Source organism: Choloepus didactylus, chromosome 22, assembly GCF_015220235.1.
Source record: "Choloepus didactylus isolate mChoDid1 chromosome 22, mChoDid1.pri, whole genome shotgun sequence".
NCBI classification, from domain to species: domain Eukaryota; kingdom Metazoa; phylum Chordata; class Mammalia; order Pilosa; family Megalonychidae; genus Choloepus; species Choloepus didactylus.
The window spans coordinates 1,423,130-1,495,218 of record NC_051328.1 but is presented as its reverse complement, the minus strand read 5'-3'; the positions used below and the strand labels follow the sequence as shown (position 1 = coordinate 1,495,218).

Here is a 72,089-nt window from a genome sequence, read left to right as displayed (position 1 = left end):
TGCTCATATTTTTCCATTTTTTTCACCATCTGTTCTTTTGTGTGTATGAATTCGAATGACCTGTCTTCCAGTTCACTGATCCTTTCTTCTGCCTGTTCAAATCTACTGTTGTGTCCCTTCATTGTGAGTTTCATCTCCTCCATTGTGGCCTTCATTCCCATGAGTTCTGCCATTTGTTTTTTTAAGTTTATGAATTCTTCTTTATGGTCAGCCAGTGTCTTCTTTATATCCTTCAGCTCTTTTGCTATATCTTCCTTCATTTCATCAAATTTATTTAGCATTAGTTGCCTCCACTCCTGTGTCTCAGCTGAGCTATTAGTTTGTTCCTTTGGCTGGTCCATGTTTTCGTGTTTCCTGGTATGGCTTGTTATCTTAAGTTGTCTAGGCATCTGATTCTCTTGATTAGTTTATTTTGGAGCTTGTTTTCTGTCTTTTACCTAGTGGTTTTCTTGTTGGTTGGCTTTGTTTTCTGGCCTCTGTTATTCAGTTCAGCTTATTCTAGACCTCTAACTTAGGTTCTATTTAGTTGATCGGAATTTTTCCCCTCTTGTTTTTTCTGTTTCTTGCTCTGCCTCTATGTAACCTTTTTGTGAGTGGGTCTCCTCAGATATGGTCGACCCTAGTCAGATTTTCTCAGTCTAGTGAGGCCCAGGTCTCGTTGGGAGGGTATGGAGTTTTCCTGAGAATGAGACCCTCCTATGAGGCCTTTAGAATTGGTGCTTTTCCTTTCCTGTCCAGCAGGTGGTGCTGGCCAGCCCGCAGCTCCCCCACCAGTGTAAGGAGGTATGGAGCCTTTAGTTCTCCTGGTGACTCTGATCCTGTCGGGGGCGTGGCTGACTGAAGCAATGTTCGCTGTGATCTCAGCTTTTCCTCCAATTCCAAACTTGTGTCAAATGTGTGACTGGTTACTGGAGACCCCGAAAACTGTTTCATATAGTTCTTGGGTAATTGCCAGCTGCTCTAGGGGAGAGACGAAATTCTGCTCCTCACCACTCCGCCATCTTGCCCCACCTCCCCTTTGTGAGTCTTTTTATAGGACTCCAGTGAACTAATCAAGGCCCACCCTGAATGAGCAGAGTCACATTTCCATGGAAACATTCAATCAAGAGGCCACATCCTAATCAATGGTGTCACTCGCAGTTGGGTGGGTCACATCTCCATGGAAACACCCAATCAGAAGATTCCAACCTAATTAACACCAATACATCTGCCCCCACAAGATTGCATTAAAGAATATGGCTTTTTCTAGGGGACATAATATATACACACCAGCACAAATACACTACCAAAACACAAATGATTCAAAGAATAAATCACATGAGTAAATAGAAAATATTTTGAATGAAAATGAAAACACAAAATACAAAAACTGATAGAATGCAGAAAAAGCAGTGCTCAGAGTGAAATTTGTAGCTGTGAATGCCTGTATTTAAAAAGAATAAAGATCTTAAATAAACAATCTAACCTTTCACCTTAAGACACTGGATAAAGAACAAACTACATCCAAATGAAGCAGATGAAAAGAAACAATGATTACAGCAGAAATTAATGAAATATAGTATAGAAAGAAGAACAGAGAAAATAAAACCAAAATTTTTTATTTGAAAAAGATCAATAAAATTGACAAACATTTAACTAGACTGACAATTCTTCAGAAAATATTTCCCAAACTAGGAAAAGAGGGTCTACTTCCCAACTCATCATATGAGGGCAATATTACCCTGATATCAAAACCAGAAGAACACATTGCAAGAAAAGAAAAAACAGAACAACATCTCTTTTGAATATAGTTATAAAAATCCTCACCAAAATACTAGCAAATCAAATCCAGAAATCTATAAAAAGGACTACACAGTATGATGAAATGGGATTTACCCTAGGAATGTAAGAGTGGTTTAACATCTAAAAGTCAATATATGTAATACACCATATCAATGAAACAAGACAAAAACCACATGATTATCTCAATAGATGTAGAAAAGCATTTGAAAAGTTCCATATTCCTTCATGATAAAAACAGTCAACAAACTAGGAATGAAAGGGAACTTCCTCAACCTGATAAAGGCCATCTGTGAAAAATCCACAGCAAACATTATACTTATTGGAGAAAAACAGAGTTCTTTCCCCCTAAGATCAGGAATGAGACAAGCATGTCCACTCTTGTCATTTCTGTTTAACGTTGTACTGGAGGTTCTAGCAAGGGTAATTAGGTAAGGAAAAGAAATAAAAGGCATCCATATTGGAAAGGAAGAATAAAAACTATCTCTATTTGTGTAGAGAAAATCTGAAGAAATCCACTGAAAAACTATAAATGAGTTCAGCAAGGTTGTAGGACACAAGATCAATATACAATAATCAATTGTTTTCTATACAGTACCAATAAGAAAACCAAAAACAAAATTATGAAAACAATTACATTTAAAAAACATTGAAAATAATGTAATATTTAGGAATAAATTTAACAAATCAAGTACAAAACTTGTTGAAAGAAATTAATATTGACAAATAAATGGAAAGATCCATGTTCACAGATCAGAAGACTTAGTATTGTTAAGATGGCAATACTCCCCAAATCGATCTCCAGATTCAGTGTGATCTCTGTCAAAACCCCAGCTGTAGTCTTTGGGGACATAGACAAGCTGATTCTAAAATTCATATCGAAATGCAAGGGACCTGGAATAGCCAAAACAATCTTGAAGAAGAACAAAGTTAAAAGACTTTTCTGGTTTGCTAGAGCTGCTGTTATGCAAAATACCAGAAATGGATTGGCTTTTTTTTTTTTTAATTTTATTTTGAAATATATTCAAAGTTATACGAACAGTTGCAAAGACAATACAAACCCCATACACAGAACTCCAGTATTCCCTGACCCCCCTCCTCCGATACCCCAATCCACTAACTTTAACGTTGCCACACCGCTATTTCTTTCCCTCCCTCCCTCCCTGTCTTCCTATCTATCATCCATCATCTATTGCTCTGTGTTCTGAACATATGAGAGCTAGCTGCACACATCCTTGAACAAACATTATAATTCACATATACAGTTCCCATGAACAAGAACATGCTTTTATGCAATCCCATTAAGAGCAGCTAAGAAGTGCAAGAGATTCAACAATGAAACAAAGCTTACATTCTATACTTCCTTTTCCTTATGTCTCAACTGTGTCCCTTTGAGCCTCCTGTCCTCCATCCTCAGATCCCATCCAGGGTCATCCTTGGCATTCAATTGTCATCTATTTAGACTGTCTTTTTTTTTTTTTTTCAATTGTGGAAACATATATACAGCCTAAATCTTCTCATTCCACCCCCTCCCTAGCCTTCCATTAGTGGGATTATTCACATTGAGATTGTTGTAATGCTATCAGCTTCCCACCATCCATTACTAGAAATTTCCCTTGACCTCAAAAAGTGACCCTACACTCATTTCTTAACTCCCCATTGCCCTTTCCCCCATTTCTCTTACCCCATACTCTACTTTTCATCTCTATGGTCATATTCTCTAATAATTTCTTTGTGTTTACTGTGGGGCTTAAAATTAAACTTTTAAATCCATAACAATCTTGTTTTTCTTTGATACAAACTTGATTTCAATAGGACACATAAACTATGTACCTATACTCCTCCATTCCCCCACCTTTATATAGTTCTTGTCAAAAATTACATATTTTGCATTGAGTTCAAAACCATTGATTTGTCATTAGAGTTTGTGTATTTTGTATCATATAGGAAGTAAATAGTGGAGTTACAATACACAAATTATTGACTTCTATTTGTATTCCATTGTGGTCAGAGATTGTGCTTTGACTATGTTCAATTGTTGTGTTTTTTTTTCTTAATTTATTGAAGCTTGTTTTATGTCCCAACATATGGTCCATTCTGGAGAAAGATCCATGATCACTAGAGAAAAATGAGTGTCCTGATGATTTGGGATGTAAGATTCTATATATGTCTGTTAAAATTCTCTATATCTCTTTCTCCTTTCTTTGTTTCTCTGTCAGTAGGGCTCCTTTTAGTATCTGAAGTAGGACAGGTCTTTTATTGGCAAACTCTCTCAGCATTTGTTTGTCTGTGAAAAATTTAAGCTCTCCCTCAAATTTGAAGGAGAGTTTTGCTGGATAAAGTATTCTTGGTTGGAAATTTTTCTCTCTCAGAGTTTTAAATATGTCATGCCACTGCCTTCTCACCTCCGTGGTGGCTGCTGAGTAGTCACTACTTAGTCTTTTGTTGTTTCCTTTGTATGTGGTAAATTGCTTTTTTCTTGCTGCTTTCAGAACTTGCTCCTTCTCTTCAGTATTTGAGTCTGATCAGAATATGCCTTGAAGTGGGTTTATTTGGATTTATTCTATTTGGGGTTTGCTGGGCATTTATGCTTTGTGTATTTATATTGTGTAGAAGGTTTGGGAAGTTTTCCCCAATAATTTCTTTGAATATCCTTTCTAGACCTTTACCCTTCTCTTCCCCTTCTGGGACACCAATGAGTCTTAAATTTGGACGTTTTATTTTATCTATCATATCCCTGAGATCCTTTTCAATTTTTTTCTCCATTCTTTCATTTGTTCTTTCATTTTCTGTTCTGTGGACCTCTAGGACACTGAGTCATTGTTCAACGTCCTCTAATCTTGTATTATGAGCATCCAGAGTCTTTTTAATTTGGCCAACAATTTCTTTTATTTCCATAAGAACTTCTATTTTTTAAATTCCGTAGGGCAGTATACATGAGTCCAAATTCCATAGAGCAGGCAGCGAACTGACAACTCTGATGGTGTTTGATGAACTCCTCAGGAAATGCTCCACTGGCTAGCCAAAGAAGAAGTGAAGGTTCTCTCTCTTTCTCCCTTAAAAGTCTTTAACTGATTGGATTAAATCCAGCTGGTTGAATTCTCTCATTGAGGAAGACCTGCCCTTCATTGATGTAATCAGTCACAGGTGCAGTCAATTGACTGATGATTTAATAAACCAGCCTTCCAGTTTATTAACCAGTCACAAATGTCCTAGCAGTAATGGTTAGGTCCGTTCCTGCTTGACCAGACAACTGGACACCATCACCTGGCTCAGTTGATACAAGAATTTGAGGTATGCCACTCCCTGACCCTGAGCCCCATTTCCTCATCTATAAAATGGGAGAAGTCTCAGTGCCTCCCATAAGAGAGCACATAGTAGGTGCACAGACAACTTTCCCCCTTGGCCCAAGGCCTCCACAAGGGGTCAGTACCTACAAGGCCCTGGGCAATGGTGGCCCCAGCTTGGGCTGGACTCCCACTGAGCCACTGCCTGTTCCCTGCAGGTGGATGATGAGCGGAGGAATACGGAGCAGTTCAAGGACCAGGTGTGGGCACTTTGATTAGATTATTTCCATGGAGGTGTTATCCCACCCACTCAGTGTGGGTCTTAATTAAATCACTGGAGTCCTATAAGAGCTCACAGACAGAAGGAGCTTAGTGCTGCAGCTGAGAGAGACTTTTGTGTGAGTAGCAGATTTATAATGTAAACTAAAATCTCAACCTCTCAGGGTGTCTGCTGTTAAAGTAAAGGCATTGATTGGAAAAGAATGGGATCCTGAAACTTGGGATGGGGACATATGGATTGGTAATAATGGCAATGAGGACACTGGAACCCTGGATTCTGCTAAGTCTTTGCTAGATATACCTGTAGTGGTCTGCTCTGAGGAAACAGCCCTCCCTCCTCCATCTCCAGTCTGCCTGAGGAGACAACTACTCAACCACCAGCCTGCTTTGAGGAAACAGCTTCCTAACCTCCAGTCTGCCCTGAGGAGCCTGCCATCCAACTCCACCTAGAGATTAGCCCTTCAGTGCCTGCTAAACCTGTAATTACTCCCCTGAGGAAACGGCCCTCACTCCTCTGTCTGAAGAGATAAATCCTGTTTCACCAGATGAAACTGCCACAGAATGTCCTCAGGTAATTGACTTGAGGGATACTTCTAATTCTTTTCATGACCCAACCCCACCATTACTCTTTTCTTGAAGCCCTATAACTAGACTAAAGTCCCAACAGGCCCTGAAGGGTGAGATACGAAGTGTGCCCCATGAGGAAGTATGCTATACTCCAAAAGAACTGTATGAATTTTCCAACTTATGCAGACAGAAACCAGGGGAATATTTGTGGGAATGAATATTAAGGGTGTGGGATAATGGTGGAAGGAAACTAAAGGTGGATCAGGCTGAATTTATAGTTATGGGCCCACCAAGCAGAGATTCTGCATTCAGTGTTGTAGCTCGAGGGGTTAGAAAGGGCATTAATGGTTTGTTTGGGTGGTTAGCTGAAACATGGTTCAAAACGTGGCCGACATTACCTGAGGTTGAAATGTCAGAACTTCCCTGGTATTATATAGAGGAAGGGATTCAAAGGCTTAGAGAGATTGGAATGTTAGAGTGGATTTATCATGGAAGACCTGCTCACACACCCCTGGAATGTCCAGAGGACACACCTTTTACCAGGACTGTGAGGAATAAATTTGTGAGACTAGCTTCATCATCCCTGAAGAGCTCTGTGATTGCCCTTCTTGTAGGTCAGAAATTACTGTGGGAACTGCTGTCACTGAGCAGGAATCCTTAAACATAATGGGGATAATTGGATCCTGAGTTGGCAGAAGCCACATAGCAGCAGTTAATTGCCAAGGATAAGGTGGGTGTGGCTACCACAATGGAAAACAGGTTCAAAGCCACAGTCAAAATAATTTGACTTGCAGAGACTTACAGTGTTGGCTAGTAGATCAGGGAGTACCTAGAAGTAAAATAGATGGGCAGCCTACTAAATTCTTGCTTGAACTGTATTAGCAGAAGAATTCTAGGTCAAGTTAACAAAAGTCTAACTTGAATTATAAAAACAGAGAATCATGGCCCCTTCATCCCCAGACTTGAAACAGTTTACAGACCCAGAGCCCCTTGAATGAGGGGAAGGCCAGGTACCCTTGGGGGAGAACCCTGTTACACTGCCCAAAATTTATACTGTTAATCTTCTTCCCAGACTTCCCCAAGGGGACCTACAGCCTTTTGCCAGGGTAACTGTGCATTATGGAAAAGGAAATGATCAGATATTTCAGGGATCATTAGACACTGGTTCAGAAGAGACATTAATTCCAGGAGGACAAAAGTCTCTCTCAGCTGCAGCACTAAGCTAATTCTGTCTGTGAGCTCTTATAGGACCCCAGTGATTTAATTAAGACCCACACTGAATGGGAAGGGTAACACCTCCATGGAAAGAATCTAATCAAAGCTATTACCTATGGTTGGGTGAGTCACATCTCTATGGGAGCACTCAATCAAAAGTTTCCATCCTAATCAAAAAGATTAATAACTTGGCCCCACAAGATTGCATTAAAGAACATGGCTTTTGGGGGGACATAAATATCCAAACTGGCACAGACTCACACTTCCTGATTTTAAAACCTACTAGAAGCTGTGGTAATCAATCAGTGTGGTACTAGCATAAGGATAGATACACTGATCAGTGAAATAGAATCGAGAGTCCAGAAATTTATGGTCAATTGATTCTTGGCAAGATTGCCAAAATAATTCAATCAGGAAAGAATAAACTTTTCAGCAAATGATGCTGGAACTACTTGATGTTCACATGCAAGAGAATAATGTTGGACTATTACCTCACACCATAGACAAAAATTAACTCAGAATTGATCAAAGATCTAAATATGAGAGCTAAAACTATAGATCCCTTAGGGTAAAACATCACTAAAGCTCTGTGATTTTGGATTAGGAATGGGTTTCTTAGATATGACACCAAAAGCCCAAGCACACAAAAAATAGATAAACTGGATATCATTAAAATTAAAAATTTAATTTTTAAAATTCAAAGGACACCATTAAGAAAGAGAAAAGGTAACCCACAGAATGGGAGAAAATGTTTGCAACTCATATATCTGATAATGGACTTATGTCTGGAATATATAAAGAATGGTTACAACTCAGTAATAAAAAGACAACCCAATTTTTAAAATGGACAAAGATTATAACACATTTCTCCAAAGAATATATACAAATGGCCAATAAACACTTGAAAGGATGATCGACATCATTAGCTATGAGGAAAATGCAAAACAAAACCACAGTGAAACACCATTCCACACCCAATAGAATGGCTATAGCAAAAAAAGACAGACATCAATAAATGCTGACAAAGATATGGAGAAATTGGAGACCTCATACACAGCTTGTGGAAATATAAAATGGTGCAGTCACTTTGAAAACAGTCTGGCAGCTCCACAAATATTTAATGGATCAAGCAATTCCATTTTTAGGTATAGACCCAAGAGAAATTAAAACATGTTCACAGTTTCTTTAACTATTCAGCTGCTGAAGTGAATCACCTGGGGTGATTTCAGTTTGGGGCTATTGCAAATAAACCTGCTATGTCCATTGATACACAAGTTTTTGTTTGAACGTAAGTTTTCATTTCTCTGGGATAAATGCCCAGGAATACAATGGCTGGGTCATATGGTAGTTGAAGGTTAAGTTTTTATAGAAACAGCCAAACTTTTCCACAGTGGCTGTGCTATTTTACATTCCCACTAGCAATGTATGAGTGATCCAGTCTCTCTGTATACTTGCCAGCATCTGGTGGTGGCACTATGTTTTATTTTAGTCAATCAGATAGGTGTGTAGTGTTATCTCATTGTAATTTTAACTTGCATTTCCTTAATGGCTCATGATATTGAATATCTTTCCATGTGTTTATTTGCCATCTGTATATCCTTTTTGGTGAAATTTCTGTACATGTCTTTTGCCCATTTTCTAATTGGATTGTTTGTGTTTTTACTGTTGAGTTTTGAGAGTTCTTTTTCTATTCTAGGTAAAAGACCTTTGAGGAGTCTCCACTCTGCTGGTTAGAACGCAAATGTCTCCCAGCCCTGTATTAGCTGTGGTAATTGTTTAACTTACAGCTTCTTTGCTCAGCCTCTTCTAGTTTCACCATTTCCAGTGTGGAACACAGACTAGAGGGTAGCATTCTGCAGATTTCTGGAGGTCTTTTTGTGATCAGCAATTTCTCCCGGTACTCCTGCCTCTAAATTCCAGCACCTCTGTCTCTCCAGTCACTGAGTCTCAGTTACTCATCACAGTCGGAGCCGAAGTAGTAACTGTGTTCTTATAGTAGGTCCAGCTTTTCTATATGTACCCTTGATAAGAGATTTTGGAAAGATGTGGGCAGCTGAATTTTCTGTGTGATTAACTGAAAAAGAACCAGAAACTGCAAAACGTTCAAGTTTAAGATATACTGGGTGGGTGAACAATGCACTAAAATTATCCATATAAAAACAAATGGACAGTAATGTTATAAACCAACATGATATTTCACTGTCAATAATGTGAAAAATTAACTTTTTCTCAAACAGGGCATAAGACAAAGAAGTGCTATTTTAAAATTGTAAAATGATCTCAATGAAAAATGTGTTACACTGTAATGTTTCATTCAAATTGATAAATGATTTCAAACTCAAGGATGAAGGTTTGCTTACAAATAATAATACAACATAATTTCACAAAAAACTTCAATTTTTAAAGAAGGGAATCACATTCCATATCCAAGAAAATGTCTCACAATTACAAAGTAGAAAAAGAGCCAGTCACAAATGCAAAAAACATTATAATTTAAATATATGAAATAATTATCCATTCAATATATTTCATAAGACAGTTGTTGGAATTAGAAAAACTTTCTTTGAGGTATTGCTTTTCATGCTCAAACTAGAGAATGTTTTAATGACATTAATAAAACTGATATACATGTAATGCTTGCAAATGAAGTGAAGGACCCTGATACAAATATCCTTGTCGAAATCTTTACTTCATCTAACAGTGCCTGTTTGAAACTTATGAGTAAAAACAAAAACAAAAATATACCTCTTCCTAGAGGATGAATTCCCTAGAATGTAATTTCAGTGTTTGTCCATCAGGTCTTTTCAGAGTTTTTGTTTTTTTGCTCTGTTTTGAAACCCCTGAGACACCATCGGTTTCCAAAGCTTTCTTTTCTGAATTAATTTCACTAAATCCACTTGCTGTCCCACTTTGTTCAGTGATTTCTTCATTTGCAGGGGAAGCAGATTCTCCTTTTTCTAATTTTTGCTGCATTTCACGGAGCTTGGCAACAGCTTCATCTCTTGACATTATGCTAATAAGATTAAAGTCATGCCTGCTGACTAGAAGCATGAAGTTTCAACATAAATTCTTAATTATTTTCTGTCCATAATTTTCTGCAAACAGCATACAGTTATGATTCATTTGTTTGTCAGCAATAAAGCCATGCTTCATGACATGGAGATTCCATAATTTCATCACTTTTTTCTCTCCTTTATTAACATCAGAAAATTCTTCAATCTGTGTAATGATTTTTTCTCTTAGCTATTTGGGATCTTTTTCATCTTCACTGTCTACTTCCATTTCTTGTGGACAGAGAGGCAAGTAGGTATCACTATGGAAATACAGATGATTGTGCCTATTACTGTATGTTCGTTGTTGTTCCACTTCTCCATCTTCAGGTTCAAGAAATTCAGACATGCTTGCTTTTGTTCATTTTGGGCTGCATGCAGTATGTGTGATAGGTATTCTCTCTACTGGTCCATTGCCAACCTGCAAATCCAGGTTGGCAATGACTATCCTGAGGATTTCCTGCATAGGAGCCATCAAAATACTAATTGATAGATACATCTCTCCTAGCACCTTTTGGATGATAAACATAATGAAAGATAAATCTGCTATGGGAGAGTTTAAGATGCTTCAGTCAACTATAAAGTTTGTGGCAGTTCAGAGTGCACCAAGTACAATGTAGATCATCTCTTGCTTCAGCTTGTTGTCTTGTATTGTTGTTATAAAGGAACTGCTAAAAGATTCTTAATTTTTGCCAGTTTTCATTTGAAGTATCTTTTTCTTTTCTTGTTTGTAGATCTGGAGCCAATGATTCTTTAACAGCAATAGTTTGTGTAGGTTTAACTGCACCAGGCTTGTTTTCTTGGTGGAGACTCTGAATTTCTAGTAGCAAGAGGCTTGGCAATAGGAGCCGTAGATTGATCACTGACCTCTCCTGTCCAATGTAGGGTGAACTGCAATGTAGGTCCCTAAGAAAATGTTCCAAATGGAGGCAGCCTCTTCCCATCAAGAATAGTTTCTCATGTTGCTCTTTTTCTTGCTTATTGGACATTCTTCCATTTCCTGCATGGCTACTTCATGTTCTCCATCTAAAAGCTATAAGCACCTGTTTTTATCAAATACTGTCATTTGTGCAACAAACGTCTTTTCCCATCTTCACGCCTTCATTTTCTTCCAGCTGGAAGTTCTTCATTGATATCAATATTTTCATTGGTTTCTCCACTCATCATTCCATTAAATTCTCTTCTTCTCTGACAAATCACTCTAAAGAGCAATGAGTAAGACTTCACCATATGGCTGTTACTAGGTTCAAATTCATTACTGGAAACTTCAAGGGATGGGAAATGTCCAGGTTTTGTTTGATTGAGGTCAGGATTCAAAGGCACCTGCTTTTTACCTGTGGGAACTTGCCTGATTGGACAACTTACATCCTTTCTTTTTTTTTGTGGTAAAGTTTTATAAGCAGAATTTCCAGGGTAGCAGAATTTTGTTCATTTTCTGAGTTTTGTCTTGGCTTATCATTTTTTTTTTTCAGTTTCACCATATTTTAGTTTTAAAAGTTCCAAGCATGGTACCTGACACATAATTTATAGAGCTTGGTGAGTACTGGTTACTTTTCCCTTGGTTTTTCCTTTGTATTTCCAGGAAATGTACTTGGTGTCTGACTGTTTTATCTTAATATTTGTTTGATTGATGTCTCTTTCTCTCACCAAAGTATAAGCCCTTTAAGGGCAGAGAGTGACTTTATCTGGTTTGACTCTCTTTCCCCAATGCCCATTAGAGCCTGGTACAGAGTATGTGCTAAATCACTCTGTTGGGTGATCGACCAGCATTGCTACAGCAGCATGATGTCAGGTTGAGATAGGAGTCCTGAGCACATTGTCTGGGTTGGGGATGGATAGATAGCAGTATGAATCCCAGAAACTGTGGATTTACTTAAGATTCCTCGTCTGTGGTGTGCACAGGCAGGGTTACAAGAGCTTGTGCTCTAGAGTCATATGACATAGACCTGGGTTTGTACCTGGCTTTGCCTCTTAGGAGCTACATAAACTTGAAGAAGTTACTTAATCTCTTTCAGTCTCAGTTTCTTCATTAGAAATTGAAGTCATAATAATAGTAGGCTCCCCATGAGGTTGTTGCAAAGATTAAATGGAATAATGCATATAAAGCACTTGGTACAATACCTGCCACATAGAAGAGGCTCAATAAATGTTTGTTTCTATTGTTGTTGTTATTGTTATATCAGAAAGGAGCAAACATTTTGAGACTTACAGGCTTGTGTTAAAAAAACTTGGCTTTGCCACTTATTAGCTATGTGACCATAGGCACATAATTTCACCTCTCTGAGCCTCATTTTTTCAGCCATTTGAGGGAGATAGCTCTTTGCAAGGTCATTGTGAGAATTTAATGTATAGAAAGCCCCAAGCATATTGCCTGGCACATGATAGATGCTGTGAGAATGAGATTAAGTTTAGCTTTCACACAGGACAGTTGTGCCTTGCAGGGTGGGGCAGTTAAGGAATTGGCAGAAGGTTAAAAAGACAAACTGTAGTCCACAGTCAGTCCCCCTGTTTATCCATCCACTATCCACAGTCAGTCCCCCTGTTTATCCGTCCACTATCTACTATCCTTACAAGGTGGAGACTCAGGGTAGAGGTTCCCAAAATAGCCTCATAACTTGTTACCAAACTAGCCCACACTGGCTCTAAAGAGGCCTGGGCATAACCATTATAGTCAGGGGTGGAGATTTGTTCCAAGGGTTCCAAACATTGCAGATTTGCCCAGGAAACTTATTTCAAATGTTTCCAATTTGTGCCAGCTGCATGTTTCAAATTTGCGTGGGCTAGTTAGACTTGTCCAATAGACTGTAACCTCTGGAGTATCCAGCCACTGGAGAAACAGGGGAGGGACTTGCAGTTAGGTGTAGGGAATAAATACTGCCGGGTCTATTGTTCTGCATGCCAACCCCCCCATATTTTGGTTGGGCATCCGTTCTTGCAAGATTGTGAATAAATTCTTTTCTTCTCCACAATGGGGTGAGCGTTTATTCCTTTTTAGGAATAGTGCTTGTTTCTCATAGGTGTCAAGCCCCGTGTAGAGAGGGATGGTGAAGAGAGGGATGGCTGGCCTGGATGGCTTATCATTTTTATGGAAGAAACCAGTAAATGTAAGCTGCAGGTGAGCTGACAAGTGATGAGATTCTTGCTCTCCTTTCATTTTCTCTGCTTGCGAAAACATATCACCAACTTTAAATGTTTTCCTTTTGATGTTTGTTCGGGAGTCAGACACAGATGTAAGAGTTCTGTGCAAAAACATTGGTGCTATGAGAGTTCAAGTTCGACGAAATCTATAGGCCTGTGTTAGTTTCTCAAAGGCCTGGAGGAAAAGCTCATGGTCAACCTGGACGTGCTCCAATTTCAGCTTCTTCAAGGGTAACACCGTGGACCTCCCCACGGCCGCAATGGGGGGGAGAGGGGAGGGGGAGGGAGAAGGAGAGGAGGGAAGGAGTGAGGAAAAAAAAAGTGTCTCCTCCCCAGAGCCCCTAAAATCACTTTTGTAAGCTAGAAAGCATTTTTGCAAATGTGGGGGTGTTTCTGTTAGTTGAACGTAAGATTTGTGGACAGGAGGCAGATGCACCAAACCACCCAAGTCTCTCGGCAATGTATTTCATACAGCAGCCAGATGCCCTTGCCAGGGCATCAGTCAGATTCCTCTACTCTCCTTGAAGGCTGTCGATGGCATCTCATTATGCATAGAATCAAATCTGAACCTAAAAAAATTATTTTTTATTTTTAAAAAATTTTATTAATTTTATTTACACATACTCTTAGCCACCAAACATACATTACCCATTTCCCATCCTCTACCCCTGATAACTTCTAATTTGCTTTCTGTCTCTGCAGTTTTGCTATTTCTAGACATCTCCTATAAGTGATTTCATACAATGTTTGTTCTTATGTGTCTTGCTTATTTTACTCAACATGGTGTTTTCAAGTTTATTCCATGCGGCTGCATGTCTCAGAACTTCATTTTTTCTTATGGCCAAGTAATATTCTATTTTGTGTAATGTTCCACAATTTGTTTATCCATTCATTTGTTGATGGGCAATTGAGTTGTTTCCATCTTAAAAAATGTAAGCGTTTATGATGGACTTCGAGGCTTTATTACCCCAGCAATCTCATCTCCAGCCACTCCTCCCCAGCTCACACACTGTGTCGGAGCCTCAAGGACTCTTCTGTTACTGGAACCCTCCAGCCTCTTCCCTGCCTCAAGGCTTTTAGAGCTGGGGCTTCCCTCTCCCTGGGTCCCCCCACCCTCCGTCCTAGCTTCCCCCTGCCCCCAACCCTCCTTCCAGAATTCTGCTCCCCAACCCCCATCAGTGGCTGCCTCTGTCTCATAGGAAGGTTGTGTAACTGAGAAGTTAGGATTTAGGGGATAATTATGATTACTGAATCATTATATAGATCTTCCTTCTCACTTTCTAGTATATTAGAGTAGACAGAGGGAAATACCTGAAATCTCTGAACTGTAGTCCAGCTGCCTTGATCTCTGATAATGATTGTATAGCCTTTTTCTTGTGCCCTTGTGATTGTAAAAACCTTCTGACTGACTTTCACTTGTACCCCTTTAACCAGTTTTTCAACATTAGTCTTAAATCAGTAAAGACAGCCCCTAATGTTTATTAATGAAGGACCTTGAGTTAGCCCAGAACTAATCCCAAACGAAGCTGGATCTAACTAAAATGGGCCCACCTGACACACGCAGTAGCTTAAACTTTAACCTGTAAGTGACCTATACCTGATTATAACACTAAAAATCGCACCCATCATCATATTAAAGCTGCCATTTTCTTACATACATTCTGTTGACTAAGCATGTAATCAATCTGTGCATGCTTGATTATCAGCTCACCTCTAATTATATCATCTAAAGGCACGGTGCTCATTATCCTAAAACCTGCCCATCTTTTGATGCTATAAAACTATCAGAATTACCGCAGTTCGGAGAGACAGATTTTTAGGCCAATAGATCATCTGATCTCCTGCTTTGCAGCTAGCAATAAACTATTTCTCTTTGAGACCCCAGTGTCTCAGGAATTGGTCTTTGAGTGCATCAGGCAGAGAACCCATAGCTTTTGATCAGTATCAATTGTAGTCCAATGCCCTTTCTAAGTGATATCTTCCCAAGGCCTCCAGTGCAGAGGGCCTGTCTGGGATTCTCTCTCTTGACAGTGGGCTCTCCTGATGGCAGTTAACTCAGGTTCTGAATTTACATTCATTGTCTGTTTTTTTGTGCAATATGCTGCTCCTCCACTGGCCTGTTGGCTCCACGAGGCAAGGGCTGGGTTTGTTTGTTCCCCTGTCATCCCCAGGGCCTCACACTAGGTCTCCAGGCTCTGGAGGAATGCTGTTGGGAGGACTCTGCAGTATTTGACAGAGTGCTACGGATTTATTTTCTTTTAAAAGTTCAAGCTGCCCTCTAGTGGAAAATACAAGCCATAATTCTGGCCTGGCTTTAATTTTTGTTTTTGTTAATGGGACCCCTAGACTTCAAATCAGAGTGGCAGGGACCTAGCGTCTCCTCTCTACCTGAGCAGTGTGGACATCATGGGTTCCCTTCACCTCCTACTGAAGATGCTTAGGCCCACCCCATGCCCAAGCAGAGCTCCATAAAATTGGAAGTAGAAGGACAAGCCTCACCCCAGCGAGATCCTTTCCAGGATCTGGGGGTCTGCTCTACCCTTCCTTGCTGCTGAGGAAATGCACTGTCTGTCCTGGTCCATGTTGCTCTCTGCTCTCATTCACACAAGGGTCCAGACCAAGTTAACGTGGGACTCCCATCTCCCATGGGAACAAAGCCCTCAGCGGTAGAGTGACTCACCACCCCTAGTGGGGGTTTCCGTCTTTGGGGAAGCTGATGGGCCGGTTTGGGGGCACCATGGGGCCCAAATATAAGCCACCTTATATTTATGTGAGTTTTGGAGGCCTTTGGATAGCAGCAGCGAAAATGGCCCTGGCCTCTGGCTACTTGACTAAACCTGAGCCATTTGGCTAATGACATTGCAATATTACATCATATGTAAAAGGAATAGCATTAATTTAGTTTACCCTTTTATTAGGTCAGGTTCTTAGTCGGTGCCAGCCATACAAAGATGAATATGACATGGTACTTCCCTTCAAAGAACTTGCAGCCTCTGACTCCATGTAACATGTGAACTTGGTTTCAGGAGTTGCAAACTGGCAGTCTACGGATAGGTTTTATTTGGCTGGCATGGTGTTAAATTTTTTTACATTAATTGCCAACATTTTTTCCCCTTTATTAGAGAAGTTGTGGGTTTACATAACTATCATGCATAAGACACAGGATTCCCATCCCCCACCCCACCATCAACACGTTGCATTGGTGTGGAACATTTGTTACAATTGATAATAGTATTTTTTAATAATTGCACAACTTAGGGTTCATTGTTTGTATAGTGTAGTTCCATGGATTTTTTAAAAAAATATTTATTCTGTTACCATATATACAATCTAACATTCCCCCTTTTAATTATATTCATATATATATTTCAGTGCTGTTAATTGCATTCACAATATTGTGCTACCATCACCACCATCCATTATCAAAACATGTCCATCATTCCAAATAGGAACCCTGTCTATTTTAAGCCTTAACTTCCCATTCCCCTGTCCCCTGGTAACCTATATTCTAGATTCTGTCTCCACAAGTTTGTTTATTCTAATTGTTTCAAATCAGTGAGATTATGCAAAATTTATCTTTTTGTGTCTGGCTTATTTCACTCAACATGACGTTTTCAAGTTTCATCCATGTTGTTGCATGTATCAGGGCTTCATCCCTTTTTATGGCTGAATAATATTCCATTGTGTGTATAGACCACATTTTATTTACCCATTCATCAGTTGATGGGCATGATTGTCAACATTTTAAAATGGGAAACTTCTATAGAAATTGTGGATTTGTGGCTTCTTTTGAAAAATCAATATGATAACACTGGACCCACCCCCGCCACTCCCCTTTGGATGTACACCAGGTCTACTTTGCTCCTTTATGTGCCCTGTCTGGACTTTCTGGGAATTTAAGGTTAAGTCCTTCTATTAGGAGCAGTAAGAGGGGATCAATTAATTTTGGAGGCAGTGGTGGGGTGATGGGGTGGGTGAGGGCTCCTCAGAAGCGGTGGCTTCTAAGATGCAGTGACCTGCCCTCCTGAGTAGGAGATGGCGGTGGCTGGAAATGGGATGAGATGAGAGCTGTATAAGCACAATGAACGTGAATCTGGAGCAAAAATCCCAGTTCAAGCTTTCAGCAGGCAGATAAAAATTGAAACAGCCTCGGGAGAGATGTTAGATCTGAAGACCTTTGTATCAAGTGTGGATGATCCCCTGGGACTGAGGGTCCTGTTAAATGCAGATTCTGGTTCAGCAGGTCTGGGGATGGAGGTACAGGTGGGAGTGAGGACTCTACATTTTCAACAAGCTCCTGGTCCCTGGACTAGACTTTGTAGCCAGGGCTTAGAACAGAAGTTGAAATTTCATGGGACATAGGCCATATTTGGCCCAAGAAATGAGGTTTGTCTGGCTTGCACAATGTTGAAAATATTGTTTAATTAGTTAGCATTTTAAAATTGGGATTTTTCACATGAAAATCTGAATCTGTCTTCATCACCCATCATTCCCTATCACATCATTGTATTTTATTTTCTTTGTAATATTTTTCATAATCTGAAATAAGCTTGTTAATCTATTTTTTTACTTGCACATTTTGTATCCCCAGTAGGCTGTGGACTCTATGAAGGCAGGGAACTTGTCTGCCTTGTTTGCCCCTATATCCCTTGAACCTAGAACGGTGTCTGCCATAGAGTTTATACTCAATAAATACTTGCCAAGTGAATCATCAAGTTCACTTCTCTGGGTGGTCACGGTGATTGCCACAGTCTCCAGTTGTCCCCCTTCACTCATTTATGTCACTTACAGAGTAAGGAGGACTGAGGCTATGCCCCTGGGAGTCACCTAGGTCTAGGGAATCTGAGGGGAGGAAGAAAAATGAGTCCAGAAAGGAGAGCATCAGTTGGAGAACTAGAAGGAGAATCAGGTGAGTGAGGACCCAAAGGGCAAGGATGGGACTTGACAGAGGTGATGTGGTTGGCGGAATTGAATGCTGCTGCTGGGTGGAGGGTGATAGGGTGGGACAAGGCTTTGGGAAGGGGCTACTGGTGCTACTCCTGAGAATTCTGGTGATCCAGAGGAAGAAAGCATGAGGGCAGCATCTCAAGGTTGCTTTTGGGCTTTGAGAAGTTCTTTTGGGAGGGCAGTTTTGAGCTCATTTGTAGACAGAGTGTAAGGACCCAGTGGTGAAAAAAAGAGAGCAAAGATACAAAAAAGATAGGGGACAGCGGGCAACCTCCCATGTTAGGGAAGCCAGAAGGTTTTGATGGACCACAGGTGGAGGGATTGGAAAAGAGGAAGGACAAAATGATTTCCTTAAGGTAAGTGGGAGAGGAATGGTAGCAAGCTCCCAAGAACTGTATGTTCCTAGAATGTCTCCATTTTGGGGAAAATGCTGTAAACCTTTGATATAATCTGAGTAAATAAAGAATAAATGTTGAAACAGAGGTTTGGAAACGAGAATGGCTGTGTATAGCAAATGTATCCAGTTTAATAACTAATTTGTCCTTACTGGCATCTTTTGCAATAGCATAGGTACTTTGTTGCCTCTTGTTCTTTTCCAAGACTTTTCCAGAAGCAATGGTTGTGTAATATCTTGATGGTTGATGAAATAATAATTCAAGAAGAGCGCTATGCTCTCTCCGGTGGTGAAGGAAATGCATGAAGAGAAATCTTGCCACTTGTGAGGTTTGTGGCTGGAAAGTTAAATAGGTAAATCATGAGCAAGTTAACTTAGTCCTCAAGTCCTGACGCTAGTCTTGATTTTATTGTTTCGTTTTCATGTTGAACCCTTTGTAATGCTCAATAAATAAATGTAAGGTCAGACTCGGCACTCATGAGTCAAAGAAATCTTGTTTACTGGAGAAGCCAGCTGAATTAAATGCAAGTTTCAACAGTCGTCCCTCCTGACTCCATTTCGGTTTAGCTGTAAGGGATATGAGGGACTTCAACCCAAGGTTTTCCTTGAAGGTAGCAATGGAAATTCTTTACCTGCGATAAGACTGCACAGGCTAACTGCCATGACAAGGCTCTTTGTCCTCTGTGGAACTCATCCACTTGGTATCCTAGTAACCTCTACTACCTCCAGCTCTGATTAGTGGTTGTCTAGCAGAACCGATTCGAGTGTCTGTTTCAAACGCCAGCTCTCCTGCGTTAAATTGGGCAAGTTACTTGAATTCTTGAAGTAACTTCTTAGTGAAGTCATTTCTTTATCATGAAAAATGTCTCATAGGGTGGTTTCTGAAGATTAAATAAGATGATACAGGTAAAGTATGCAACAGGGTGCTTTGCCCTTAGTCCTCAATAAATGTTAGTGATTATTATTGGAGGTTTTAGTTGCCTTTGATTAATAAAATTAGTAAAATATACTTTTACTTAATAAATGTAATTTGACATTCTTTGAAAATATCTACCCAATTGTGTGTGTGCTAGTCAGAGTGAGCGATCGAACCAGAGAGTGCCTGATTCTTGGTAGTAAAAAGTCCAGGGTCACCTGGACCAAGATCCTATTTCTGTTGAAGATGCGCTTTGGGGAGGCGGAGTAACTCGCCCACGGTAATAACACAAGTGATGGCAGAAACAAGTCTAAACACTGTTTTGACTCTCAAGCCAGTGCTTTTTCTGTTATATCCCCACTTCCAGGCACGCTTTGTTGTTTCACGGAAATAATCACAAATTACGCCCCAAATCAACTTTGTCCAAGTTGAATTTCGTTCCGTTTGTTCAGAAGATCAGAAGCTCAAGCGACAACTGAGCGCCCGGCCGGCAGACCGCGCGCAGGCGCAGTTACAGGCCTCGGTGGAGGCGGGGCGGACGGGGGCGGGACTAGTCCTGAATGGGGACACGCAAACATTCCTTTGATTGGTCTAAGAGCCTGACCTGACTGTCCAATCAGAAGCGCCTGCGTCATCGCGTTGCTGGGCTGCGGCGTCACCCGCGGAAATTTGAAATGGCGAGCGGGTTGCTGGTGGGCGGCGGTTTTGGGTCCGAAGCGATGGCTCCAGAGCCGGAACGCACCAGCTGGGCGGCCGAGGAGGAGCCGGTGCACCTCGAGAAAGGTGAGTACCTGCAAGTCCGAGCCCGAGGAGCCGTCTCCCAGGGGTCGCGGGCTTTCCGGACCCGGTGGCCAGGGCGGCGGGCAGGCGGAGCGAGGCCGGGGCACACTCACAGGACGTCCGAGTCGGGAGGTGCCCGGGGCTGCTCCCTCTCCCAGCCCTCCGGTACCGCGAGACAGCAGGGAGTTCGACTGGGCCCGGAACTCCCCAACCGTAGGTAGATGTCTGGATGGGCCTCGGGGGGATTCGTGCACCCTGAATCATGGAGAGTGGGCTCCTGTCTCTCATCGCATCTCCGAGGGGATCACGAACCGCACTCTTCTCTCCTCCTCGAAAGTCGAGAGGTTGCACCCTTGACCCAGCTAGCTTTCCTGAGCACTCAAAGGGGAGGTAACCTGCCCACCTTTAGGGAAACCAATTTGGGACAGAGTCTGGAACTAGAACCCAGGTTTCCTAATTTCCATTCTTTTCTACATCTCCATACAGATTCCATTAGGTTTTTCCTGACATTTGAATTTGGTTCAGGCTTTTACTCAAACGTTTTAAGTTGTGTGGTGGAAAGAGTCTTGGCAATGTGTTAAAACGTGTGAATTAATTCCACTTCTATCAAACCTGGTGAATTGGTAAAAGTCACTTGGCTTCAGGTTTCCCATCAGGGAAACAGAGCCAATGGTCCTATGTAATTGCAAAGGTGAATGAGATGATGTATGAAGAGAAATTACTTACAAAGTGACTGCAAAGAATTGTGCTGAAGGAAAGTGATGCTTATTTAACAAACATTTATATATACTGCATGATAGGGACTTTATTTTATTTATTTTTCCTTTTTTCCCCTACATATTCTTTTTTTTTAACTTTTTATTATAGTAACATAACTCAAAATTTCCCATTTTAGCCACTTTCAAACATACAATTCAATGATATTAATTACATTCAAAATATTGTGCTACTTTTGCCACCGTCTGTCTGTTACTCCAACTTTTTCCTCACCTCAAACAGAAACTGTACCCATGAAGCACTAACTCTCCTTTCCACTCTCCCCCTGGTAACCTATAATCGACTGCCTTGTCTCTCTGAAATTTGCTTATACCAAGTATTTCGTATAAGTGAGATCATACAATGTTTGTCTTTATGTCTGACTTATTTTGCTCAGCCTGATGTCTTCAAGGTTCATCTATGTTGTAGCATGCATCAGAACTTCATTCCTTTTTACAACTAATAGTCCATTGTATGTAATAAAAATTTTGTTCATCCATTCATCTGTTGATGTACACTTGGGTTGTTTCCACCTTTTGGCAATTGTGAGTGATGCTGTGAACATCAATATGCAAATATCTGCTTGAATTTTGGGGGGACTTTTAATCCTTTTAATTTAGTTGAAGTAGGCATACTATTGTTATCCTCCTTTCATAGCCAAGGAAGTTGAGGCATAGGGAGATTTTTGTTACACAGCTAGTAAGATATTGTTGCCCTCCAAGGCTCATGTGCGTCCATGTTTGTCTGTGAGCAGTAGACCCTTGAGTACACATGGATCAGCTGTAGGGTCAAGAATTCTGGTGGCTTCAACAGGAGCAAAGAAGTTGAAAGGAGGGGAAAATGGAAGGAGAGAATAAAAGGGGCTGGGAGAGGGTCAGGGTCAGGGGCAAACTGCTGCTAGTAACAGTCTCAGATACCCTTCCTGAAACCAACTCTGGAAACTAACCTGCCAGTCTAAATGCTACCCTCCACATTTGTTTATTTAGAAGTTATTTCATCTGTTAAAAACATCTTATTATGCAGAGATATGCCACTGGCTGAATCAGGCCTTATGAAACATAATTACACACACACGACCTTACTGTGATTAGCATTTTCTAACCTTTTCCTTAGACATAGTCATTGAAATCAGTGAAGAGGAACTTAGTAGCCTTAGTGAAGTAAACCTTATGCATTATTAAGAATCTCTCAACAGGCTGATATTGTAGAAAATAAAGGCAGGCTTCAATTTCTGTGAGGAGCATAGGAAATCAGGCATAATCCCTATAATACAGCTTTATAAAGAAGTGACTGCATGAGACTTGACCTTTATAAGGTGCTAACTGTAGTAAAGATCATAGTTTTATCCTTTTAAGGAGGACTTGGGTGGTTTCTACTGAATTAAAGCACCCCCTTCCTCTGCCTCCCCCAAAACCACACAGAATGAAACAACAAAAAACTAACCTGTGAAAGCTCTTATTGTTTTGAAGCAGAACTTGGATTTTGAGGTATTTTTCAGTTTGGAAAACCAATTTCTTCTGACAACGACAGAGGTAAGTAAAACATTATATCCAAAGCCTTGCTTGTACTTTGCTGGAATTTCTAAGCAAGGATATAAAAATAGAAGCACTCTGCAAACACTGGAAGTTTTGGGGATAGTTGAACCTGCTTATTTTTGTCCTTCTTTTAGGTCTGTTTCAAGATGGAGACTCATGCAGTGATTGTAGCAATCATGATAAGCCAGGTACTACTTTACAAAGTTTCGTGCCAGAAGGGAAAACGCTTTTTCCAGAAATTTTCCACACAAGTCAACTTTTGTTCTATGAACGATTCAGAGCCTATCAGGATTACATTTTAGGTGAGTAGGTTCTGTTTTTTGCTCCTTTTTTCTTTTTTCCCTTCCCCTTCCTTCCCTCCTTCCCTCCCTCCTTCCTTCCTTCCTTCCTTCCTGTCTTATTAATATTAACTTACAAATAGATCATTTATCTCAGTCTCTCAGATGGCCAGTTGTTTGTTCTGGTAGAAGAAGATTTAATAACTTCTCCCTGCATTACGCAGTCTCAGTTCTTACTGTGTTTAATTTGTTTGTAGCTGATTGCAAGGCCTCTGAAGTAAGGGAATTCACAGCTGAGTTCTTGGAGAAGGTCCTTGAACCATCTGGATGGCGTGCAGTCTGGCACACTAATGTGTTTGAGGTGCTGGTTGAGGTAAATTTAATTTTGTTGTTAAGACATTTGTCTCTAGTTAAAAGCACTTAACTTCAGCCTGTTGTAGCCAAAGGGCTTATTTTTAATTAAAGTTTATGAACTGAAAGAAAATAGCATGTTTTTCGCATCTAATTGCCATGGTGTAGAAAGTGTTCTGCAAATTTTAAAGGCAGCTGAGGCGGAGCTGCCACAGAATGGAGGTGGTTTACCTTTCAGTGTCCTTTGACAAGGGGGAAATGGATTATAAACCTATGAAGTGGAAGAGGTATTTGAGAGCATTTAAAAAATAAAGAGGCCTAATTATGAAGTCAGTGGAGTTTCAGTTAATTTTTTACCTTCTTAGTTGTAGCCCATTAAGTTTCTCAAACCAAATAAGCACTTTAAAACTAGCCCATTTTTTGGCTTAACAAATCTGTAGGTATGTGGTTAATCTCTTGATAATGTATCCCACTGCGGAAAGTAAAAACAATTTCATTTTTCAATGACTGGGACTTTTACCTTAAATTTGCACTCTAATTACAGCTGTGACTTTTTCTCAGCGTTTGTTAACTGGACCACAAAACACCCTGTTAAACTAAAATGTTAAACCAGGGAGTGTGAGTCCAAGTTGTCGCTGTGGCTCCTTTATACTGCAGTGATGGCTGCTGTTCCTTGTGAAGTTTTAAATTTTGGATTATGCTAATATCTCTGGTTGAAGTTCAGGCCTATCGACTTGTTTATGACAGTGGGTCTCTACTCCCTCCCCCCAACCCCCCAGTTCAACCTCTACTAACCAGAGTCATTGTTTTAAAAGGGAAATGAGTCATTCCTCTGCTCAAAACCCTGAATTCATTGCATTTACTGAGGGCCTAGTGTTGACTTTATGGCTCCTCATTGTGCTAGAGAACAGGTAAAATCCAGGCTCCTCTGAGGCCCTCCGTGTCCTGGTCTCCTTGCCTCTCTCTACCACCTCATCTGCTATTCTCCCATACCTGTCTCATCCCTGCGCTCTTTCAGCTGCCAGACTTGTCTCTGCCACAGCACCTTTTGCACCTTCCCTGGCCTTTTGGATGGCTCCTGCCTTTTCATCCTTCCCATCTGGGCTCAGAGGTAACCCCCCCAACCATCCTAGCAAAACCAAACCACTCCTGCCAGTTGTTCTCTGTCATTGCCTGCCACCATCTCATTTGTTGTCTCCCAGATTATAATATAAGCTCCATGAGGGTAAGAGCCAGGCCTGTCTTGTTATCGTTTATACTATGGATGCAGCCCCTTCCTCTCATATCAATTTCATGCTTTAAAAAAATCAGGCTATAGTTAGTATTTCATATGTGACCCTTAATTTTGATTTTCCATGCGTTAAGTTGTGTTATTTTATGTTCCAGGTCATGGATGTGGACTTCTCAGCCCTGAGGGCAGTGGTGAGACTTGCTGAACCATACCTCTGCGAATCTCGAGTGAGCACATTTACCATGGAGTGCATGAAAGGGCTCTTTGAGTTGAAGGAACACCGGCTACCCCTGCAGGAGCTGTGGGTGGTGTTTGATGACTCAGGAGTGTTTGACCAGACTGCACTTGCAATTGAGCACGTCAGGTAGGAAGATGAGTTGGTAAAATGATCTTATACCCAGAAGCTGTAAATGAAACAAAGGAAGTCTGCTCTGTATTAGAACCAGATTTACAACTGTGAACTGTCAACTTGGTTATTGCATCTTTTCAATATTTAAAAATATTCAAAGATAGGGGAGTCTTTATATTAAAAATATTTTTATATGTTTAAAATTTTGAGTTTGAAATAATTTCAGACTTAAAAAAATGTAGGAAAAAATAGTACAAAGAATACCCCTCTCTTGGTTTCCCCAAATGTTAACAAAGGATAGGAGATTCTTAATTTGGTTTACATATATTTAGGAACTGCCTTAAAGTTCTGGGAGCTAAGACTTATGATTGGTAGATGGGATAAAAGAGGAAAGAAAAAGTGAAGAAGGTGCTGTACCATGATTTATGTTCTGATAAGACTGAAACAGTTTTTCAAGGATGTGTCTGGTCAAAGAAAGCATCTTCTCAGGCCACTTCAAGGATATGTGGGGAGTGATTTTTGGCATAGTTGATTTCCACTTGTCAAAAAATACACCCCATTGTCCCTTAAATGATAAAGAAAGCTCATATCTGGATAAATAGGTCTGTTTTTCTTAGTTTTTCAGATATATCTCTTATCAGACAGTTCATGACTTTTTTGGCTCTTCTTAAGAAGATCCAAAATTAAGAAGGCTTAATTTTAGTTATTTAGAAATGGACTTACACTTCTCCAGGAACTGGATGGCTGGATAATATAATGATAATGTAATGATCACAGTGTTAATAATATTGCTTGGTGTTTTGCAACTTAAAAAGTACCGGCCAGTTTCTATTCAATTAGTGAATTATTCTAGTTTTGCCGAGTTTAATTTCAATATCCCATAAAGACGCAGAGTATCTCAGCCCCTGCTTCTGACATCTCATGGAAAATTTCTAATTGTGTGCAGGAACATTTAACTCTAGATGTTCAATATCAGGCCAAGCAACATAAACCTAAAGGACTTGTCTCTGCCCATAACAAAATAACTCCCTTATATTTCTATCACTTTCTATAAAATCTAGCAATTAAAGCATTTGAAGGTAAAGGGATAACTGGTGATTTTAGGACACTAGGAATGAGGGAGTCACTCTCTCTTTATGGGTGTAGAAATTGGTAGAAAGACAAATATCTGGAATTGGTAATGACGTTATCTGAAAAAGAGCTTGGTTAAATATACTCTTCATTTGGAGGGCTCAGATTCTGATCAGTGCCCAGAGAAAATCAAATTGGGAGGGTTTTCATCTGTTTTTTTATTCAATAAAAGAGTGTCGGTTCCTGAATCGAGGGCAAGGTACATAAAACAGGCACTATCACCGTCATCAGGAGCTATCAGTATAAAGGTGGGAGATGAACCTTCCTTGATGCAAGGATCACACAAAGATATATTTGTGATAATAAACTGCAATGAGTGCTACGAAGAAGTGTTCTAAGACTATGTTAAGTCGCTGCTATATGGTTAAGGGGTCAAGAAAGGCTTGACAATGACATCTGAGCTTGATCTGAAGGGTTAGCTAGGAGAAAAATGTTGTGGCAGGGTGGGAGAAGGAGCAGTGTCAGGAGCTTGGTGAGTTTAAGGACCTGAAAGGCCAGTGTGACTGGAGCACAGACAGTATTGGAGAGACCTAGGAAATGAGGTTAGAGAGTTATTAGGGATCAGAAGTCTGTGTAGGTCACTAATCATCTTCATTTTCAAAGAGCAAGCCAGGGATGCCACTGAAGGATTTTCATTCAAGGCTGAATATGATCAGCTTTGTGTTTTAAAAGGCAGCTTTGTGGAGATTGAATTGAGGGAGATGGAAAAGGGAGGCCAGTTAAGAGGCAAGAGAAGGGGATATGGAGAAGACAGTGAGGCTTATTGAGAAAGTAGAATGGCCAGGACCTGGGGGTGGAGCGGATGTGGTGGATAAGGGTGAAGGACAAGTCAAGGTTGACCCCAGATTTCTGGCTTGAGAGAATCAACACTGGAGGAGTTACACTGGTGAGGATGATGTTTGAGCTGAGTCTTGTAATGTACATAAAAGTTTACTGGGTAGAGAAGTTGGGGGGCCCTTCTGGCAGCCTTACCAGCATGTTACAGTGGATTGGAGGTTTAGAAAAGTCTGATGTGTGTAGGAAATTGGGAGGGTTTTTTTGTGTGGGCTGAGGGGTTAGATGAGTAAAGAAGAAGAGTACAGACTATATGCAGGAGCTCTGAGGTGGGAAAGGTGGTTTAGCACCAGATTATGAACCCAAGGAATATCACCAAGTTCAGGAATTTGGACCTCATTCTAAGGGCAGTGAGGAGTCAGCAGAGGTTTTTAATTGAGTAGAGGCATGCCTGGATCTCATTCCCATGGCCCCACTCCCCCCAACCTTTTTTAAAAGAGTGAACCGTAGAGGGTTGTTCCGGTTTGCTAATGCTGCTTTTTCACAAAACACCAGAAATGGATCAGCTTTTATAAAGGGGGTTTATTTGGTTACAAAGTTACAATATTAAGGCCATAAAGTGTCCAAGGTAAGTCATCAACAATTGGGTACCTTCACTGGAGGATGGCCAATGGCATCCGGAAAACCTCTGTTAGCTGGGAAGGCACATGGCTGGTGACTGCTCCAGAGTTCTGTCTTCAAAATGGCTTTCTCCCAGGACGTTCCTCTCTAGGCTGCAGCCCCTCAAAAATGTCACTTTTAGTTGCTCTTGGGGGCTTTTTGTCCTCTCTTAGCTTCTCAGGAGCAAAAGAGTGCTTTCAAAGGCTGCCTCCAAAATATCTCTGTAAGCTGTAGCTCCTCTCTCAGCTCCTGTGCATTTTTCAAAGTATCCCTCTTGGCTGTAGCAAGCTCGCTCCTTCTGTCTGAGCTTATATTATGCTCTAGGAAACTAATCAAGGCCCACGCTGAATGGGCAGGACCACACCTCCAATGAAATTACATAATCAGAGTTATTACCTACAGTTGGGTGGGTCTCATCTCCACGGAAACACCCAAAGGATTCCAATCTAATCAACACTAATATGTCTGCCCCCACAAGATTGCATTAAAGAATATGGCTTTTTCTGGGGGACATAATATATACAAACCAGCACAAGGGTGAAGAGACTGGTAGCCGATCAATCTGTAAGAATTAAGAGATGGATTCAATTTCACTGCTCCTTCCTTTTTGCAGCAGAACTTCTTGAAAGAGTAATACATAGTCACAGTCTGTGCTTCCCTGTATCCCAGTAATGCTTCTATCCCTATCTCACCACTGAAACTATGCTTATCCAGGTCTCCAAAATTGTCTTGTGTCTGATTGTCACTTCTTGTGTCCACTTGTTATTTCTCTGATCTCATCTTGCTTGACCTCTCAGCCACATTCTAGATATTTGATCATTCCCATCTTCTTTTGTTTTCTTAACAGCTTTACCGAGATATAATTCACCCATCTAAAGTGTACAATATGATGACTTTTAGTATAATTACAGATATGTACAACCACCACCACAGTCAATTTTAGCATATTTTCCTCATCTCAGAAGCTCCATACTCTTTACCTATCAACCCCCATCTTCCCATCTCCCTGAGCCCTAAGCAACCGCTTCCCTGTTTTCTGTCTCTATAGATTTCCTTATTCTGGACATTTCGTATAAATGGAAACATATATGGTCTTTTGTTACTTCTTCTTTCACTTAACAATGTCTTCATCCTTCATTCCTTTTTGTGGCTGAATAATATTCCATTGTGTATATATACCACAATTTGTTTATCCATTCATCTGTTGATAGAGATTTGCATTGTTTATACCTTTTGGCTGTTGTGAATACTGCTGTTATAAACATTCAAGTACAAGTATTTGTTTGACACGTGTTTTCATTTCTTTTGGGTTTATATTTGGGAGTGAAATTGCTGGTTCATATGGTATACTCCCATCTTCTTAACACTCTCCTTTCTTAGTTTCTGGGTACACCACTATTCTGACGGTCTATCTCTGGGTTTCTTTCTCAGTCACCTTGGCTGGCTTTTCCTGTCATACTCAAACTTTGAAATGTTGGAATTATCCAGGGTTCAGTCCTAGGCCAGCTTTTCTTCTTTCTCTATAAGCAAGCTTGGAAGCATGTTAGAATTGCCTGGGGATTTTCTTTATAGATCTGTTCCAACTAATACATGGAGAAGGATGATGAATCCGAATATCACTGTTTTGCAAACACTAATGAAATCAAGTTTCTGGGCAGTGATCATCAATTGCTATTAAGACCATTAGGTGAAAAACTGGGGAACATTTTTTTGTTTTTAATGCAATTCTATTTGCATACAACCTATCCGAAGTATACAATCACTGGCTCACTGTAACATCACAGAGTTGTGCATATATCCTCACGATGGGAACTTTGTAGAGGATGGGTCAGGCTGACAGTAACTGAATTCACTGATCAATCTTAATCTTACAAAGCAAGAGATTACCAGGCATTATGTGCTTCCCTGTGGAAGTACACTACACTTCTCTTGATGTTCTGTTGCCAAAAAGTATTGCTTTATGCTTTTCAAGTCTCTAGATCTTACTATGGTTTATTAGAAATAAAGCAAATGGAAGAACTTGTTAAATGACACCATGGGAATGCAAAGAACAGAATCCAGAATGTGGGAAACTATTAAATAAATTGCAAGGAGAAAAAAAGGAGAGGTATTTGATAGAATACAAGTGATAGATAAATATCAACTAAATGCAATGACTGACCCTTGTTTGGGTCCTGATTTGAATAGGCCAACTGTAAACCAACAACAACAAAAGAGACGACTGAGAAATTTGAATACTTGTGGGATATTTGGTAATATTAAGAGATTTTTAAATTTGGTAAAAATTATGTTTGGAGATACATACCAAAAATTTATGAATGATTTATGTCTGAGATTTGCTTCAAAAATATCAGAATGGTGGGAGAAGGGGAACAGAGAAGTAAGTGGGTGGGGTAGAGATGAAATAAAGTTGCCCATGAATTGATAAATGTTGAAACTGTTTGATGGATACATGGTATTCATGGTAACTATTTTCTTTTCTTTTTTATATGTTTGAAATTTTCCATAATAAAAAATTACTTTAAACAATCACTGGAAAGCTTTAAAAAAACACAGATGCTGCATCCCACCCTCCCAAGAGATTCTGATTTTTTGATCTGTAATAGGGCTTGGAATGGAGTTTTAAAAGTGTCCCATGGGATTTTAATGTGCAGCCAGGTGGAGAGCTGCTGCTTTATATTGTGTCCCTGGATGATCTCATGTATTGCTTGAACGCCATCGATCTGTTGACAGCTCCCGGTGTTCTGTCTCTAGTCTTGAGCTTTCCCTGGAGTTCTGGGCTTGTACATTCATCTGCCAGCTTGATGTCACCCATCTGAAGATCAAGTAGGCATCTCAACCCAAACATGACAAAAACAGAACTCTCTCTGTTTCACCTCCAAACTGGTTTCTCTCCGTCTTTCTATCAGTAAATGGTGCTCCCATCCACCCAGTTACAGATGACCAATAAATAAATAGTTCTGAAAAAAAAAGGCAGTCCCCACAGAACCAGTCAAGAAAAAATCTTCTCTAGCCAATGAAAAGTATGTCCTTAGTGATGTGACTCATGACTTTTTGATGAAATTAAGATGTGAGAATGTTGCATGATGTTTGCTATAGTTGATGGAATTGTTTTGATTTACTCAAATCAGTTTTGTTTTCACCCCTCCAAAACCCTGACATTTTAAGCCAGTGATTGAATTTTAGTGATACTAATTTCTTTTCCAGGTTTTTCTACCAAAACATTTGGAGGAGTTGGGATGAAGAAGAGGAGGATGAATACGATTATTTTGTCAGATGTGTTGAACCTCGATTGAGATTGTAAGTATTTATCAATGATCTTGATACATTTTGGAAAAATAGCCTAGAGTTAATTTTATGTGTGTGATATTTATGTGTATGTGTTTGTGTGTGTGTGTTTGCCAGGGCCCATAGACAGAAACAGAACCATGTACAATTAGTACAACTCTTTGAGAAGTTATTAAATAAAACTTGTTTAAGTACAGAGAACCTGCTTTTAGTATTTATAAACTAAGTCTAAAATCAGGGAGTTCAAGAACATCTAAATCAACAGCTCACTATTTTGTAAAATTGAATAAAATTCAATTGAGCTAGTGTTTTAAGACTCCTTTGTTTAATTCAAAAACAATTATTTGAAAATAGTCTAACTATTTATCTTGGGATGTTTTGTCAAGTTTATGTCTTTAAATCTTATTTGACAAATAGATGAAAGTACCAAATAGTTAATATTGGTGGTGAATAAAGATTAGCAAAATAGCTAAACATATTCTTGTAATTTATCATATTTTGGTTAGGGAAAACCTATGCAAAAATACCCAAATTAACCATGCAATTCAAATAGTTGTTCTACATTTACCAGGTTAATGTGGCTTCCACTAGATGGTGCTCTAAAACTGGGTAATTTTTCCTTTTATTCATGAGAGGTAATTTAATAGGCAGTGTTACAGTAAGAATAAAATTAGAACTTGCCTTCAAAAAAAATTTAGAAGATAGTTTCTTTTTCCCTGTGTGAGAGATGATTTGGTTACATAAGATAAGGCAATAAATACCTTTTGCCTTTCTGTGGAACCCAGTTTGATTTAGTAAGTTTCTACTGGTTTAAATAGAAAATATTAATAAATAAAAAATAAGTGAAGAGTCTGGTTAATGAACCTTCCTGGTTTAGAATTCTGATCTAAAATCTTCAAAAATTGTCTGTATTTTCTATTTAGCTGCCTTTTCAAATTTTCCTTTGTATATTCCTATTTTCCCATAGTTTAATAAAATCTAGAATTTCAATGAGCCAGCACATTTTCTAGATTTGATACACTTGCTTTTAAAGAGTAATGACTGGTTTTGATTGAAGTGAAATTTAATAATAGGTGGCTATCACGTGTGTCTGTCAAATTTGATCTTTGCTGAGAAAGAATGGTATTCTGATTTGACAGCCTTACATGTGATAACAACAAGAAATGATTTTCATGCACACTTTGTACAGCACTGGCAGATGGGAAAGCATAAGGGAGAAATTATTTTCAGTTATGGGGAAGAAACTATGGTACTTGATGGAGAAACTGGAATGTTATCAATGTAATCAGACTCATCAGGTAGGTCTCTGGGCTAAGATAGGAAGGAGTACAGCTATCAACAGGCAAGGCTCAAAGAGAATCAAACCATACTGTTTTGGTTTTACACTGTGCTGTAAATATTTTTCCTTTCTAATTCAAAATACTCTGCTTTAAAGCTTATGGCTCTGAGACACACAGATACTGATTTATTGTTTCCAGACTATGAAATATCAGTATAATGAGATGAAATAAGCTGATTGGCATGGATATTGAAAGTGCTAAGACTCTTATTTCAGAATTTGAGTCTTGGTCTTTACAACACAATAGACCTATCAAGCAGACAGTGGATTGGTCCCTGGTGTTTTGTTTGCAAAGTGGATTTCAGAATGTTTTTAAATGGGTATGGGTTAAACCATAGCAGACAAATTCCTTGCTTTTCAAGCTTCGCCTAGTTCATTTACTTGAAAAACAGGGGAAAATTATTTTTTATTCATTTGAAATACTATTTGAGTGTTCACCATAAGTTGATATAAATTTGTTTAGAATGTGGTTTTGGTTCCCTAACCCCCATTTTATTTAGTGCATGACTAAGTTAAAAAAAAAAGCAAAAATCATCTAAGGCAATAGTTGTCAACCTTGACTGCACATTAGAATTCCTGGGGAATTTAAAAAAAGAAAACAAAAACACCTTTCTACTTTCAGAATGTCTGTATGTATTTTTAAAAACACCCCAGGTGATTCTAATATACAGCCAGAATTGAAAACCTCTGGCCTAAGTCATAGTTAGTAAATATATTTTTAACTAAGAAATAAAACAATTATTTTTAAACTATAGGTAATGACAATAATATTGCACTTTATTTTTAAATCCATTAATTTCAAATTCATTAACTTGATTGTATATTCATAAATTATTTTATTGCATCTATAAATAACTCGAGAATGTATCTAAATTAATAATAAACTTTAAGTGCCAATAAGGTTGTCCAATAATCTTCCTGAGGGAAAGTTCAGCATAATTTTGTGCCAACGTGCTTTAACTGTGATGAAGTACTAGATGATTTGAATCATTTCTGATTTCTGAGCCTATAAATAGGGTAATCTTAAACATTGTTAGGAAACAATTTGGGATACTTCCCCTCCCAGACCTACCTGCCATCTACTGATTGTGAAGATTTTAAATCTAATATATGAGAAAAAAGTAATTTCTTATTAAATAATGATTACAAATTGTGTACAATGAACTATTAATATACAAAGAACTAGTGCTTGGATCTAGGGAAAAAAAACTCAAAAGAAGAAAAATTAGTGACTTTAATAAAGCGGTACTTAAAACTTTCAATAGCTTCTACCTACAATAAAGTGCTATTCAGAAAGACTTAACATGTTTCTGAGTTGTACACTGTAAAACACTGTTAGTACTAGGTCTATGAGGACTGAATGGACTATCTTAATGATAGGAATGGATTTTCACATGCTTTTCAACTTTCAGGCATTATGACATTCTTGAAGACCGAGTTCCTTCAGGACTTATTGCTGACTACCGCAATTTGCTGTCTCAGTGTGAGGAGAGTTACAGGAAATTTTTAAACCTAAGAAGCAGTTTGTCAAATTGTGATTCTGATTCTGAGCAGGAAAACATTTCCATGGTAGAAGGTTTAAAATTGTATTCAGAAATTGAACAGTTGAAACAAAAGCTAAAACTCATTGAGAATCCTTTGTTGAGGTATGTGCATCTTTTTATTCTTTACTGGTTAACATCTTTTTTTTTTTTTTTTTTTTTAACCAGCCATCTTACTACATATGGACAGGTTTGTTTGGTTTCTTTCAGATATGTGTTTGGTTACCAGAAGAATTCTAATATCCAAGCAAAGGGTGCCCGTCCAAGTGGTCAGAAGGTCACCCATGTGGTCTCCTGTACCATGATGACTGGGCTACTGCAGTCCTTGCTCAGGGACAGGCTTTGTCAGGAGCCTCATAAGGAAGAAACAGAAATTCAGGTAAAGGGAGAGTTTCTTGCCCCGGCTGACTTTTTCCCTCTGCCCCACTCAAGGTTTTTATGAATTCCGCACAGCGTTTACAGGAGCTCCTCAGAGCTGATTCTTGGTGAAATGGGAATGGTGAGAGCACTGCCTTTGTCAGCGATAGTCACTGGGCATGTATTGGGCTCAGTGCATTATCAAGGGAGATAATTAAATCCATAGTTTTGGCTCCATTTCCAAAGTGAGACAGTGAGACATAAAGGTACTGGTTGCTTTTGAGGGGGGCGGTATTTGCAATTTGTTGTTATTGTTTTCTAGTTCCATAATGATCCGTTGTCTGCTATAAATGCCTGCTATGAAGGCGACACTGTTATTGTTTGTCCTGGCCATTACGTGGTACACGGCACATTCTCCATGGCTGATTCCATTGAGCTGGAAGGTGAGTGTGGAGGATCACACAACCAAGCGCTCATGCATGATATGCTTTAGAAGTCAGTATATTACTGATCTAGTTGAAGTTTCAAGAATAGGATTCAAATGAATTGCTTTGAAACATTAAGGGTATTTAAAGCTGGAGGGACTGACTCAGTGTTTGAGCAACTTGAGTTATGATTCTTTGTAACATGTATATGTGCTGGGAAGATGTTCATAGACACATAGAAAAAAGATCATTTGGAAGAAGCATATTTTCCAGATTATTGGAGGTTTATGGAAAGAATCTCATTTCTAGAATTTAAAAATATTCCCAGCAATATGTTTTTAGTTTAATACTTTTTGGACTTGTTGCTTCTTCTTTTTTTGTTTATGTTATGGGTGTATGGTCCATGGTTTTTTGTTTTAGATTTAGCTTTACCTTGTGAGAGGCATGGTGTATACATTTATCTTGGAATTGGTACAAAATTAACATTCTTTTCTTGGTTGTTTAAAAGCTTACTGAATGTCAGAAATTCTACATTTTGTGTCTTGATCAAAGTGTACTTTTGAGAAAATGTTGTGAGATTCTATTACAAATAAGTTTTTAGCAGTTGCAATCTTGTACATTTAGAGTGATTCCTAAATTTAGGTTACCTTATAATCATTCATCTTTGTCCTGTATATTTACATATCGTGTCAAATTTAGTTGCACCTGTTCAACTATTTACCAAAACAGCTTCAAGTTAGCAATACAGCTTGTAATGCAAAAAATCATATATCTCTTTGGGATTTGTGCAGCTGTTCACAAACTGCTTAAGCTATGGTCTTTATCTTTGTCTTGTCAAAACTTCCTAATGGAAGCAAGGCTGGGAGTTTAATTTCCTTCTGTTCACCAGTATATCTTCTCACCCCCTGTTTTGTTTTATGTGTGTAATTTTTGTTCTTTCTCCTCTCCGATATTTGATTTATGTAGATGTGTGTGTATAAATAACATATCTGCAGGATAAATCACTGCAATAAAAACACTTTATTGTTTGGCATAGTGAAACTAACATTGATGTTATAAATTGTATCGTGGATAAGAGTTCTTCCTATATTGGCAAGGAAATTATAATGTAATTGCCAGAGTGTCATAAATAACCATATAGAATTCTGATAGTTAAGTGTAGAAATAACTGTAAATTTACTAACAGAGGGCATTTCTGAGAATTTGAGGAATCAGATGATATCACGTATGTAAATATATGGAGTAGTTGTTCCTGAGTAACAAAGCTTATCTGAAAGTGATATATAGTTAACACGTATGACAGGATATGCACTGACTACCTACTATGTGGAGGGTATTAACACTGCTTATAGTAGGGCTTTTCTTTCTTGTTTAGAACATCCATTAACTCAGGTAATGGTTTCATGTTTTAAACTGCTAAGAATATATAATTTGTTTACGTAATCTCAGTTTTTCTCACTATGGCAAATCTTTTTATATTTTTTATTTTTCTGGTGATAAGAAACAATGGTTATTGTAGAAAGTATGCAGAGTACTTTCAGACACATAAAAAGAATCAGAAAAATAAATTACTCATAATCCCATCAGCCATAGTCCACTGCAGATAGCATGCTGGTGTACAAAGTCCTCCTGTACGCTCTAATTTCTCTGAAGGTTTGTCTGTACTCTTCAAGTGTAGATCTCCTCAGCGGCTTTGCCTGTTTAATGTAGTTACTGCTTTCATTTACTGAAGCAAAGACTCATCTTTAGACAATGAGTTATTTCTTACTTAAAGCTTTGTTTTTATCATGAAAACTCAGGCCATTTCTCTGGGGTTTTCTGATACTACTTTATTTTTTGTGGTAAGCCTATTCAAAAGCCCTGCCTGCAGTTTTAGTTTGAGTAGGATTTATAGAGATCCAATATTTTTTATTGGTAGCAAGGTAGATCTTTTTTTCCAGTAGCTAAACTATTTTAAGTCAATTTGTCAGATTTTATTTCTAAGACCATATTAAAATTAGATAGTCTTGAGAAAGGCTTAGGCTTTTTCAAACCTAATTTATACTAGGATCATAGAATCTTTAGTGTTGGAAAAAAAACTTGGCAGGACTATATTTTAAAGTTTCAGCTTTGAGCATTTAGATTATTTATTTGTTAAAACAGTTCTGTAAGTAAATTTATTGCCAAGCTGGTCTGAGATGGTTGATACGGTAATCTTTTGGTTATAGGGTCACACTGGGGAGTTGTTATTATTAAAGATGGAATACTCTGGTTTAAAATTAAACAATATATATGGGGAGATAATTAGATATTTAATGCAACCTGGTTGATAGGTCTCAGATATCATTTGGAGTCATTTGAATTAGAGAAATTGGTGTTTTTGTGTTTAGACATTTCCCCTCACCCATCTTAAGTGTTCTTGCTCTCCTCAGGATATGGTCTACCAGATGACATTGTAATAGAAAAGAGGGGCAAAGGAGATACTTTTGTGGATTGTACAGGTGCAGATATCAAGATCTCAAGCATAAAATTTGTTCAGCATGATGCTGTAGAAGGAATCTTAAGTAAGTATCTGAATATTTGATTTATTATTTATTAAAGGCTTTGAAAAAAAACTTTGCTTTCCATGGGATATTCAATTTAATGAATTGTATATTAATTGAGTATATTTATGTACATAGTGTGACAAATTAGGAAGCTTATCCAAAGGTGAAAAACAGTTCAGCCCATTCTTGATTTGTTAGTTTAATATTGATTTCTGTGATATCAGTGTTTTTCTTTTAAAACATTCCAATATTATGGTTTTCTTTGTGTTCAATTTAGCACCAGCCTCAAACTAGCAATCTTCACCTGCCAGATCTTCATCACCTCTCTTTAATTAGGGCTCTCTTCTCCCTTCCAAGTTTACTCAACAAAGTTACTCTCTGATAGTTTTTTTGTTTTGTTTTGCTTTTCCCCTTCCCCTAATGAAAAGTGCTTTTTATTTGGTTTTAAATTTTGGAGGTCAAGTCATTCTTTTTTTCTTTTTCTTCTTCTTCTTCTTTTATAGGAATGTTGCTTTTAGATTTTAGAGAATAACTCAAAATAGTTGTATTATGTGTTATGAGTTTATGATTCAGATAATAAATTTTGAATTATACCTATTGAGAAATATGTAGATCATATCTAATGTTATCTCTAGGACATTTCTAATATTGGAAGAGTCACAGTGCTGCTTAAAGCAATTGATTGTATGTTCTCATGATAGGTATTCACCGTGGCAAGACTACATTGGAAAACTGTGTACTGCAGTGTGAGACTACAGGTGTCACAGTACGGACATCAGCAGAATTGTTAATGAAAAACTCGGATTTATATGGCGCCAAGGTATGATTTCGGTGAAGCAGTTTGGATTTAAGTTCTAAATAAGTAAATAAAATATGGGGCCAAGATGTAAATGCATATTCCTATTCTCTTTCTTCGATGAAGTTCAGACACATATATACTAAATAGCCAGATTCACTTGTATAAGTTTCTTATTTAGCATTTTCAAAACAAAGGGTAGCAAGGAAAATAATAAATTTCACAACTGTTCTATGGTAACTTTAAAGAAAGTTTTAGACCCTTAAAGTCACCGCTTTGTAAACAAGTTTGTAGCAATTGAAAGCCAGTTGCTTTTTTTTTATTTCAACGTTTTACTTTTGTAGATTCACATGCAGTTGTAAGAAATAATAAAGAGAGATCCTTATATGTGTACTCTGTACCAGTTTACCCCAATGGTAACATCTTGCAAAACTAGTGCAATATCACAATCTGTATATGGACATTGATACAGTTAAGGTACATGACATTTCCATTACCACAAGGATCCCTCATTTCGCCTTTTTATAGCCACATCCATTTGCCTCTCTCCCCTACTTCCTCCTTAAGAACTAGCAAACAGTAATCTATTTTCTATTTCTATTGTTTTGTCATTTCAAGGATGTTATATAAATGAAATCATACAGCATATAACTTTGTGGGATTGGCTATTTTTGCTCAGCATAATTCCTGGAAATTCATCCAGGTTGTTACATGTGCCAATAGTATGTTCCTTTTTTATTGCTGAGTAGTATTCCATGGTACGGATGGACCACAGTTTAGCTGTTCACCAGCTGACGGACATCTGGGTTGTTTCCAGTTTTTGGCCATTATGAATAAACATTTATGTATGGATTTTGGGTAAACATAGTCTTCATTTCTCTGGGATAAATTCCCAGGAGTTTATATTGTTGGGTCATATGGTAGTTGCATGTTTAGCTTTTCAAGAAACTGCCAAACTATTTTCCCTAGGGACTATCATTTTTACCTTCTCACCAACAATGAATAGGTGATCCAGTTTCTCCCTATTCTTGCCAGCATTTGGTGTTTACACTGTTTTTTATTTTAGTCATTCTGATAAGGTATAGGTGTGTTACATTATGGTTTAAATGTGCATTTCACTAATGACTAATGATGGCAAACATCTTTTCATGTGCTTATTTGTCATCTAAGTATGTCCTCTTCGGTGAAATGTCTGCTCATGTCATTTGCTCATTTTCTAATTGGATTGTATTTTTTTTTTAACTGTAGTGTTTAGAGAATTGTTTTTATATTTTACATATTAATCCTTTGTTGAATATTTGGTTTGCACATATTTTCTCCCTGTCTCCATGTCCCTCTTCACATGGGCTTTTATAGAGCTAAGTTTTAAATTTTGCTTAAAGTCTAATTTATCAAGTTTTCTTTTTATGGGTTGTGCTTTTGGTGTTAAGTTTAAGGCCTCTTTGCCTAGCCCTAGATCTCAAAGCTTTTTTCATATTGTTTTCCAAACATTTTATAGTTTTACATTTTACATTTAAGTTCATGATCCATTTTGAGTTAATTTTTGTATAAGATACAAGACTTAGGTTGAGCTTCAGATGTTTGTTGTTTGATCTCTAATAGCTCCTGCACCATTTCTTAAAAAGCCTCTCCTTCCAATGAATTGGTTTTGCCCTTTTGTCAATAATCATTTGGAGAAAAAAAATCAGTTGGGCATAATTGTGTGCCTCTAGTTCTGGATTCTCTATATTGTTTAATTGATCTGTGTACCTATCCTCCACCAATACACAGTCTTGATTATTGTAGCTATATAGTAAGACTTGAAATCTGGTAGAATGATTCCTCCATTTTGTTAGTCTTTTTCAAATTTCTTTTAGTTTTTCTAATTCCTTTGCCTTTCCATACATATTTTGGAATAATCTTGTTTATATCTACAAAATAATCTTTCCGAGATTTTGATAGGAGCTATATTAAACTGCATATCAATTTGGGGGAGAATTGACATCTTTACCCTGTTTAGCCTTTCCGTCTGTGAACACAGAATGATTGCTCAATTATTTAGAACTTTGATTTCTTTAATCAGCATTGTGTAGTTTTTAGCATGCAAGTGTTGTACATATTTTGTTTGATTATACCTATTTCATTTTTTTGAGTGATTATAAATGATACTGTATTTTTAATTTCAGTGTCCATGTGTTCATCACCAGTTATAGAAATACAACTGATTTTTCATGTTTGTCATGTATCTTGTGACTTTGCTGAACCTACTTATTAGTTCTGTGAGTTTTTTTGGTAGATTCTTTGGAATATTCTACAAAAACAATCAGGTAATCTGCAGATAGGGGCAGTTTTATTTCTTCTTTCTGGTCTGTATGCCTTTAATTTCCTTTTCTTGCTTTTTTTCACTAGCCAGAACTACTAGCACTATGTTGGATAGAGTAGTGAGATTGGGCATTTTTACACTATTCCTGTTCTTAAGGGGACAGCAATCAATCATTCGCCATTAAGCATCAGGTTTATTGTAGGTTTTTTGTAGATATTCTTTATCAAACTAAGGAAGTTCTCCTATATTGCTATTTTTCTGGAAGTTTTTCTCATGAGTGGGTATTGAATTTTGTCATGATTTTCTCATCAGTTGATATGATCATGTGATTTTTTTCTCCTTTAGCCTGCTAATATAATGAATTACATTGATTGAATTTTGAATGTTGAACCAGCTTTACATCCCTGGAATAAGCCCACCTTGTCATATTGTATAATTCTTTTTATATATTGCTGAATTATATTTGCTAATATTTTACTAAGACTTTTTGCATCTATATACGTGAGGGATATTCATTTTCTTTTTTGTAATGTCTTTGGTTGGTTTTGGTATCAGGGTAATACAAGTTTCATAAAATGAATTGTAAGTATTCCTTCCTCTTGTTAGACATTTTGGTAGACTGGCATGCTTTGGTAGTTTGTGTTTGTCAAAGAATTCGATCGTTTCTTCTAAATTGTCAACTTTACATGTGTAGAGCTGTTTGTAGTTATTTGCTTATCCTTTTGATGTCTGCAGGGTCTGTAGTGATATCCCGTTTTATTCCCGATATTTGTGATTTGTGTCTTTCTTCTTCTAGAAAGAGTCTTGCTAGAGGTTTGTCAATTTTATTGATCTTTGCCCAAAGAAGCAGATCTTTGTTTTATTGATTTGCTCTATTCTATTTTAATTTCATTGATTTCTGCTCTTTACTGTGTCTTTCTTTCTGCTTGCTTTGGGTTTATTTTGCTCCTTTTCTAGATTCTTGATGTAGAAGCTTAGATTATTGATAGACTTTCTTCTTTTCTAACGTATGCATTTGATACTATGAATTTCCCTCTCAGCAGTGCTTTAACTGGGTCCTACAGATTTTGATGTGTTGTGTTTTCATTCTTTAACCCATGCAATATTTAGAAATGTGTTGTTTCGTTTACTGTTAACTTTCTGTTATTGATTTCTAGTTTGATTCTGTTTTGGACAGAAAACAACTCTGTATGGTTTCAGTTCTTTTAAATTTGTTGAGGTTTGTTTTATAATCTGTCTTGGTATTATATTCTGTGGGGGACTTGAAAAGATTGTATATTCTGCTGTTGTTGGGTAAAGTCTATTAATGTCTTGATGGTGGTATTGAATTTTTATGTTCTTGCTGATTTTTGTCTTGTTCTGTCAGTTGTTGAGGGGGAGTGTTGAAGTCTCCAGTTATAATTGTATTTTTGTTTCTCCTTTCAGTTCTATTAATTTTGCCTCACATATTTTGCAGTTCTTTTATTTGGGGCATACCCATTTAAGATTGCTTTGTCTTGGAGAATTGACTCATTTATCATTAAATATTGTTTCTTTCTGGTAATTTTCTTTGCTCTTAAGTCTACTTTATCTGATATCAATATAGCCACCTCTGCTTTCCTTTGATTGATGTTTGCTTAATGTATCTTCTTCCATCTTTTTACTTTCAATCTGCCTATATTGTTGGGTTTGAAGTGAGTTTCTTATAGAGAACATACCGTTTGGATCATGTGTTTTAATCAACTCTGTCAATCTCTTATCTTTTCATTGGTGTATTTAGATCATTTACATTTAATGTAATTATTGATGGTCTTAAGTCTACCATTTTCTTTCTGTTTTCTGTTTTTCATTTTTCTGTTTTCTTTTTCCTGCCTTCCTGTGTGTTATTTGAACATTGTTTAGAAGGCCATGATGATTCATCCATTGATTTATCTATTGTGTTTTTGAGTATATCTCTTTGTATAACTTTTTATTGGTTGCTGTAGGTATTAAATTATGTATACATAATGTTTTACAGTTGACTGGTGTTGTCATTGAGTGAAGTGTAAAAAACCTTACCTCTACTGTACATCTCCCTATGCTCACCTGTTTATAATTGCCTTAAATATTTCCTTTACATATATTTAGAACCACATCAGTTGTAATTTTTTGTTTCATCTGTCAAACATTATTTAGAAAACTCAAGAGAAGGAAAGCCCATTTGGTTGTTTCCCAGCTACTAAAACAACTACCATACAATGGGTTGGCATAACAATACTAATTTATTGGTTCACAGTTTCAGTGGTTAGAAGGCTTGCTTACTCCTGAAGTCAGTATCTTCTGACTGGCCAACAAACTTTGGGGTTCCTTGGCTTTTCTGTTGCATGGCATTGCACATGGCAGCAATGTCTTATTTTTCTTCTGGGTTCTGTTGACTTCCAGCTTTTGGCTGCTCCCCATGGCTTCTCTTCTTGTGTCTAGTTTCCTTTGATTATAATGACTCCAGCCATATTGGGTTAGGGCCCACCCTCATTCAGTTTGGGCATTCTTTAACCAATGTCTTCACAGGCCCTATTTACAAATGTGTTCTCAACCATGGGACCAGGGGTTGGGATCTTTTGTGGGACACATAATTCAATCCCAACACTATTGTATTTACGATAATTTTGTTCATTGTGTTCTTTCTTCCTTTCTGATGTTCTAAGACTCCTTTTATTGTTTCCTTTTTATTTAAAAGACTTCCTTTTGCCATTCTATTTGGGTAGATTGCTTGTGACAAATTTTCATAGTTTTCTTTCATCTTAGAATGTCTTGATTTCTTCTTCATTCTTGAAGGAAATTTTTGCTGGGTATAAGTTTCTGGGTTGATGGTTATTTTCTTTCAGCATTTGAAAAATATTGTACCACTACTTCTGGCCTCCATTTTTTTTTTTTTTTTAAATTCAATTTTATTGAGATATATTCACATACCATACAATCATCCAAAGTGTACAGTTATTCACAGTAGCATCATATAGTTGTGCATTCACCCCCCCACCCTATTTTTCATTCAGTTTTTTGTCCGCATATTTCTACTCATCCATCCATACACTGGATAAAGGGAGTGTGATCCATAAGGCTTTCACAATCACACTGTCACCTCTTATAAGCTACATTGCTATACAGTCATCTTCAAGAGTCCAAGTTACTGGGTTGCAGTTTGATAGTTTCAGGTATTTACTTCCAGCTATTCCAATGCATTAAAACCTAAAAAGGGTTATCTATGTAGTGTATAAGAATGCCCACCAGAGTGACCTCTAGCCTCCATTTAGAATCTCTTAGCCACTGAAACTTTATATTTTGTTTCATTTCACATCCCCCTTTTGGTCAAGAAGATGTTCTCAATCCCACGATGTCGGGTCCAGATTCATCCCTGGGAGTCATATCCTGTGTTGCCAGGGAGATTTACACCCCTGGGAGTCAGGTCCCATGTAGGGGGGAGGGCAGTGAGTTCACCCACCGAGTTGCCTTAGCTAGAGAGAGAGGGCCACATATAAGCAACAAAGAGGTACTCAGGCGGAGAAGCTTAGGTGCAATTATAAGCAGGTTTAGCTTCTCCTTTGCAGTGAGGAGCTTCATGAGGACAAGTCCTGTGATAGAGGGCTCGGCACATCAGACCTCCAGTCCTCAATGTTTGTGAGAATATCAGTAACAATCCAGGTGAGGAAACCCAACACCTCGGCATTTTCCCCCAGCTCCTCAGGGAGACCCTGCATATGTATTTTTATTCTCTGTCTAAATTACTTTGGGATGTATCGTTATTTCACACTAACCTATGCAAACCTACCAGGTCTGACTTCCTGTTAAAAGTTCCATGTAATTATGGTATTTGAATGAACTGTGCTAGTTAAATTATTTAGGAAATATAGATCTTGCACCAACTAAACATCTCTTCCCTTTGTCTCACATGGAATTGGAAGTTTTAAAATGCAGTCAGTATTGTCCTTTACCCTTTGGCCCGATTTGCCCTAGTCCTGACCGCATCTGCTTCATTCATATCTCTAGTTGAAGTTTGGATTCTTTTTCATCTTTTTTAACAGTTGCTATATGTGCCAATACTGACATTCATATCTGCTGAGTTTTGGCTCTGAGTTTCAGGTGTCACACAGATACCCAAAGTTCCAGGGATCGATCAGGTTATACACAAAGGGATCAGCATCTCAGACTCTGGAGATAGCCATTAGAATTCAGGAATAGATGTGACCATTGGGACTGTTATAATAAGTGTTCCCCTGAAAAGCTGTGCTCTAAGGTTCAATTCTGAATTTACACGTTGTAGTTAGTCCATATTGCTGTGGCCTCCATTGTTTTTGATGAGAAATCCTCTGTCTTTTAAATTTTCTTTCCCCATAGGTAAGATGGTGTTTTTCTCTAGTTGCTTTAGATATTTTTTCTTTGTCTTTAGTTTATGGAAGGTTAATTTTGATGTGTCTTGTCATGAATTTCTTTGGGTTGTTGTGTAGTTTGGTTTCCAGCCAAATATGTGCTAGTAATCCCAATAGGGGGATGTTATAATAAATGTTTATTCTTGGTACCCTACCACTCTTAGAAAAACAACTCACCATACTTGGGGTAGGAGTGTCATAAATGGTTGATAACAACTCTTCTTAATCTTTGAAATTGTGTATTAAAGTATTCCCCAAATGGTTTCTTGATTCTTGAGCGAATCATTTTTACTTCCCAAATTCCCTAGCATAGTATCAGGAAATAGATTTTTCTATTACTATTACTTTTGTATTGGTAACATGGGTGCTGAGTGATAATGTAAGAGAATTAGGCCATGCATGGTTCTTTCAGGTTACTCTATGTAAATGCAATTGTTAAATCATTTTTTTATTGAGTGTTTACATTGTTAGCTAGAGGAGCGTGTGTGTGTGTGTGTGTGTGTGTGTGTGTGTGTGTGTGTATTTTGTTTCAGGGAGTGATAAATGGTAGACAACATGCTGGAAATGGAGCAAATGGAAATGTTGATTAGAAATATCTAATGAAGCTTATCTCTAAAACACTTTCTAGTTACGCTTTGCATTTATACTGTGTTAAAGGCTAAGGAGTGATTGTAATAACCTTCTCTTATAGTCCTTTTTTTTTTTTAAGAAATTGTATTTTGAAATAAAATCAAACTTACAGGAACAGTTGCAAAAACGGTACAAACCCCATACATAGAACTCCAGCATACCCTGACCCCCCTCCCCTGATACCCCGATTCACCACCTTTAACATCCTGTCACACCCCCATTTCTTTCTTTCCCTCCCTCCCTATCTATCATCCATCATCTATTGCTCTGTCCTCTGAACATATGAGAACAAGCTGCACACATCTTTGAACAAACAATATAATTCACATATACCTTTCCCATGGACAAGAACATTCTTTTATGCAATCCCATTAAGCTCAGCTAAGAAGTTCAAGAAATTCAACATTGATATACAGCTTAAATTCTATATTTTCTTTTTTTTTCCCTTATGTCCCATCTGTGCCCCTTTCAGCCTCCTCTCCTCCATCCTCAGATCGCAGCCAGGATCATCCTTGGCGTTTAATTGTCATCTATTTAGACTGTCTTTTTTTTTTTTTTCTTCAATTGTGGAAACTTATATAAAGCCTAAATCTTCCCATTCCACCCCCTCCCTAGCATTCCATTAGTGGGATTAATCACATTTAGAATGTTGCAATGCTATCACCTTCCCACCATCCATTTCTAGAAGTTTCCCTTCACCCTAAACAGAAACCCTACTCTCATTTCTTAACTCCTCATCGCCCCTTCTCTCACTTCTCGGAACCCCTACTCTACTTTTCATCTCTATGGTCATATTCTCTGATACTTTCTTTGTGTTTACCATGGGGCTTAAATTTAATATCTTAAATCTATAATGATCTTGTTTTTCTTTGATACCAACTTGACTTCAATATGACACACAAACTATGTTCCTATACTTCTTCATTCCCCCACCTTTATGTAGTTCTTGTCAAAAATTACATATTTTACATTGAATCCAAACCACTGATTTATCATTACAGTTTATGTATTTTAGATCCTGTAGGAAGTAAATAGTGGAGTTACAAATCAAAAATACAGCACTGTTGGTATTTATATTTACCATGTGATCTTTACTAGTAATCTTTATTTCTTCATATAGTTTCAGTCAATTGTTTAGTGTCCCTTTCTTTCAGCCTGCTCAACTCCCTTTAGCATTTCTTATAGGACTGATCTACTGGTGATGAAGTCCCTCAGCTTTTGATTATCCAGGGATTTTTTCATCTCCCCCTCATTTTTACCCTCCAGGTGTTTGTGATTTCTCCAAGTCTCTGATGGGTATTGACTTCTATTTGTATTCCACTGTGGTCAGAGAATGTGCTTTGAACAAATTCATTTTTTTCTTTTTTTTTTTTTAAATTTACTGAGGCTTGTTTTTATGTCCCAGCATATGGTCTATTCTGGAGAAAAATCCTTGATCAATAGAGAAGAACGTGTGTCCCGGTGACCTGGGATGTGATGTTCTATATATTTCTGTTAAAATTCTCTGTATCTCTCTCTCCTTTCTTCGTTTCTCTGTCAGTAGGGCTCCCTTTAGTATCTGAAGTATGGCAGGTCTTTTATTAGCAAAATCTCTCAGCATTTGTTTGTCTGTGAAAAATTTAAGCTCTCCCTCAAATCTGAAGGAGAGTTTTGCTGGATAAAGTATTCTTGGTTGGAAATTTTTCTCTCTCAGAATTTTAAATCTGTCATTCCACTGCCTTCTCACCTCCATGGTGGCGGCTGAGTAGTCACTTCTTAGTTTTATGCTGTTTCCTTTGTATGTGGTGAATTGCTTTTCTCTTGCTGCTTTCAGAACTTGCTCCTTTTCTTCAGTATTTGACAGTCTGATCAGAATATGTCTTCGAGTTGGCTTACTTGGATTTATTGTATTTGTAGTTCACTGGGCATTTATGCTTTGTGTATTCATATTGTGTAGAAGGTTTGGGAATTTTTCCCCAACAATTTCTTTGAATACTCTTTCTAGACATTTACGCTTCTCTTCCCCTTCTGGGACACCAATGAGTCTTAAATTTGGATGTTTTATTTTATCTATCATATCCCTGAGATCTATTTTGATTTTTTCGATTTTTTTCCCCAGTCTTTCTTTTGTTCTTTCATTTTCTGTTCTGTGGTCCTCGAGGGGGCTGAGTTGTTGTTAAACTTCCTCTGATCTTGCATTATGAGTATCCAGAGTCTTTTTAATTTGGTCTACAGTTTCTTTTATTTCCATAAGATCTTCTATTTTTTTATTTGCTCTTGCAATTTCTTCTTTATTCTCTTCTAGGGTCTTCTTCATGTCCTTTATATCCTGTGCCATGCTCTCATTGTTTGTCTTTAGTTCCTTGATTAATTGCTGCAAGTACTGTGTGTCTTCTGATCTTTTGATTTGGGTGTTTGGGATTGGGTTTTCCATAACATCTGGCTTTATCATATACTTTAAGATTTTCTGTTGTTTTTGGCCTCTTGGCATTTGCTTTACTTGATCGCTAATTTGTCAGAACTGCAGCTTGGTGGCGTACACTTTCTCTAACTAGCCAGCAGATGGCATCTGTGAGTCACCTATTCCCCTCAAGTCAGTTCTTCCCTACTTTGTGGTGTGTGGGGGTCTGATTCTTGTGGGGTCCAATTGGTGCACCAAGTTTGGGTGTGTTGTTGGTGTTGTCTACCCTGAATGTGGGGCGTGTGTCTGGGTGGTTGAGGAGCAGGGCAGCTTTAATATTCAAACCTCCCAGGTGCTCCCGGAGATTTAAGGCTGTTGCAGGATCCTAAGCCTTCATCTCAGTCTTTCCACAGATTGTCTCTGCCGCTGACCCACAAGTCCTTGGTATTCGCATAGGGTCCCTGGGATTTCCGAGCGGTTCCCCCTTCCCAGCTGTGCTCTTCCAGGACCTGTGCTGATGGGGGGAGGGCCGTGCCACATCACAAGTGCGTGCCAGCCCGCCAGGGAAGCCCTGGGTCCCCGGGCCATGCCGGGATGCTCCTAGCCCGCTTCAAAGATGGTTGAATGGGACACATTAACTTCCCCCTTTTTGCACAGCTCCACCCTTCCAGCTCCGGGACAGTCAGCCGTGGGTGCACTAAAGGCCACTGTCCATGGTGGATATTGTGGCGTGTGTGCAGTGCTGCAGGAAAGACTCCCCATCACACTGGGTTTCTTGGCATGCCTCTGGGCTGTGGATCCGGCCCCGGGCAGGAGCATCCTCACCCGCTGGGGAGATGGCTGCAAGGAATGTGTTTTTTTTCTCCTTTTGGCTCCCCTCTGCTCCCCTGGTCTCGAGACAATCAGCAGCGGGTGTGGGAAGGGGTATCCTCCATGCCAGACACTGAGGCGTTAGCCCAGCGCGCTCCCGCCGTGCTTCACTGCACAGCTCTGTCTTATCACCGTGCTTCACTGTGCAGCTCTCTTATCTGCAGCTGCTCCTGGACTTTTTTTTGGTCTTTTTTTTTTTAAAGAACTAGTCCGTCTCCAGCCCACCGTTTCCCCACACCGCAGCGTGGCTGCCTGACTTTCAGCCGGCTTACTCACTTGTTGCAAAATGCAGGCTCCTGGTTTCACCAAATGCACATTGCCTGTGGTTTTAGCAGACCTTGTCTGGCTGGTGCTATGCTGGAAGTGGTGTTCTGGGCCACTTTCTGGTTTTTATCTAGTATTTTTCACAGATGTGTTTTTTTGCCCTTTCTCACCTAGCCGCCATCTTAGGTTCTCCCAGTCCTGTCTTTTTAAAACAAATTGTTACTATCTCAAATTGTAACTTGTAGGGTGCTGGAATAGAAATATATCCTGGGAGTAAGTGCACCCTGAATGACAATGGGATCCATCATTGCAAGGAAGGGATACTCATTAAGGTAAGCACATGCTGAAGCATCCTCTTTCAAAGATCAGAATGAAAAATAATTATGTTTTATTAAATTGTCATGTTGGGTTCTGTTGTTTTCCAGTTTTGAAAAACATAAGTACTATATAAATTTTAATAGTATCAATAGTTGGTGATTGAAAATCTGTGAGAATGCTTTCTGCCTATAGATCTGTAAAAATGAGAGAAAGCTGTGTCACTCAAAACTCATACTGTGCTACAACATATTAAAAAGCATAGCTGTTCTACTTAATCTTTATTTTTAGAATAGTCTGAACAGAAATGAGAAGATTTTTAAAGCAGGCAGTGTTGAATGTGACAGATCCTTACAACATTTTTGCTTTTGATGTCACAGGACTTCTTAGATGAGCATTATGACATTCCCCAAATAACCATGATGAATAATGTCATACATAATAATGAAGGTTATGGTGTTGTCTTGGTGAAACCCACAATTTTCTCTGACCTGCAAGAAAATGCCCAAGATGAAACTGAAGGTACATTATATTTAGTAATCTTTCATATAAAAAATAGATAAAATTTACTTTATTTAAGCATTAAACTCTGATTAAGGCTCTGGTTCTTCCTCTCCTCCTTAAAAATGATCACTGGTGCAGGCTTGGGCATGGGGATAGAGAAGTTGGAAAAGCCGTAACATTATAGAACTTCAGGGTGAAAGAAACTTTCAGGGTGAACTAGTTATTCATTCAGCACCTTGATGGTGTGGTTTCTTTGGTCCTGCTTTTCCCTTCTTACCAAGCTGTGTTTCTAAAAATTTATGAAATAAAGATGGATATATAATAGCAACAGTGGCTTCTGCTGGCATTTGTTAAGGATGGAATCAGAGAAATGAATGTGCCAGATTAAAGACAGCACTAGAGGGGAGAGTGGATTTTGCCTGTTTTTTTTTGGTAGAAGTAAATGCCCCCATCACTGGCCTTTCTTGGCAGCAAGGTGAGCTAACTATGCAGTTCATGAATTTCAAGTCATAACCCAGGTCAGTATTAAATGTCAGTCATGGAAAAGGATTAAGCATTGAGGTGGGTGAGAAAAGTTTAAAGAATGATAAGCAGTCTTCATCATCCTTCAGAATCTGCTCCAATTATTTCTCTGTGACTTCTACTTCATCTCAAGTTCTGTAGATCAGAAGTCCAGGCAGGCTTGACTAGATTCTTTGCTTATGGTCTCACAGGGGTCAGCTGGGCAGGGCTCTTACCTGGGAGCTCTGTGGAAACTTTTCTGGGTCACTTATGTTGTTTTCAGAATCCAGTTCCTTGTGGCAGGACTGACATCTCCACTTTCTTACTCAGCAATGGAGAACCTCCCGAACATCAAATCCCTCTCCTGCTTCGAATCTCTCTGACTTTCTCTTCTGCAACCAGCTAGAGAAAGCTCTGCTTTGAAGAGCTTGTGTGATAGGTTAGGCTACTTGAATAATCTGCTTCCTTAAGGTCACTGACTAGTAACTTTCATAACATGTGCATCCCTGTGCCATGTAACAGTCATGGGAGTAACCTGAGGAGGTGGGGATCATGAATTCTGCCCATCACAAGCACTCACTTCAGCTATAATTAACTGCTAGATTGGGAGTTCTTTAGGAAATGTAGTACCATCTTATTGATCTTTCCATCGTAGCTCCTAGCATAGTTCGTAGCCGGTAGTAAAGATACAGGAAATATCTGTCGGATGAATGAGTTCTAGGCTGAAAAGTGGAAGGAATTGGAAATCGATGAACCTGTACGATGGTAAGGAACTTTGATTTGAAGAGCAGCACAACTGTTACTGAGATTCTTATGACAAAGAATTTTTAACACCAAAGTCAGATGCCAGTAGGAATCCTAGGCAGAAAAACTTGAAAGCTCTAGGATAAACTGTGTAGAAACATAACTTTATTTGTTGTAATTTGTTTGTTTCTCCAGAAAATAGAGCACTTAAAATGCAGACAACTGGAGACACAGATGCAGCTGAAAAAGTGGATCTAGAAGAGCTGATTCAATGTGCAACTGGTAAAATGGAGCCTTTTGTAAGATCTGTCCTTTCTGAGGACGTTGAAGGCAATTGTGAAATTGTAAATGAGCTAGTTGCTGCCTCCACGAAGAAAGGCCAGATGAAGAAGAAAAGGCTGAGTGAACTGGGTATCACACAAGCCGATGACAACTTAATGTCACAGGAGATGTTTGTTTCTATTGTGGGGAACCAGTTCAAATGGAATGGGAAAGGGAGCTTTGGCACATTTCTTTTCTGACCACTATAATGTGAATAGATATGAGAATATTGGATTTTGCGCATGCTGCCCTAAGAATCACTGCTGCTATCATAGTTTGCTTCAGGCCTGTATTTTATATTTGATATATTTGATTAGGTTTGAGTAAAATACAGATTTATTTCTATTTGCAGGTGTTGCACATAAGACACTCCCCTTCATAAAAAAGATTGTAAAAACATAATATAAAAAATATTTGGAGATTTCTTATCTAGAAAGTCTTGCTTTCTTACACATATAGTTCTCTCATATAAAACCTGTTAGTAACTTTATAGTGTAAATACACTTTAATATAGCACTTCGAAAAGAGGAGGGCAAGTCAGGAATGTACAATGAGTGCACAAAAATGTGATAGGTGTCAAAAGTGCAGTGTTCTTCTCATAGTTGTCTTTTTATCCCAATTATAGAAAATCTGATTTCCAAGCAGTATTTCCTTGCCTTAAAATAAAAGCTTTTAGGATTGGGAAGTTATCTGCCGAATCAGACTTATTATTGAGAATCTGAGTGGGATGCATTTTTATGTTAAACCTTGCGATCATCAAAACGGTAACAGACAGCATAGCAGGTTTGAAACAGAAATGAAACGTGTTGTTCAGAGCCAATGCATGTATAAAGCATTTTCACTGTTGCTGAATATGAATGATTAAAAAGAAGGTACTTCCTTTAACCATGACAGTATTCTGATCAAATTTCTCACTTCTCTTCCAAAGTCAAGATGATTACCCATATAACTTGTATTAGCTACATGTTCTTGATATCATATTGTAAAACCAAGCTTTTAAAAATATTTATATTCTAAAAAAAGTATATGTGACATTAATATGCTTACTAATTAAAATTCTAGTGATGGAATGATGAACTTGAATCTTTCATTTCTTTCCAAACTGATTATACACTATAGCGTCAATGTAGCATATACGATCCTTTGAAGTACACACACCATTTTAATATCTCTTTTTGGTGTTTCAGAAAGAGTATTAAGTTTTTTTCCAAGTATGGATACATTTGTTTATTAAATTTGAATAAATAATAACTTATTTTTTAGATGCTAGTAAATGTAGAAGGATGTATGTAAGATTTCTGTTTGGCCATTGAAAGGTATTTTTATTTTTTCTTCTTTTTAAAAAAGTCCAGCTATAAAGAGGCTTAAAAAGTAATTCTGATTGAAAGATACTTCTGTTAAAATGGCAGAATAGGGAGTTGTAGGACTCACTCCTTCTCCAAAAACAGTGAGTGGACAGGCAGAAACTTCTGAAACAACTGTTCTGGGGCTCTGGAGGCCAGGGGAGTACTGCATAGCCTATAGGGAAAAGTGGGATGAAGAGGTTGAGAAACTGTGCTAAAAAACTGTGAGTAATTCGCTTGGACATGTCTCCTAGTGCCCACCCCCCACCCTTGAGGAAAGCAGCTTTGGGTGAGACGGGCCCCTTCCTGATGGGCTGCTATGGACTGGAAGGCTGTGGAAATCTTCCTCCCCAAGAACAGGGAACTGATCCAGCTATTGGCTGGTGAGTTTAGACTGCTGGATCCCACTGCTTCTTCCCGTTCCAGACAGGTGCTGCTGTGTCAGAGGAGGAGCTGCCAAAGGGCTAAAATTATCCTGCTTTCTTAGGGCTGCAGGGAATGGGTTGTTGAAGAGCACCATCTGTTGGTCAGGCCAGGAAAGCATGGCTGAAAAGAAGGCTTTTTGGTGTCTTTCCTGACCCTCTCCCCAGGGCCCTTTGGAACTGGTCTGCGCCCCCAGTGTGGGTCCCTGGTCCCGTTTTGGCTGAGAAATACAAAGTATCAAAGAAGAGCCTTAATGCAACAACAATCAACAAAATCTTAGACAAGAAAGAGGAACTAGCCTTCAAGATAATCACATGCCCAGATAATCAGCAAAAAATTACAAGTCATACTAAGAAACAGGAAAATATGGCTCAGTCAAAGGAACAAATAAAAAATTTGGAGGAGATACAGAATTTGGAACAACTAATCAAAGCTGTTCAAATGAATCTAAGTCAAATTCAAGGAGATGAAAGAAAATATGGCTAAAAGGATAAAGGCTATTAAGAAGACCCTGAGTGAGCATAAAGAAGAATTTGAAAGCATACAAAGAAAAATAGCAACTTATGGGAATGGAAGGCACAATAGATGAGATTAAAAGCACATGAGGTATACAACAGCAAATGTGAACAGGCAGAAGAAAGGATCAATGACCAAGAAGACAGGACAATCTAAATCAAGCAGTTAGACGAACAGATAGAAAACAGAATGGAAAAAAATGAGCAGGGTCGCAGGGAATTGAATGACAGCATGAGGTGCACAAATATACACATTGTGGGTGCCCTAGGGGAGAATAGAAGGAAAAAGGGGAAGAAAGAAAATTTGAAATAATTGCCCAAAACTTCCCAACTCTTAATGGAGACATACATATCCAAGAAGCACAACATACTCCAAAAGAGAATAAATCTGAATAGACCTACTCCAAGACATACTAATCAGTCTGTCAGCAGCCAAAGATAAGAAGAGGATTCTGAAAGCAGCAAGAGAAAAAGGATCCATCACAATACAAGGGATGCCCAATAAGATTTTGTCCCAATTTCTCATCAGAAACCATGGAAGAGAGAAGTCAGTGGTGTGGATATACTTCGGATACTGAAAGAAAAAAACTGCCAGCCAAGAATTCTTTATCTGGCAGAACTAGCCTTCAAAAAGAAGAAAGAGTTTAAAATATTCACAGATAAACAGAAGCTGAGAGAGTTCATTAAGAGTCCTGCACTAAATGAAATACTAAAGGGAATTCTGCAGGTTGAAAAGAAAAGACAACAGAAAGAGGCTTGGAGGGGAGTGTAGAAATGAATATTATCAGTAAGGGTAACTAAAAGTGAAAAATGAGAGGCAAAACCAAGATATGACATATACAAGCAAAAGGAAAAATGGTTGAAGTAAGTACTGCCTTTATTGTAATAACAATGTAATAACAATGTTAATGGATTAAACTCCCCAATCAAAAGATAGATTGGCAGAATGGATAAAAATTATGACAGCTATATGCTGTCTACAAGAGACTCATCTTAGACCCAAGGATACAAATAGGTTGAAAGTGAAAGACTGGAAAAGATATTCCATATAAACAGCAGCCAAAAAAGAGTTGATAGCTATACTAATGTCAGACAAAATAGACTTTAAATGCAAAAAATGTTATAAGACAGGAAAAAGGACATTGTATATTAATAAAAGGGACCATCCACCAAGAAGAAATAACATAAATATTTATGCACTAACTAGGGTGCCCCAAAATATGAGGCAAAAACACTGGCAAAACTGAAGGGAGTAATAGATGTCTCTACAATAAATTTGGAAACTTCAGTACACCACTCTCATCAATAGATAGACCATCCAGACAAATGATCAGTAAGGATACAGAAACTTGAATAATATAATAAATGAACCAGACCTAACAGACATATATAGAACATTGCACCCCACAAAATGATATACAATCTTCTCAAGTACTCATGGTTTATTCTCAAGGATAGACCACATGTTGGGCTACAAAAATGTTCTTAATAAATTTAAAAGGATTGAAATTATACAGGGCACTTTCTCTGATCTTAATATAACAAAGCTGGAAATCAAGAGGTAGAGAACTGGAAAATTTACAAATATATAGTGGTTAAACAACATACTCCTAAACAATCAGTGGGTCACAGGAGAAATTGCAAGAGAAATCAGTAAATATCTCAAGACAAATGAAAATGAAAATATAATCTATCAAAACTTATGGGATGCAGCAAAGGCAGTGCTGAGAGGGAAATTTATTGCCCTAAATGCTGATATTAAGAAGGAAGAAAGAGCTAAAATCAAAGACCTGGAGGAACTAGAAAAAGAACAGCAAACTAACCCCAAAGCAAGCAGAAGGAAAGAAATAACAAGGATTAGAGCAGATATAAGGAAATTGAGAACAACAACAACAAACAATAGAGGGACTCAACCAAACCAAAAGTTGGTTCTTTAAGATCAATAAAATTGACAAACCCTCACCTAGACTGACAAAGAAAAAGAAGAGAGAAGATTCAAATAAAATCAGAAATGAGAGGCGGGGCATTACTACCAACCCCAGAGAAATAAAAAGGACCGTAAGAGGATACCATGCACAACTGTATGCTAATCAATTAGACAACTTAGATGAAATGGGCAACTTCCTAGAAACACATGAACAACCAACACTGACTCTAGAAGAAATAGAAGACCTCAACAAAGAAATCAAGAGATTGAATCAGTCACCAAAAACCTCCCCCAAAAGAAAACCCCAGCACTAGGTGGCTTTAAAGGTGAATTCTTCCAATCATTGCAAGAAGAATTAATACCAATCCTGCTAAATTCTTCCATAAAATTGAAGAGGAGGAAATGCTACCTAACTCATTCTATGAACCCAACATCATCTTTATACTAAAGCCAAATAAAAGTACTAAAAGAAAAGAAAATTATAGAGCAATCTGTCTAATGAATATGGATACAAAAATTATCAACAACATACTTGCAAGATGAATCCAACAGCACATTAAATAATCATATACCATGATCAAGTGGGTTTTACCCCAGATGTGCAAAGGTGGTTCAACACAAGAAAATCAACCAATGTAATACACCACATTAGCAAATTGAAGGAAAAAACTGCATGGTATTAATCAATGCAGAAAAGGCATTTGACAAAATCCAGTATGCTTTCTTGATAAAAACACTTACAAAGTTAGGAGTAGAAGGAAACTTCCTCAACCTGATAAAGGCATATGAGAAAAACCCACAGCTAACATTGTACTCAATGGTGAAAGACCGAAAACATTCTCTGTAAGATCAGGAACAAGACAAGGATGCCCACTGCCACCACAGTAATTCAACATTGTGCTAGAAGTTCTAGCTATAGCAATTAGACAAGGAAAAGAAATAAGCACCCAAATTGGAAAGGAAGACGTAATTACAATTTTTCACTATTTGCAGATGAAATGATCCTCTATTTAGAAAGTCCCCCAAAATATGCAAGAATGCTATTAGAGCTAATAAATGAGTTCAACAAAGTGGCAAGATACAAGAAAAATGTGGAAAAATTAGTGTTTCTATACACCAGTAATGAGCAATCTGAGAAGATCAAGAAAAAAAATTCCATTTAGAAGAGCAACTAAAAGAATCAAATATCTAGGAATAAATTTAACCAAGGATGTAAAGGACCTGTATTCAGAAAACTACAAAACATTGCTAAAAGAAATCAAGGAAGACCTAAATAGATGGAAGAGCATTCTGTATTCAGAATTGGAAGACTATTATTAAGATGTCAGTTGTACCCATATTGATTCACAGAATCAAGGCAATCCCAATGAAAAACTCAATGGCCTACTTTGAAGAAATGGAAAAATCAATTATCAAATTTCTTTGGTTAAACAATTAAGCACCCTGTGAAATGCCAGATGAGTCACTCCTTTTATCTTTGTGGGGTGAGCAGAAAGCGAACAATAAATGGGGTTGGGCATATCAAAACTGAAGATCAATACCTTAATTTTGCATTAAAACATTAATGTTATGGGTATAATTTGATGGCTGTATTTCATTAGATTTAATTTCTTTGTCAAAATATTATTTTTAATGTGCAGTTTAAAGTTCAGGCATGCATTCTGGCTCAGTGATTGAAAGTAATTTAAATTAGTGGGAGAATAGCATGCTTGCATCACATAGACTGAGACTGGTATTCATTTACCTATGTTGTGCCAGTTTGTGTTGCAGTTTGCCAATTCAATATAGCCCTGCATTTAAAATTCCTATTTAAGATTTGTCAATATCATTTTTAAGAATATAAAGTACTTTATTTTGCAGCTAGGACTTGAAATAAAAATTTTTTAGGATTTGTTAGGAATAAGATTAATATTGTATTGTGTATAACCTGCACAATGTGGAAAGCTGATATACCTCTGCAAAATCTTTACCTCTGTGCTGTCAGTGTGATGTGCTTTCTGCATGGTTATATACTCCTAGCGATTTTTATTAAAACTTCTAACACTTAAATTAGATGGTAAAAGATCTGAAAAATCTGCATAAATGTTGGAACATAAAGACAACTGTAGAAGTTGAAGACATGATTGCTGTATTTCAATCTTTATTCCCACTCAAAATATTGCCTTCTAAGCTTTTTTTTTTTTTTGTTCAAAGCATGATCTTAAAGATACGTTTAAGTTGATGGATGTAATGAAGTGTTCCTACTGCATGTCGGCGGCCCTCTCTGCCCTAGTTACATGCTTACAGGGTGCAAGTTTAAAGCTACAGAGTGGAAGTTGGTTTGGGGCCTCTTCATTTCATTTGTTTAGTTTCTCTGTTATTTTTCTCTACTTACATGTAAGAATAAATCCTTTTTATCTTCTTCTTTGGAAGAATAAGGGGTCCTGATTAGCCAAAAACATCTTGAAAATGAAGTACGAAGTTGGAGGACTCACACTTCCTGATTTTTTAAAGCATACTACAAAGTACATTGTTCAAAACAGCATGTTATTGGCCTAAAGATAGACATACTGATCAATGAAACTGAACTGAGAGTTCAGAAATAGACCCACACATTTATGGCCAATTGATTTTTTTAAATGCAATTTTATGGAGATATACTCACACACCATATAATCCATCCAAAATATACAATAAATGGCTCACACTATCATATAGTTGTGAATTTATTGCCACAATCAATTTTAGAATATTTTCATTACTCTAAAATAGAGAAAAAATAAAAAAATAAAAAAGAACACCCAAACCACCCCATACTCCCTATCCCCCTCTTATTTATATATTTTTTGTCATTATTTTATTACTCATCTGCTCATACACTGGTGAAAGGAAGTGTCAGTCACCAGGCTATCAGACAGCCACACGGTAAAAGCTATTTAGTCATACGATTATCTAGAATCAAGTCTACTGGATTACCATTCAAAAGATTCAGGTATTTCCTTCTAGCTATTCTAAGACAATAGAAACTAAAAAGGAATATCTATATGACACATAAAAATAACCTCCAGATTGACCTCTTGTCTCTATTTGAGATCTCTCAGCCACTGAACCTTTATTTTGTTCCATTTCTTTTCCCTTTTTTTGGTAAAGATGGCATTCTCAGTCCCATGATGTCAGGGCTAGGCACATCTCTGGGAGTCCTGTTTCTTGTTGCCAGGGAGATTTACACCCCTGGGAGTCATGTCCCATGTAGGGGGGAGGGTAGTGAGTTTATTTGCAGAGTTGGCGGAGAGAAAGAGGCCAGATCTGAGCAACGAAAGAGGTTCTCTGGGGGTAACTGTTAGGCATAATTATCAGTAGGCTTAGCTTCTTTGCAGGAATAAGTTTCATAAGGGCAAGCCCCAAGATTGAGGGCTTGACTTATTAAATTGGAGTCCCCTAATGCTTGTGAGAATATCAGAATTCCTCAGCTGAGAAAATTTAATATTTCCACATTTTCCCTGGCCCCTCAAGGGACCTTTGCAAATATTTTTTAATTTTCTGCCCAAAGTACTCTGGAGTGCTTTGGGGTATCATATTAACCTGTGCAGAATAACAAGACTTCATTCACCATTCTAGATTCCATGCAACCATGTTTAAATAAACTGACCGTACAGGTTATATTAGAAGGTATGCTACAGAAAGTATAAATTTTGTACCAAAATTTCTTAAGTAACAGTCAAAACTCAGGAAGAGTGTGACTGCTGAAAGAGCTTACAATATATGAAACTTTACAGCCTAATGGTTTTTGACAAGGCTGCCAAGTCCACTCAAATGGACCAAACAGTCTCTTCAACAAACGGTACTGGGGAAACTGGATATCCATATCCAAAATAATGTAAGAGGACCATTATCTCACAACTTATTAAAACTTAACTCAAAATGGATCATAGACTTAAGTAAAAGGGCCAGGATCATAAAACTCCTGGAAGAAAATGTAAGGAAACATCTTCAAGATCTTGTGGTAGGCAGTGGTTTGTTAGACTTAACGCCCAAAGCACAAGAAACAAAAAAAAATAGAGAAATGGAACCTCCTCAAAACTGAAGATTTTGTATTTCAAGGACTTAGTCAAAAGGTGAAAAGATAGCTCACACAATGGGAGAAAATATTTGGAAACCACATATCTGATTAGTTTAAAATCCAGAATATATAAAGAAATCCTACAATTCAACAATAAAAAGACAAACAACCCAATTCAAAAATAGGCAAAAAGACTTGAATAGACATTTCTTTGATGAGGAAATACAAATGGCTAAAAAGCACATGAAAAGATGCTCATCTTCACTAGTTATTAGGGAAATGCAAATAAAAACCACAATGAGGTATCATTTCACACCTACTAAAAGCCACTATTAAAGAAACAGAAAACTACAGGTGTTGGAGAGGATGTGAAGAAATAGAAACACATATTCACTGGTAGGAATGTAAAATGGTTCAACTGCTAAGAGAGTTTGACAGTTTCTCAGCAAGCTAAGTTTGGAACTGCTGTATGATCTAGCAATTCTGCTACTAAGTATATACTCAGAATAACAAAGCAGGGACACTTACAGACATTTACACCCCAATGTTCATAATGGCATTATTCACAATTGCCAAAAGATGGAAACAATCCAAGTGTCCACTAACTGATGAATGAATAAATGAAATGTACTGCATACATATGATGGAATATTATTCAGCTGTAAGAGGAAATGAAGTACTGATGCATACAACAGCATAGATGAAAGTTGAGGACATTATGTTGAGTGAAATAAGCCAAGCGCAAAATGACAAATATTGTATGTCTCACCAATATGAATTAAATATAATGAGCAAACTCATGGAGTTAATATCTAGAATATAGGTTACCAGAGGGTGGAGAATGGGGGGGTGATGCTTAATTTGTGCAGAATTTTGAATAAAGTGAATTTTTAATCAAGTGATTGTAGCACATCATTGTGAATGTCATTAACAGCACTGAATCATGCATGTGATTGTGGTTGAAAGAGGAAGTTTAGAAGGAAAGCTCGAGGATGAAACATGGGACTCTACAACATAGTGATCCCTGTTGTGGATGACAAAGTTAGTTACTAGTACAAATATAAGAATGTTGTTTCATCAACTAGAACAAATGCGTGTCACTATTACAAGGTCTTAATAATCTGGTGGTGTATGGAAAAAATAAACCTAATATGTGCTATGTACTATGGTTAATAGTAATAGAATATTCCTCCATCAGCTGTAACAAAGGTACCACCCCAACGCCTAGGGTCAACGATAGAGGGTATAAGAGGTGTGGGTTTCTTCTTTTCAGAGTAATGAAATTGTTCTAAAATTGACTGTGATGATGCAAGCATAACTGTGACCATAGAGTGCACTGATTGTATGTGTTGGATGGATTGTATGGTGTGGGAATAAAATTGCATTAAAGAAGTAATGCTGATTAATTCTTCATCAGCTTTAGCCGAATACTGGTTTGTTTTTTTTTTACATTTTCTATTGTGAAATATAACATATTTGCAGAATAGAATATATACATTCTGTTAAATTCTGTTAAATTAAGTAATATTTAACAAATAGTTAGCAAATTTCAAAGAATGTATGGGTTATGGTTTCACAATTTTGGTTATTTCCCTATTGAGAAATATAACATATATACAGAAAGGTGATAACTTTCAAAGTGCAATTTAACAAGTAGCTATAGGGAAAATTTCAAAGAATGTCATGGGATATAGTTCCACCATTTCAGTTATTTCCTTCTAGCTATTCAAATATCCTAGCTTCTAAAAAAAATATAAAGATTCAGTATTTTTAATCCTTTGTTAAATCCTATCTTGTCTGTTGCTACCCCTTCCTCTAATTTAATCACTTTCTCCATCTTCAAGAGTATCTACGCAGTGACCACCCTAATTTGTTCATATTGGAAAGCGGTGTCAACATTATTGGGAAGGGGGCTGCATCTGGTTGATGTTCTTAAAGGGACTGTTGACTCTGGGTTTTAGAACTTGTCTGGCATAGGAACCCTCTGATGGAGTTGAGTTTCTGAAAAATAAACTTAGTAAGTGAAACTTTTATAGAGTCTCAGGGACCTAGGTATTTTGTGACTACTGTTGGGTTGGGCTTGGCACACTGATGCCATTTGGGATATCTAGCTGGAGCTTGCATAAGAGTAACCTCAAGATAGTTTCTCAACTCTTTGAAATCTTTTAGCCACTGTAACTTTATTTTGTTACCTTTCTTTTCCCCTTTTTGGTTAAGGCATTTTCAATCCCTCAATGCCAGGGCCAGGTTCATTCCTGGGAGATGCGTGCCATGTCACCAGGGAGATTCACTCCCCTGGGAGTCACGTCCCACATAGTGGGGAGATTAATGAATTTATTTGTGGAGTTGGGCTTAGAGAGAGAGGCCACATCTGAGCAACAAAAGAGATTCTCTGGAGGTGCCTCAGGCATATTTATTATTAGTCTCCCTTTTACACCCATAAGTTTCATAAGAGCAAGCCTCAATATTAAGGGCTTGACTTATTAAGTAGGGGGTTCCTAATTTCACAGCATATATTCTGGCCAAGATAAACAGTGTCTCACACTTTGTTCACTGAGTTGTACAATCATCACTCTCAATTTTAAACAATTACCACAGCACAAAATGCCCCAAAGCTCTTATCAGCCCCTGATTCAGATACTGATTTAAATACTAATTTGAATAAATATATTTATTGAACTCCTCTTAAAAAAATCAAATTGAGTTTCCAATTGAATTTCCACTTTATCTTGGGGTTTAAATTTTATATATTCTCTTGTACCTTGCTAAAGTGTCAAGAAAATTATGTGTGGCTAGGTAAATAAAGTTAATACATTTCTTCCCTCTTTTTATAGCACAATAGTTTCTCAGATTTCATTTCTGTTCTCTCTTATTCTAAAAATGAAGCATGGTTTATACTCTTACCAATTCTGTGTGCGAGTGAAAATTTTACACCACATATTGTCAATTTAAAAAATGCCTATGTGATGAATGAAAAAAATAATCATTTAAATTTGTTTATTCTATTACTATTATTTGATTTGAGTATTTTATGATTTACTAATTTTATGATTTAAAATTTTATTAGTTACAGTCTCATATATTTATTGTTCTGAAAATTGCCTGTTCATATACTTTGTCTATTGTTCTATTAGGTAGTTAATAGCTATAGCTATTAACTATTAGGTTGTTAATAACAATGACTGTATTATTGATTTACAGTAGTTTTATGTATTATGGCTTTTAATCATTTAAGGTTAAATATATGTGTGTATGTAAATATATAATATTCTCTTGTGCTCTCTGAGCTTTGCTTATGGTATTTTTATAAGTTTATTTTTAATTGTGGTAAAATATACATAAAAAATCATTTGAACCATTTCAAGTGGATAATTCTTTGTCTTAAGTATATTGACAATACAGAATAACTCTCTTCATATTTATTTCCAGGCTATTTTCATCATCTCAAACCCAAAATCATTTAGCAAGAAATTCCCATTCCCCCTCACTACAACTCTGGGTACCACTATTCTGCTTTCTGTCTTTATTAATTTGCTTATTCTAAGTATTTTATATAAAAGAAATACAAAAGTTTTTCATTTGGTTTCTGGCTTATTTCACTCATCTTGATGTCTTTAAGGTTCATCTATGCTATAGCATGTACCAGCACTTCACTTTTTTTTTCTTTTTTTATGACTGAATAATATCCCCAACGTGTGGATATACCATTGTGTTTATCCATTCCTCTGTTGATGAACACTTGGGTTGCTTCCATCTTTTGGCTATCGTTAATAATGCTGCTGTGAACATTGGTGTAAAAATATCTGTCTGAGTCTTTCCATTTATGTAGGTTTTCTTTAATTTCTTTCAGAAATGTTTTGTTGTTTTCTGTGTACAAATCTTTCACTTTGGTTAAATTTATTCCTAGGTATTTTATTCTTTTAGATGTTATTGTAAATAGAATATACCAGAAATGGGGATTTATTAGGTTGCAAATTTACAGTTCTAAGGCCATGAAAATGTTCAAATTAAGGCATCACGTGGTATATACCTTCTCTGAGGAAAGGCTGAGGGCATCTGGGGCTCCTCTGTCACATGAGAAGACACCTGGCTGGCTCTGCTGAAGCTTCTCTCCTGGATTTAGCTTCCTGTTTCAGTGGCTTTCTCTGAAAATGTCTCTGGGCTTCTGTCTTAGCTTCTCTCTTCGCTTCTCTGCTTGTTTCTCCTGGGGTGTTTCTGAGCAAGCATCTCTGAGCTCTCTCTCCCTGAGATCTCTTAAGGACTCCAGTAACTCACTAAGATCCATCTTGAAAGGGCAGGGTTGTATCTCCATGGAAACAACATAATCAAAAGATCCCACCCACAATAGGTCTGCCCCCACAAAAGTGGAATAAAACAATGTAGTCTTTCATGGAGTATATAACAGATTCAAACCAGCATGGGGGAAACAACTACAAATCAAAAGTATAATACACAATTATATATTTACCTATGTAGTTACCTTACCAATCTTCTTTATTTCTCTTATGGAATCTAGTTACTTGCTAGTGTCCTGTTATTTTAGCCTGAGGACTGCCTTTAGCATTTCTTGTCAGGCAAGTGTCATCACATAGTTGGGCATTCATCACCACAATCAATTTTTGAACTCTTTCAGCTTTTATCTGTAAATGTCTTGATTTCTCCTTCATTTTCAGATAAGATGGGTGTTTATATCACACTGCTGTCAGAGCAAATGTAGCAAGCTTCTCTATATCCCCCAGCCTCTACCTCAGTGTATGTTGCTTCCAGAAGAAAGGCAAAGCAAGAGGGCAAACGGGACTTGAAGGACATAAGTTAGCCTCCACTGGAAGGTCCTGACCTGATTTGGGCTTCAGTCACTCCAAAGGCCTTCAAGGAACTGAAGTCTTTTTAAGTCTTCAAAATGAGTAAGGGGATTGTTTTTTAATGCAATTTTATTGAGATGTATTCACACACCATATAGTCAATCCAAAGTATACAATCAGTGGCTCAAAGTATCATCACATAGTTGGGCATTCATCACCACAATCAATTTTCAAAAAGTTTTATTAGTCCAGGAAACAAAATAAAATAAAGAGAAAACTCAAGACATCCTGCACTCTTTATTCTCCCCATTATTGATCCCTAGCATTAGTGTGGTACATTTGTCACTGTTGATGAAAAAATATTGATATTACTGTTAACTATAGTCCATACTTTGTAATAGGTGTGTTTTCCCCCATATACCACTCTATTATTAACTCCTTGTAATAGTTTCAAACATTTGTCCTAGTTCTTGGAGGAAATTTTATATTTGTACTGTTAATTACAGTCATTGTCTACCACAAGATTTACTATGTTATACTTCCCTTCTGGTAACATATATGACTCTAAACTTCCCCTATCAAGCACATTCATACACAACTCAGCACTGTTAATTATACTCAAAATTATGTGCTACTGTCATCTCTAACCATTTCCACTCATTTAAATTCAACCTATTTAAAAATTCTGCACATCTTAAGTAACCACTCCCCATTCTCTAGCCTCATTCTATCTCCTGGTAACCTATATTCTAGATTCTATGTGCATGAGTTTACATAGTATAATTAGTTCATATTAGTGAGACCATACAATATTTGTCCTTTTATGTCTGACTTATTTCACTCAGCATAATGTCCTCAAGGTTCATCCATGTTGCTGCATGCTTCTTTCCTTCTTACTGCTGAATAATATTCCATAGTATTATACCATATTTTGTTTATCCATTCATTAGTTGATGGACATGAATTGTTTCCATCTTTTGGCAATTTTGAATAATGCCACTATGAACATGTGTGCAAATGCCTGTTTTTGTCCCTGCTTTCAGTTCCTCTGGGTGTATACCAAGTAGTGAGATTGCTGGATCATAGGGCAACTTTATACCTAGTTTTCTGAGGGACTGCCAAACTGCCTTCTACAGCGGCTGTTCCATTTTCTATTCCTACCAGTATGCATAAGTGTTCCTATTTCTTCACATTCTCTCCAACACTCGTGGTTTTCTGTTCATTTAATCATGGCCATTCTAGTAGGTGTGAAATGATACCCCATTTTGGTTTTGATTTGCATTTTCCTAATAGCTAGTGAAGATGAGCAACTTTTTATGTGCTTTTTAGCCATTTGTATTTCCTCTTTGGAAAAATATCTATTCTAGTCTTCCCCTCCCCCCCTTTTTTGGCTTAAAAGCAGAAATTTATTGAAGCTGGAAGTCCAAAATCAAGATGTTAGCAAGGCTTGCTTTCTCCTAGAGTCTGTAGCATTCTCTTGCTGGCTGTTGGCAATCCTGTTGTTCCTTGGCTCCTATCTCTGCCTTCCATCACATTCTTTCACCCATTTTTAAATTGGGTTGTTTATCTTTTTTTTGTTGAGTTGTATCTTCTTCATTTTTTAATGCAATTTTATTGAGATATATTCACACAACTTACCATCCATCCAAAGTATCCCACCAATGGCTTCCAGTATCATCACATAGTTGTGCAATAGCATCACAACCAATTTTAGAACATTTCATTACTTCAAAAATAATAATAAGATAAAATAAAAATGTAAAAGAAAATACAGGATGTCTCATACCCCTTGTCACCCCTATTCCTGATCCTAGTATTAATGTGGTACATTTGTTACTGTTGACTAGAGAATATTAAGATATTACTGTTAATTATAGTCCATAGTTTGCAACAGGTACTTTTTTTTCCCAAATACCCCTCTATTATTAATTCTTTGTAATAATGTTGTACATTTGTTCTACTTCATAAGAGAACTTTTTAATATTTGGACTCTTAATTACAGTCATTGTCCACCAGAAGATTCACTGTGTTATACCTTCCCATGTTTTCACCTCTACCTTTCCTTCTGGTCATGTACATAACTCTAAACTACCCCTATCAACCACATTCACTCACAATTCAGTGCTACTAATTATACTCACAATAATGTGCTACTGTCACCTCTGTTTCCAAATGCTCAAGTTCAGCCTAGTTAAACATTCTGCACATGTTAAGACAACTGCTCCCCATCCTCTAGCCTTGTTCTATCTCCTGGTAACCTATATTCTAGATTTTATGTCTATGAGTTTACATATTATAATTAGTTCGTATTAATAAAATCATACAATATTTGTCCTTTTGTGTCTGACTTATTTCACTTGACATAATGTCTTCAAGGTTCATCCATGTTGTCATGTGCTTCAGGACTTCATTCTTCTGAATAATATTCCATCTTATGTATATACTGCATTTTGTTTATACATTCATCTGTTGACGGCCACTTGTGTAGTTTCCATCTTTTGGCCATTGTGAATAATGCTGCTATGAATATTGGTGTGCAAATATCTGTTTGTTTCCCTGTTTTCAATTCTTCTGGGTATATACTGAAGAGCAGGATTGCTGGGTCATAAGGTAATTCTGTACTTAGCTTTCTGGGGAACTGCCAGACTGTCTTCCACAGTGGCCGTTCCATTTTACATTTCCACCAGCAATGAATATGTTTTCCCATTTCTCCACATCCTCTTCAACACTTGTGGTTTCCTGTTTGTTACATAGTGGCCATTCTAGTGGGTGTGAAATATCTCATTGTCGTTTTGATTTTCCATAATAGCTAGTGAAGATGAGCATCTTTTCAGCTGCTTTGTAGCTATTTGTATTTTCTCATTTTTAAATTGGGTTGTCTTTTTATTGTTGAGTTGCGTCCCCTTCATTTTTTTAAATTCATTTTTACTGTGATATATTCACATACCATGCAGTCATACAAAACAAATTGTACATTCAGTTGTTTACAGTACCATTATATAGTTGTACATTCATCACCAAAATTAATTTTTGACATTTTCATTACCACACACACAAAAACAATAAGAATAAAAACCAAAGTGAAAAAAGAACAACCAAAGTAAAAAACATTGGGTGCCTTCCCCCACCCATTTTTCTACTCCTCCATCCTTAAACTGGACAAAGGGGAGTGTGGCCCATATGGCTTTCCCAATCACATTGTCACCCCCTCTATACTACATTTTTGTACAATCATCTACAGATTGTGGTATTGCACTAGTTTTGCAAGACATTACCATTGGGGTAAACTGGTACCAAGTATACATATAAGGACCTCTCTGTATTATTTCTTACAACTGCATGTGAATCTACAAAAATAAAATGTTAAAATAAAAAAAGCAAATGTCTTTCAATTGCTACAAACTTGTTTACAAAACTGTGACTTTAAGGGTCAAAAACTTTCTTTAAAGTTACCATAGAGGGGAGAACCTAAGATGGTGGCTAGGTGAGACAGGGCAAAAAAATACCTCCGTGAAAAATACTAGATAAAAACCAGAAAGTGACCCAGAACACCACTTCCAGTGTGGCACCAGCCAGACAAAGTCTGCTAAATCCACAGGGAAAGTGCATTTGGTGAAACCAGGAGTCTGCATTCTGAAATGAGTGAGTGAACCAGCTGAAAGCCCCCTGGCTGTGCTGCAGTGTGGGGAAAGAGTGGGCTGGCATTTGGAGACAGACTAGTTCCTTAAAAAAAAAAAAGCCTGGGAGCGGCTGCAGATAAGATGGGGAGAGCCACACAGTGAAGCATGGCAGGAGCGGGCTGGGCTAATGCCTCGGTGTCTGGTGTGGAGGATACCCCTTCCCACACCCACTGCTGATTGTCTCACGACCAGGGGAGCAGAGGGGAGCCAAAAGGAGAAAAAAACTGCATTTCTTACAGCCATCTCCACAGTGGGCGGGGGACGCTCCTGCCCAGAGCTGGACCCACAGCCCACAGCCGCACCAAGAAACCCAGGTTGACGGGGAGTCTTTCCCTCAGCACTGCACACACACCACAATATCAGCCATGGACAGTGGCCTTGAATGCACCCATGGCTGATTGTCCTCGAGCTAGGAGGGCAGAGCTGTGTGAAAAGGAGGAAGTTAATGCACCCCATTCAACCATCTTTGAAGTGGGCTGGGAGCACCCCTGCACGGAGGGCCCAGTGACCCAGGGCTTCCCTGGTGGGCTGGCATGCACTTGTGACATGGTGCAGCCCTCTCTCAGCAGAGGTCCTGGAAGAGCACAGCTGGGAAGGGGGAATCATTCAGAAATCCCAGGGACTCTACATGAATACCAATGACTTGTGGGTCAGCGGCAGAGACTATCTGTGGAAAGACTGAAATGAAGGCTTAGGCTCCTGCAACAGCCTTAAATCTCTGGGAACACCTGGGAGGTTTGATTATTAAAGCTGCCCTGCCTGCCTAACCACCCAGACACACACCCCACATTCAGGGTGGACAGCACCAACAACACACCCAAACTTGGTGCACCAATTGAACCCCACAAGAATCAGACCCCCACACACCCCGAAGACAAAGTTGGGGAGAACTGACTTGAGGGAAATAGGTGACTCACAGATGCCATCTGCTGGTTAGTTAGAGAAAGTGTACACCACCAAGCTGCCGTTCTGACAAATTCAGGATCAAGTAAAGCAAATAGCAAGAGACCAAAAACAACAGAAAATCTTAAAGCATATTATAAAACCAGATGATATGGAGATCCCAAACCAAAACACCCAAATCAAAAGATCAAAGACACACCATACTTGGCACAATTAATCAAATAACTACAGACAGGCAACAAGAGTATGGCTCAGGATACAAAGGACATGAAGAAGAGAATGGCACAGGATATAAAGGACATAAAGAAGACCCTAGAAGAGAATAAAGAAGAAATTGCAAGAGTAAATAAATAGAAGATCTTATGGAAATTAAAGAAACTGTAGGCCAAATTAAAAAGACTCTGGATACTCATAATACAAGATTAGAGGAAGTTGAACAACAACTCAGCCTCCTTGAGGACCACAGAACAGAAAATGAAAGAACAAAAGAAAGACTGGGGAAAAGAATCAAAAAAATCGAAATGGATCTCAGGGATACGATAGATAAAATAAAATGTCCAAATTTAAGACTCATTGGTGTCCCAGAAGGGGAAGAGAAGGGTAAAGGTCTAGAAAGAGTATTCAAAAAAATTGTTGGGGAAAACTTCCCAAACCTTCTATACAATATAAATACACAAAGCATAAATGCCCAGCGAACTCCAAATAGAATAAATCCAAATAAACCCACTCCAACACATATTCTGATCAGACTCTCGAATACTGAAGAGAAGGAGCAAGTTCTGAAAGCAGCAAGAGATAAGCAATTCACCACATACAAAGGAAACAACAAAAGACTAAGTAGTGACTACTCAGCGGCCACCATGGAGGTGAGAAGGCAGTGGCGTGACATATTTAAAATTCTGAGAGAGAAAAATTTCCAACCAAGAATACTTTATCCAGCAAAGCTCTCCTTCAAATTTGAGGGAGAGGTTACATTTTTCACAGACAAACAAATGCCAAGAGATTTTGCTAATAAAAGACCCACCCTACTTCAAATACTAAAGGGAGACCTACCGACAGAGAAACAAAGAAAGGAGAGAAAGAGAGAAAATTTTAACAGACATATATAGAATATTACATCCCAGGTCACCAGGACACACATTCTTCTCTAGTGATCACGGATCTTTCTCCAGAATGGACTGTATGCTGGGGCACGAAAACAAGCCTCAATAAATTAAAAAAAAAATGAATTTGTTCAAAGCACATTCTCTGACCACAATGGAATACAAATAGAAGTCAATAACCATCAGAGACTTGGAGAATTCACAAACACCTGGAGGATAAAAATGAGGGGGAGATAAAAACATTCTCAGATAATCAAAAGCTGAGGGACTTCATCACCAGTAGATCAGTCCTATAAGAAATGCTAAAGGGGGTTGAGCAGGTTGAAAGGAAGGAACACTAAACAATTGACTGAAACTACATGAAGAAATAAAGATTTCCAGTAAAGATCACATGATAAATATAGATACCAATAGTACTGCATTTTTGATTTATAACTCCACTATTTACTTCCTACAGGATCTAAAATACATAAACTGTAATGATAAATCAGTGGTTTTGGACTCAGTGTAAAATACGTAATTTTTGACAAGAACTACATAAAGGTGGGGGAATGAGGGAGTATAGGAACATAGTTCATGTGTCATCTTGAAGTTAAGTTGGTATCAAAGAAAAACAAGATTGTTATAGATTTAAGATGTCACCTGTAAGCCCCATGGTAAACACAAAGAAAGTATCAGAGAATATGACCATAGAGATGAAAAGTATTGTAGGGGTTCTGAGAAGTGGGGGAAGGGGCAATGGGGGGTTAAGAAATGAGAGTAGGGTTTCTGTTTGGGGTCAAGGGAAACTTCTAGAAATGGATGATGGGAAGGTGATAGCATTGCAACATTCTAAATGTGATTAATCCCACTAATGGAAGGCTAGGGAGGGGGTGGAATGGGAAGATTTAGGCTATATATATGTTTCCACAATTAAAAAAAAAAGCCTAAGTAGATGACAATTAAATGCCAGGGATGATCCTGGATGGGATCTGAGGATGGAGGAGAGGAGGCTCAAAAGGACACAGTTGGGAGACACACACACACACACACACACACACACACACACACAGGAAATACAGAATGCAAGCTTTGTATCAATGTTGAATTTCTTGAACTTCTTAGCTGCGCTTAATGGGATTGCATAAAAGAATGTTCTGGTCCACAGGAAAGGTATATATGAATTTGATTGTTTGTTCAAAGATATGTGCAGCTTGCTCACGTATGTTCAGAGGACAGAGCAGTAGATGATGGATTATGGATAGGGAGGGATGGAGGGAGGGAGAGAGGGAGGGAAAGAAAGAAATGGTGGTGTGACAGGATGTTAAAGGTGGTGGATTGGGGTATCGGGGGAGGGGGGTTGGGGTATGATGGAGTTCTATGTATGGGGTTTGTACTGTTTTTGCAACTGTTCCTGTAAGATTGAATTTATTTCAAAATAAAGTCTATTAAATTAAAAAAAAATTACCCATGATAGCTTATCTGTTCTTACTGGGTTATCATTCTCCTTTCATTAATTGCTCTCTGTCACTAGTTCCCCTACATTCTACATCATAAACCATTTATTTTAGGAGTGTGTTGTTTAACCTCCAGTTGTTTTCTAAGTCTTTGATGGTTATTGACTTCTAATTGTATTCCATTGTGGTCAGAGAATTGCTTTGAATAATTTCAATTTTTTAAAAAAATTTATTGAGGCTTGTTTTATGTCCCAGCATATGGTCTATTCTGGAGAAAGTTCCATGATCACTAGAGAAGAATGTGTATCCTGGTGATTTGGGATGTAATGTTCTATATATATCTGTTGAATCAAATTCATTTATCAGATTGTTCAGGTTTTCAATTTCCTTATTGGTCTTCTGTCTGGAGAGAGTGATGTGTTGAAGTCTCCCACAATTATTGTGGAAACACCAATTGCTTCCTTTAGTTTTGCCAGTGCTTGTCTCATGTATTTTGTGGCACCATGATTGGGTGCATAAATGTTTATGATTGTTATTTCTTCTTGTTGAATTGCCCCTTTTATTAGTATCTAGTGGCCTTCTTTGTCTCTCATAACATCCTTGCATTTAAAGTCTATTTTATCTGAGATTAATATTGCTGCTCCTGCTTTCTTTTGGCTGTAGCTTGCATGAAATAGTTTTTCCATCCTTCCACTTTCAATTTCTTTTTGTCTCTGTGTCTAAGATGAGTCTCTTGTATGCAACATATTAATGGTTTGTATTTTTTAATCTATTCTGCCAATCTGTATCTTTTAATTGGGGAGTTTAATCCATTTACATTCAACATTATTACTGTGAAGACATTTCTTGAATCAGCCATCCTATCCTTTGGTTTATGTTTGTCAGATATATTTTTTCCCTCTCTCTCTTATTGTCCTTTAATGAACTAATATTGAATCTCTTTAGTACTGAAACTTTCTCCATATCTCTCTCTCCTTCATTTGTTTCTCTGTTGGTAGGGCTCCCTTTAGTATCTCC

General features: G+C 37.9%; 1 protein-coding gene and 1 pseudogene across 1 annotated transcript; one reads left to right on the top strand and one right to left on the bottom strand.

The window, feature by feature from the left end:
- Positions 1-9,878: 9,878 nt before the first annotated feature.
- Positions 9,879-15,897, bottom strand: LOC119519053 (annotated as a pseudogene).
- Positions 15,898-20,246: 4,349 nt separating this feature from the next.
- SHCBP1 (SHC binding and spindle associated 1) lies at positions 20,247-51,928 on the top strand. The gene is made up of 13 exons (XM_037816123.1): positions 20,247-20,355; positions 22,778-22,945; positions 23,179-23,294; positions 24,659-24,867; positions 30,625-30,717; positions 33,457-33,690; positions 33,796-33,964; positions 34,265-34,385; positions 36,779-36,910; positions 37,594-37,712; positions 48,762-48,848; positions 49,212-49,353; positions 50,776-51,928. Exons 1-13 carry the CDS (start codon positions 20,247-20,249, stop codon positions 51,099-51,101), a joined length of 2,025 nt encoding a protein of 674 aa, XP_037672051.1. The 3' UTR covers positions 51,102-51,928.
- Positions 51,929-72,089: the final 20,161 nt, after the last annotated feature.

What these genes read in the sequence shown, in the direction of transcription:
- SHCBP1 (XM_037816123.1), top strand. Translation starts at nt 20,247, where the DNA reads ATGGCGAGCGGGTTGCTGGTGGGCGGCGGTTTTGGGTCCGAAGCGATG. An exon ending in CTTGCAATTGAGCACGTCAG is followed by an intron (nt 24,868 to 30,624) that starts GTAGGAAGATGA and finishes TTTCTTTTCCAG; the next exon opens with GTTTTTCTACCAAAACATTT. An exon ending in TGCTGTAGAAGGAATCTTAA is followed by an intron (nt 36,911 to 37,593) that starts GTAAGTATCTGA and finishes TTCTCATGATAG; the next exon opens with GTATTCACCGTGGCAAGACT.